This window comes from Rhipicephalus microplus, unplaced genomic scaffold (assembly GCF_043290135.1).
Source record: "Rhipicephalus microplus isolate Deutch F79 unplaced genomic scaffold, USDA_Rmic scaffold_12, whole genome shotgun sequence".
Taxonomy (NCBI): domain Eukaryota; kingdom Metazoa; phylum Arthropoda; class Arachnida; order Ixodida; family Ixodidae; genus Rhipicephalus; species Rhipicephalus microplus.
The window spans coordinates 28,607,748-28,679,836 of NW_027464585.1; the positions used below are offsets into that span (position 1 = coordinate 28,607,748).

The 72,089-nt window shown below is 46.9% G+C and overlaps 1 long non-coding RNA gene across 1 annotated transcript; it reads right to left on the reverse strand.

The window, feature by feature from the left end:
• Window positions 1-29,383: 29,383 nt before the first annotated feature.
• On the reverse strand, window positions 29,384-49,407 carry LOC142783745 (uncharacterized). The gene is made up of 2 exons (XR_012888436.1): window positions 49,224-49,407; window positions 29,384-29,612 (listed from the first exon to the last, which is right to left on the reverse strand). It is a non-coding gene; the product is annotated as an uncharacterized LOC142783745 (long non-coding RNA).
• Between the last annotated feature and the right edge of the window lie 22,682 nt (window positions 49,408-72,089).

The following is a 72,089-nucleotide window of genomic DNA, read 5'->3' on the forward strand; positions in this document are numbered from 1 at the left end:
CATTTTTCGATTGGTGACATATTGTATTCAACTATTGTCGAGTGTGCACACTTGTGTATCGTTTTGATCTGCCATAATTGAGAATATAATTTTGTTTTGTTTATCAACTCTCGGCTCTGACTTGTTCTTTGGGCCACAGCCGGCGTCCGCTGGCGCGCCAAATAGTACCACTTCTAAATTGTCCACGCTTTCGAGGTGCGGTTCGGAAGCCAATACTTCGGCCCTTGGAATTAGCCCGGCGATCACCTCCCTAATTAACGGCACCTGTGACAATTAATCTGGCGTCCGCAACAGGACCTTTTGGTGCACAGTGTGTCCAAAGTAGTGAGAAAGAGCCCCGAGTTGTTGATAGTGCTATCAGAACGATTTTGTATGTTGTTCAGTGTTCTCGTTAACGAGTGCAGGAGAGTGTTCCGATAAACTGATTTAGGCAGATATTTCTTGCACGCGGCAAGGTTTTATTTGCGAGACACAATGGATTTCGAAAAGGTAGTCGCTCTTGGTGGGAAGATGGGTCTTTCTGGCGCCGAACTACGGTAGTGGGTCACCCTGAAGGAGAAAGAAAAAGAGGGGGCCAAAGAAGAAAAGACAGCTGAGCTGGAAAAAGTAAGGTTGGCGGTCGAAAGAGCCAAAGTGGAAAAAGAAGCTGAGTTGGAGAGAGAGAGGTTGGCAGCTGAGAAAGCCAGGGAAGAAAAAGCAGCTGAGTTGGAGAGAGAGAGAGGTTGGCAGCTGAGAGAGCGAGAGAAGAAAGAGAGCAGCAATTGAAGTTGGACCTGCAGAAAGAAAAGTTGGCAGCTGAGAGGGCGAGAGAAGAAAGAGAGGCAAAGGAGCGACAGCTGAAAGAAGAAAGAGAGGAAAGGGAACGGCAGCGGCAGCACGAGATGGAACTCGAGCGGTTCCGTTTGCAACAGCGAAGTGAAACTCCGGTCCAAGCTAGAGTTGACAGCAGCGAAAGGGAGGACCACGGCTTTCGCTCGAACCCAAGCAAGCTGCTCGTAGCGTTTGATGAGAGGAAGGACGACCTTGACGCGTACCTTCACAGATTTGAGACGATTGCAAGGAGCCAGAATTGGCCGGAACATCAATGGGCAACTGCTTTGAGTACTTGCTTGAGTGGTGAAGCGCTCGGTGTGTACGGTAGGCTGACGCCTACCGATGCAGCCAACTATGCAAAGGTGAAAGCTGCTTTGCTGAAGAGATTTAGATATACTGTGGAAGGATTCCGGGACAGATTTCGGACAGGAAAGCCAGCTGATGGTGAGACGGCTACGCAGTATGCCGCCCGACTTTGCCATTATTTCGACAGATGGATTTAACTTTCAGAGACAGCGCAGGAGTACGATGAGCTTAGAGAGCTCCTTATAAGAGAGCAATTTCTTACTAGTTGCCACCCAAGCCTGTCGCTGTACTTGAAAGACAAAAAGGCTGAGTCACTTGAAGGCATGCTTGAATAGGCTGATCAATTCTTGGAAGCGCAAAGTGGAACTAATTTGGCCAACGTGAAGAAGGAGTGTCCTGAAGATTCGAAAACTTCGGCACCCGAACAAAAAAAGCGTGCACCGGAGAGTGTTCCGCGATGTTTTCTGTGTAACCGAGTGGGTCATCACGCGAACAACTGTCGTACTCACTTTACGAGCCCTACGGTAGTAAAATGTTTAGAGTGTGGTCAAACTGGGCACAAAGCAGACGCTTGTCGTAACGGAGTGAGTCAAACTCACAAGGTATCCTGTGTGCTAGCAGCACCGAAATCCGATGGTGATGCCGTCACCAACGGATTCGTAGAGTTGAAAAATAGGGAGAAACTTCCTATTGTGGGTGCTTTAATGACAAAACAGCCAACCGGTGTTACGAAGGGAATGCCAACGCTGCCTGGAAAAGTTGCGGGCAAGAAGGTTACGGTGTTAAGAGACACCGGTAGCTCCACTGTTATCGTGCGGAGAAATTTGGTACGGGAAAGTGAGTTAACAGGCAAAACTAAACCAGTTTGCCTAATTGACAGTACGGTTCGGATGCTTCCCGAAGCAGAAATTGAGGTTGAAACCCCGTACTTCAGCGGGAAGGTTACCACTCTATGCATGACGACCCCCTTGTACGACCTCGTCATCGGAAACATCGACGGGGCGCGAGGGCCGAATGATCCAGAATGTTTGTAGGAAGACCCAAAGATGGAGCTTCCGCTGACACGGGGACCGCGAGATTCAGCGGGGAACAATCCTGTGAAGGATTTCACTCGAGCCCAAGGTGAAGCCTGGGCGCAAGAGACATTGAATGAGAACATCGTCGTATTGAATGAGTTCACGTGCTGGGCAGCTGGACTTACGTAGGCACCACCTCAACCGACCGACAGTGAAAAGGTGACGGAGTCGGCCAGCCAGGCCAAATGTCGTGACATGAACACGCGGGTGAATAACCGGGCAGGATCGGTTGAGCGTCATGACCCGTTAACCATGTCGGAAGTGACAACGATGGCTGAGACGCCGCCTCAGATACCGTCGTTGGAAAGGGCTCGCCGGAACAAAACGAGGAAAAACAAAAAAGATCGAGCGAGCACCGCAAGAAAGGGCGCAAGCGCAGCTCGAAGTACTTAGGATAGGTGCTGAGATCAAATCGGAATGCGTTTGGCTGTGTTGTTATTGTGTTATCTTGTGTCACAAGTGTCGAAGTGTTTGTGCTGTGACGTGATGTATAGAATTGTAGAATTGTTGTAACGAGAGAACTTTGTACATTTGTATTGTTTGGAATATGTGGTAGAGTGTTGTACTCATGTACCTGTGGTTATATTTCATGTGTCGTGAGATTGAATTACAATCTACAATTGTATTGAGTGATCTATTGTAATTGTGACGAGTCATGAGCGACGGACTATGTGACAGTCTCTGAGAGTGTAGGGACTGTTCGCGCTCGTTTGTGTGGTTTTGAATATTATGAGATATTATTCTTAAAGTGGGGGGTAGTGTCACAAAACGAGTGCTCAAAAACAGGCGCGCCGCCAAAATCTCGCGACGAAGCGCCGAGAGGTCAACGATAAAAAAAGAAAACAAGCATGCAAAGACTCTCCGGGCGCGCGTCCTTCTCCCTTTAGAAGCGTGGGTTCGCTGACGAACCTCCTCTCATCGGCGCCGAGCAAGCACTGGAATGTTCTAGATGGAAAAGGGCAGGGTGATGCCGGGTTGCGTCATTCGTCGCGGACGGCCTTCGAACCGTCTCGCCCTCTCCCCAGCCTTCGCTGCGTATCGCGCCGACGAAATGATGAGAACTTTTTAAAATCTCGCGCGGAAGGTATTTAACCGAGCAGCCAAGATGGGAAATCAGGAGAAGAAGGAAGTTAGCGCCGGAGTGCGTTGGGTATCCCGCCGCGTCAGTCGGTGAAGGTTTGTCCTTAGAGACAAAGCAGGAGAAGAAGAAAGTGTGTGCCAGAGAGCGTAGAGTGTTCCGTCTTGTGGGCGAAGCCTTTTGTCTTCCAAGACAAAGGAGGAGAAGAAGAGGATTTCCACCTGAGCGGTGAAGGCTCGAGCTACAGGCAAGAGCGTGTGTCTACCGCTATCGAGCGAAGACGCGTGGCAACACCTGCGAGTGTGAAGCCGACGTGTTTCCGGCGAAAAGGTTTGAAGCTTGGAGAGCGGCCAAGTGAAGACGTGAGGTTTCCTGGAAGAGAAACTTCGGGGGCAGCGGAACGACAGAGGTTTCCTGGAAAAGAAACTTCGGGGGCAGCGGAACGACAAGAATGCTGGACTTTGAGTGAGTGATTCTCGGAAGAGTATCATTCAGACTTTTGTTCCAAGAACTTTGGACTGAATATGTTTTCTATCTCTTTAGTCTTTAAGTGTCTTGGTTGTTCAATGCATGCGACTGCATGGTAGTGCGTAATATTGTCTTTGTTCGTTGTTTCGAGTGTGGCTGATTGTACTGTGTAGTACATTGTTTGATTGGTGACATATTGTATTCAACTATTGTCGAGTGTGCATACTTGTGTATCATTTTGATCTGCCATAATTGAGAATATAATTTTGTTTTGTTTATCAACTCTCGGCTCTGAAATGTTCTTTGGGCCACAGCCGGCATCCGCTGGCGCACCAAATAGGACCACTTCTAAATTGTCCACGCTTTCGAGGTGCGGTTCGGGGGGCCGATACTTCAGCCCTGGGAATTAGCCCGGCGATCGCCTCCCTATTTAATGGGACCTGTGACACATGCGTACTCTAGACGGATCGAATAAATGTATTATATTTAAGAAGTTTGATCTGAGTTGACGCGTTTTTTAGTTTGTGTCTAAGAAACCCTAGTTTTCTAGAAGCGGAGGAAGAATAGTCGTCAATGTGGTTACTCCACGACAGTCGATTGGTAATATTGACTCCCAAGTATTCAAAATTGGTCACTTCGATCAACACATTATTTTTTAAGGTGTAGCGTGATGCAAAAGGGGTATTTTTATTTGAAATACGCATATAGACCGATTTACTAATGTTTAACTCCATCGACCAGGTATGGAACCGATCGGAGAGAGAATTTAGGTTGTTCTGCTAGCACTCTTGGTCCCTTTCACTTTTAATTGGCTTGTACAGAATGCAGTCATCTGGAAAAAGCTTTAGGCTTATGGTGGAGGTGTCAACTGATGAAACGATGTCATTGATAAACATGAGAAACAAGACCGGGCCAAGGACACTGCCTTGTGGAACTTCCGAGGCTACAGGTAGAACCTCAGAGCAGCAGGCCTCGACCTGGACAAACTGTTTGCGGCTGGTAAGGTAGGAGCGGATCCAATTATTACAGTAATGGGTAGGCCAATGTTTGAAAGTTTGATGAGTAATTTACTATGGCAAACACAGTCGAAAGCTTTTCTAAAATCTAAGAAGATGGCGTCTATTCGGTCGCCCTTATCAAGTGCCATTGTGAAGTCGTGAATTGTGGTGACAAGTTGAGTGGTAGTCGAGAGGCCCTTCCTAAAACCATGCTGGAAAGGAGTCGAAATACTGTTTTCTTCAAGAAATGACATTATGTAATGCGTAATCATATGCTCAAGAAGTTTACAAGGACTGGAAGTTGATGATATTGGCTGGTAGTTTTCAACATTTAGGCGATCACCTTTTTTAAATACGGGAATAACACGTGCCGTTCGCCAATCATCGGCAAGAATTGAATTATAAAACGAAAGACGAAAAATATGGGTGAAGACATGCGCGATCGGTTCGGCGTAACGTTGCAAAATTGCATTAGCTATGCCGTCGGGACCATCGGAAGATTTAGTCTTAACATTCAGTAACAGTGAAAGGACACCTTCAACAGTTATGAAATCGGCAGATATGGTAACCAGAGAAATAATGTTTGTGTCAGCATGATCTCCCTGAGTGAATACTGAGTGAAAATACTGATTGAATTGGTTTGCAATTTTGACTGCATCGTTAACAATGCAGCCATTTACGGATATCTCGGTAGTTGTTTTGTGCGCATCGCTCAAGTACCACCAGAATCTATCCGGGTTAGTTTTCAAAAAGTTAGGAAGCGAGTGGTTGAAGTATCTTGCCTTAGCTTCGCTTAGCCGAGTTGTAAGCTGGGCCTTCAAAGAGATTAGTCTGCAGGGTATTTTTTTTTCTAGCTCGTTTTAGCTTGCGGTGCAAATGTATGATATCTCTAGTAATCCATGGGTTATTTCGGTTTTTCCTAACCCGTTTGCTTGGCACAAACTTATCAGTGCAGCAATGTATCGCAGTTTTTATTTCGTTCCAGGCGATCGGCACATCATCAGAAAGATTATCACATAAGAAACACAGATATTCCAAAATGGCCTGGTCATCCGCCTTTGAGTAATCCTAATGACATGTCTGGTCTCTTGTCGGTGTGCTTTGTTTTCACCAATACCGAAGGATAAAAATACTGCTTTATGGTTGGAAATGCCATCTTCAATAAAGACCGTTTATTTGCATACATCAGAATTTAAAAAGACTAGGTCGAGTGTAGAACGGGTGTTTCCAGCCTCTCTGGAGCACTCATTAACAATCTGCACAAGATCGCACATCAAGGCAATGTCAGCGAGAGGGTTTAACGTCGTTACATCAGAGCCAGAGCATGAAACGCGCCAGTCAACATTGGGCAAGTTAAAATCATCTGCAAGAATCAGACGATCATTTTTAAACGTGCACATGTGGTCATATAGTCCAGACAGATATTCGTGTGTTGAAAAGGGTGGTCTGTAGATGGCACACACGGTGAAGTAATGGCCCCAGCAGCTTACCTTAAGGAATAAACTTTCGTGCTCATGAATTTGTTGAAGGGGCCGAGCACTAATACAATTTTTGAGAACTATTGCTACACCACCACCTCTCGTTGGCCGGTCACGTCTGAAGATTTCATACCTCGGAGGAATTAGTACTGAATCATTTATACCTTCGTGCAGCAAGGTTTCAGTGATTATTGTAATGTGAGGGTCGTAGGTGAGTCGAAGGTACTCGAGCTTGTCAACTTTATTTGACAGGCTTTGCGCGTTTACGTTAAGCACTCTCAAACTTTTGGACACACACTGTCGAGCGGGTCAATCAGAACCTGTAGCTTGCGGATTAAGGGCTACACGCACATTTTTGGCTTCATCCCAGCCAATAAGTTTGCCATCAATTTTGAACTTGTCGTGAATAAGAGTAACCCGTTTCCTGCTGTCGCGTTCAGCTTTTGCACTTTCCCAAAGCAGGCGGCGCTTGCGCAGCTTGCACTGGCTATACTCATTTTGCACATAAATATTAGAGCCCTTCAACTTATTTGAATTCTTTAAGACTTATTGTTTCTCCTGATAATCTTGAAAGTAAGCTATGACAGGCCTACGACTACCTTGGCGGCCAAGACGGTGAATGCGGGCTATGGACTTGCACTGCACTCCCAATGTATTCTCGAATATATCGGTTACAACAGCAGTTCGAAGACAGGTGTCATTTTCATTTGTGTTTTCGAGAACACCATGAATGATAAGGTTTGCCCAACGGCTTCGGTCATCGAGATCAGTTAACTTGGAGCTCTGCCATGACAGCACAGTTTTAAAGGAAGCTGCAGTGGATTCAAGAGCTGCAACTTCTGGTGATTTATCTTTAAATTCCTGTAGCATGGCTTCAATTGCTCAAAATCGCAAGTCCATGTCGCAAATTATTTGTTCGTTCATCGATTTCGATAGCAGTATTTCAGCCTTCATATCTGCTTGGCCCTGAAGAGTACTGTGTAATAAATCAGCGTTCGTGGGTCCTGGGTTTGTCTCAACGTCACCACAGAGTAACATTTTGCATGCACAATAGCACTCATATGCAATACTTAAACAGGTGCTTGGGCACGGCACAACTGCTAACATGACTTCATTACTAGTTTTTATGTTGGAAGCAGAATAGCTAACCTGTACAACGAAGAAGAACTTTGTGGTCAGCAACATGGTCGCTGTCGTCTCGCCGTGCCCACTGTCGAAGAAATGCTACAGTGGATGCTTTACAGCCTCGGTCGCTGATGTCACGGACATGCGCGACTGTCGCTGCGTCGGAGCGTCCATACAGAAGGTCAGTATCGGCGTCCGCACATGCAGATCTGCCACGGAAAGGTAGATGGTGTCAACCGGCGGTGCGCACGTGTCATTCGTGCTCGGTAATCCTGTGACCATCAGCAGCGAAACCTGTACAACGAAGAAGACCTTCGTGGTCAGCAACATGGTCGCTGTCGTCTCGCCGTGCCCGACGATGGTATGACGATAGTTATAGCGCGAGAACAAAACGATGACACAGAGACACAGGAGTTGGCAGCTGCGGGGTCGGCCGGCGTCAGCGACATTGATGTAATGAGTGCCTGATGTTTTCCCCTCAGTTAACCAGACTACTCTAGCACAGTTTATAGTAGTTTATAGAAGGGCTGTGTGAAGCATTGGAGTGAGCTTTGATTGTTTTAAGTCAAGTTGGAGCGCTTTGAAACAAAAGGTAATGCGGAGGGTGTAAACATGGCAGTGTTAAAAATAACTTGCGCGTCTTGCTAGTAGACTTATAGTGGGTACGGCAAGTATATTCTTAACAGGGGCAAACAGCAAGAGGCTAGTGTGAACGATGGAGAACCTTAGTGAAGAAACTCGTCGAAATTTGTGAGGAACTCGGCATTACTTTGGGCCGTGCGAAACGAAAGCAAGCGATCCTTGAGATCATGAATGATGAAGGAGTGTCGTCTGAGGAAGTCGATGAGGCCAGGGTGGTTATGGAAGCACGCCGCGAGGAGGCTGAAAGGCGAGAAGTAGAAGTTCGCGATTGTGAAGAAGCTGAAACACACGAACGTCGCGAGCGTGAGGAGGCCGAGACACAGGAGCGCCGCAAGTTAAAACGAATAGAATTGGCAATCTTAAAGTGTTCGCAGGCGCCTAGATAGCTTCTCAGACAGTTCAGGTCAGCAGTTATAAAATTCGGGACCAACTGCCGCCATTCGTAGTTAGCGAGGACATGACGAAGTATCTCGTCAAGTTTGAACACGTCTGTGAGTGAAATGCTTTGGTGCGGTCTCTTAGGCCGCAGAACCTGTTAGATCTTCTTCCCTGCGAAGTGTCCAACGTCCTAAAATGCTTGTCGAGGGAAGCGTTGGAGAGCTATGACGAGGTTAAGGAAGTGCTCCTGAGACATTATAAGTTGTCACCCGAGGATTTCAAGCAAAGGTTCCGGTATGCTAAAAACGGGAATCAGTCACACGTTGACTTCGCCTTTCGTCTTAAAGCCGATTTAATTGAATGGCTCAAGGACGAAGGCGTTTATGACGATCGCGATAAAGTGGTAGAATGCATTGCGTTGGAGCAATTCTACCGCTGCGTCGAAGAGGATGCCAGGCTTTAGCTGCAGGACAAACTTGGTGAAGTACAGCTAAATAAGGCAGCGGAGTTAGCTGAGGACTATTATATTGGCCGAAAGTTGCATAGCATGGCGGTGCGCGTTGAAAAGGATGAATGAAAACAGGGCTTTTCAAAGAAACTTGATCAATGGAAACCCGCTCCGCACCGTAATTTAAAGAAGGACCCGTCTCTTACGAAGGACACTGTAGGGCAAGGGCAAATGGAAGCGGAGAAATTGAGTGCGGTTCCTAAACAACGCACTCATGCCACACGGGCGTTTGAATCACGGAAGCCGCTAATCTGTTACAACTGCAAAAATGAAGGGCACATCCCGATAAACTGTAAGCAAAGGTTTGCTTTCGCAACAATCCAAGAATCGGAAAAGAACATGCGGTTGTTAGAGCCGTATCTCCAAGAAATGAATGTGAATGGGAAAACGTGTCTAGCACTTCAAGGCTTAGCGGCAACCATGGACGTTGTCCGTCCTTTCTTGGTGTCTCCGGATGATTTTACAGGAGAATGCGCGTGGATCAAGCAAGTCGCCGAGGAGCAGAGTGATTGCTTTCCACTCGCGACGGTTGTCCTTGAAGACCCGTTTGGTAAGCTTCGCACCGAAGCGGCTGTGTCTGCCGCTCTTCCCGATCGTTTTCCTAATCTTTTTTCTAGTAACCCAGAGCAGCTTCTCAAAGAGCAGGGTAAATCGTTCTTCTCCAACTTATCGTACATGGCCCTCACGCGAGCGCAAGCGCGGAAGCTTTCGCTGGAGCTTGATCTTGTTCAATCTGGTGAAGCTATAGGTTCGAAAATTGCTGATCTGTGTGACCTTAGTGGCAAGTCAATGGAATCTCAGACAGGAAATCCTCCATGTGAGTCATTGGAGAAATTACTCGAGCAGCCCGTCGCCGAAGCGACTGGCGCGTTCTGTGTCGGTGGAGACGACATGGCACCATTGAGTCAGAGCGAGAAGGGTGCATTGCTCTCGCCTGTATAGTGGAAAGTTGGAGTGAGCTCTCGATAGTTGATCGATAAATGCTCATTTGAGAGCAGCGTGAGGACCTCTCGATTAAAGCGCTAATGAAAAGCATAAATTAGGAAAAAAAGAAAAAGAATGTTTCCTTTTTTGAGAAAGCAGGGCTCTTGTATCGGAGCTACACAAATGCCCAAGGTCGCAGGTATGAGCAGCTCTTCGTGCCGCAAAAGTATCTTCGCCAAACATTGGAACTGGTGCACTAAAACGCAAGGGCATGGCATCTCGGCATAAAAAAGACCAAGGCTAGAGTTTTCTTTGAGTTGTATTGGCCGAAATGATGGAAGGATATCGAAGACTTTGTACGCTCCTGCGACACTTGTCAGAGAGCGGGGAAATGTTCGATTCACCAGTGGGCTTCGCAGCAACGCTTCGATGGCCAACGCTCACACGCCCCGCCTGTTTCTTGTGCAGATGCTCAACATGGCCTATCTCCTCGCCTGTTTTGCTGGTCAACTGTGTACTGCTGGCGAAAGTGTGGTGCTGCAGTCTTTGGAAATGCCACGCAGCGTCGGCAGTCCCGCCACGGACCAGGCATTTTCACAGTTCCCGGATTCCGCACCCTTTAACAGTCATCACGACAACGCGACGAGCGTTATCGAGCCACCTTATCAACTTTTTGCGCTAAGTCCCCCAGCTCGTGGCACCCAGCTGATCCTGACGTCACCGACCATCGCTAAAAAGTCTTGCACCGACCGCGCGCGCACCAGTGGGCTTGGCAGCAACGCTTCGTTGGCCAACTCTTACACGCCCCCGTCTGTTTATTGTGCAAATAAACAATCGCTATTTCTTGTATGCAACGCGTACTCGTTATATGGCATAGATTGTGCTGCCAAGCCCCACTTGTTGTGCGAGAATGGCCTGTGAGTGTGCGTCTGTTGGCTTAGAAATGTTGCTTTTAGCTGGTTACATTGAGAAAAACCCTGGTCCCCCTACCCGATCGTCTCTCTCGGAAACAACCTCCGACATTTTACAAGCCTTGCGAGACGTCCAAACAGGTCAAGATGCGCTTTTAACCGAGATGAAGTCTCTCCGTACCAAACTGGCACAAAATGACGAAACACTCGGTACTATCACTGAAAGACTTGGAAAAACTGAGATAGACTGCGCATCCCTCCTTTCCCTTAAGAATAACATTAAGGAAGTACAGGCAATCACGACGCAGCACTCGCGTGAAATTGCTAGTTTTACAGATAGAGTAGATAATTCTGAGGATCGTGCCCGCAGATCCAATCCTGTATTCTTTGGTCTGAAGGACAGCGCTAATGAAACATGGGCTCAGTCAGACCTATTAGCGATTGACGTATGCAGTGAAAACTTTGGCGTTCCGTTAGCACCAAAAGACATCGAAAGGGCTCACAGAATAGGCCGTTTCAACCCTGCCAAGACCAGACCCATAATCGTACGCTTTGCAAATAGGAAAGACAATAATCGTGTACTACCATGCTCCAAAAATCTCCGAAGGTATCAATACAGCATCAGCGAAGATTTTTCACCTGGCACACGCCTCGCACGAACAAAAGTGGCTAAGTTTGCCAAAGCAAAAAATAAACCGATAAAACTTCGTTACAACAAGCTAGTCATCCATGGCGTCAAGTACGTGTACGACGAAATCTCGGAAAGTGTCATCCCGCTACCACCGTAGCAAACTTCGAGTTCACGTCTCGATCTGCAGTGCTCTGAGTATGTTTCGGAATCATGGGGGCCTTGCACTCCCTTACGTTCTGCTGCTAACACTTTTGCTGTTCAACTCATTTACACCAATGTAAGAAGTCTCATACCTAAACGAGTGTCACAGGTCCCATTAATTAGGCAAGTGATCGCTGGGCTAATTCCAAGGGCCGAAGTAACGGCCCTCCAAACCGCACCACAAAAGCGTGGAAAGTTTATAAGTGGTCCTATTTGGCGCGCCAGCGGACGCCGGCTGTGGCCCAAAGAACAAGTCACAGCTGAGAGTTGATAAAGAAAACAAAATGGTATTCTGAATTATGGCATATCAAAACGATACAAAAGTATTCACACTTGACAGTAGTTGAATACAATATGTCACCAATCAAACAACGTACTACGCAGTATAATCAGCCACACTTGAAACAACGAACAAAGAAAACAATACGCACTGCAATGCAGTCGCATGCATCGAACAACCAAGACACCTAAAGACTAAAGAGTTAGAAAACTTATTCAGTCTAAAGTTCTTCGAACAAAAGTCTGAATGATACTCTTTCGAGAATCACTCACTCAAAGTCCAGCGTTGTTGTCGTTCCGCAGCCCCCGAAGTTTCTCTTCCAGAAAACCTCGCGTCTTCGATTGGCCGCTTCTTCGCCAGTAACACGTCGGCTTCCCACACGCAGCTGTTCCCACGAGTCTTCGCTCGCTGGCGGTAGACACACACTCTTGCTTGTTGCACGAGTCTTCACCCCTCCGGTGGAAATCCTCTTCTTCTCCTCCTTTGTCACGGAAGACAAAAGGCTTCGCCGACAAGGCGGAAAACTCTATGCACTCTGGAGCAATATTCCTTCTTCTCCTGCTTTGTCACTGAGGACAAAACCTTCGCCGACTACCCGGCGGAACACCCTACGCACTCTGGCGCATATTTTCTTCTTCCCTTGATCTCCCATCTCTGCTGCTCGGTTAAATACCTTCCGCGCGAGATTCCAGAAAATTCTAATCATTTCGTCGGCGCGATATGCAGCGAAGGCTGGGGAACGCGCGAGACGGTCCGAGGGCCGTCCGCGACGGATGACGCAACCCTGCATCATCACGCCCCTTTCCATCGAGAACTTTCCAGGGCTTGCTCGGCCGCCGATATGAGGAGGTTCGTCGGCGAACCTGCGCCTCCGAGGGAGGAGAGACGCGCGCCCGGTGAGTCTTTGCATGCTTGTTTTCTTTTTTTTATCGTTGACCTCGAGGCGTCTTTCCGGCGCTTCGTCGCGAGAATTTGGCGGCGCGCCCTTTTTTGAGCGCTCGTTTTGTGACAACGAGACCAATTACTACAGATAATAGAAACTGCAGAATGTGATTTCGTCGTACTAACCGAAACGTGGTTGAATGAGTAAAGTTCTGATGCTGAGTTGGCACTCCATTTCCCTGGTTTTGATGTCTTTCGTTGCGACCGCATCGGTAGGCGGGGAGGTGGTGTGCTCATAGCGGCCTACAGCAGGTTGTTGTGAAATGTTATAGAAATTTCTAGTAACTTAGAAATACTGTTTGTATCCTGCAAAGCACTTTATCCCCCCGCCATTATCAGTGGGTGCTACCACCCACCTGACGCAGACCGGTCGTTTGTTGCTGAATATCATGATGTTTTGAATTCACTTTGTGGCTCTTATCCCAATGTCCCAATTATACTATTGGAGACTTCAACTTTCCCGGAATAGCCTGGTCTGATTTATTGTTAACTTTGTCCAATTGTAGCACAGAAAGTGATTTCGTTAATTCCTTCCTAACATTGGGACTTTCACAACTCTTGTACACCCCTACGAGAGAAACTGCTCAGTCATGAAGTATCCTCGACCTTTTGCTAACATCGCACACAGAAACTGTTTTATCCGTCTCGTACCTGGCTGGGCTAAGTGACAGCGCTATAATAAATGCTACGCTACAGTTTAACTCCCCAAGATCAAAAAGCGTAAAGAAAAAACTAACACTTTACGAAAAAGGCAACTACGGGGCCATTAACGCGGAACTCGCAGCATTCTACAGCTGGTTTTGTGAAGACTTTTCACAACGCCCAGACGAAACAAACTCGTGTCTTTTTTAAAACAAATTGCACGATCCCATTCGTTCTTACATCTCCACCGTATTGTTAACAGAGCGACCACAGACACCATGGCTTAGTGTGGCACTAAAGCGCCTAAAAAACAAAAAGAAGCTGCATTACCGGTCTGCTAAGTTATCAAACACAGTTCAAGCGTGGGAAAAGTACCGCGCCACTGAAAAACTGATTCACTTGCCACGAAATCCAAACTGAACTTCTTTACTTCAACGTTACCGAACATGCTAAACACTAACCCCAAGCAGTTCTGGAAATTCATCAACTCAAGCGCATCTAAAATGTTATCACTCTGTGACGAAAATGATAAACCCATTCCACTACATGATACCGCACGCGTGTTGAACAACGTTTTTTGCTCGGTATTCACCGAAGAGCCTGATAGCGACTGGCTCTACTTGTCCCCGATTAAATATCGGGTAATGCAGGAAATCGCATTTGCGGCTTCTGGTATTGCTGCCTTAATCGATATCCTAAAGATGACATCATCAGCGGGCATAGACGGCATCAACACCAAAATACTAAAAAGTACAAAGAAAATCACCCGCGTCATTCTCTCTTGCATATTTCAGCAATCGCTTTCCACTAGTACCCTACCACAAGACTGGAAGCTGGGAAAGGTCATCCCAGTGCCCAACAAAAGGTAACCCAGCGTCACCGAGAAACTATCGTCCCATCTCACGAACGAGTGTATGCTCCAAATTAATGGAGCACATTCTTCATTCACATATTGCGAAGTTTCTTAGCTCGGTTAATTTCTTTCACCCCAGTCAGCATGGCTTCCAGAATGGCCTTTTATTGCGACACTCAACTGGCTCTCTTCATTAATGACATCAGTTCTAGCCTTGATACTAACACTCCCGTTGACGCACTATTTTTGGACTCTGAAAAAGCTTTTGATAAAGTGCCCCATAACCGCCTATTTCTAAAGCTGTCTCGCATAAACCTTGATCATCTTGTTTTTCACTGTATACTTGATTTTGTCTGTAACCGTCATCAATTTATCTATGTTAACGAACGCTCCTCTTCTCTCCCGTTTGTTATATCCGGGGTTCCTCAGGGAACGGTCCTCGGACTCCTGCTCTTTCTCATATACATTAACGATCTTCCAACTAACATTTCTTCCGGGATACGATTGTTTGCAGACGACTGCGTGCTATACCGTTCTATTAACAATAATAACGATGTTTTATTCCTACAATATGACGTCAGTCAAATTGAGGAGTGGTGCCGCAAGTGGCTTATGTTATTAAACGCATCAAAAACCTACCTTCTCACTTTTCATCGAAAGAAGTCATACCCGGCTCGCGAATATATATAAGTGGCTCTTTAATATCCCCTGTTAACACCTACAAGTATTTAAGAATTAACCTCACTTCTGACCTATCATAGCACACCCACATAACCAGCCAAACAGATTCTGCTAATCGCGTTCTTGGTTTCCTGCGGCGTAATATCCGATTAGCACCCCCCTCAGTCAAACTTCTAACGTAGTGCTGCTTAGTAAGGCCGAAGCTCGAATATGCATGCGCCCTGTGGGACCCATACCAACATATTCACATTACCATGCTTGAATCAGTACAGAATCGTGCCGTACGTTTCATTTTTAGGACTATTCTAACTCTAGCTCATCGAAACTCGAATCCCAAGCCAACATTCCCAGCCTTGTGCCGTCGAGTCGCCCGCCTTTTTCTTTCATAAGTTCTTTCGCAAGTCACCCCAAGCCGATCTCATTGCTCCCGCACCCCACCACTCAAGCCGGAGCAACCACTAAAAGACCGTATACCCCCTTTAAGCCCACACTGCCTCCCATGCCTCCTCATTCTTCCACTAGGCATCAAGAGACTGGAATAACCTTCCCACCAAGGCAGTGCTCCATTCCGACCAAGCCATCTCCAAACGCATCATAAAAGAGCTGTTTTTGTAGGTATGCCCACTCCTCATGTAAAACTCCTTCCTTTAGAGGCCTTTGAGGTATCATAAATAAATAAATAGATAAATAAATGAATAAATAAATACAATCCGCCAACAAGTGGAAGGCAACCATGAAGCTTGTGCCAATTATCACAGAAACTTTTCGGCACCTAATAATTGATATCGTCAGGCCATTGCCAGAGTCAAGACAAGGTCCTCGGTACATCCTGACGGCCCTCTGTGTAGCCACAAAATTTCCGGAAGCGATACCACTTAAAAAGCTCAATTGCCCTCATGTCATGGATGCACTGCTATATATATTTTCACGTGTCAAGTTTCCTTCTGAAATCCAATGCAACGATGGTACTGTCTTCACCAGCTGCCTTACCTCTACCGTTTGGAATAAATGTGGAATAAAAGTAATGCACAGCTCGATCCATTACCCGCAATCTAATCTGGTAGAGCGTATGCATTCTGTTCTGAAACTGTTACTGGGGGCTCTTTTCTACGAGCACAAATGTGACTGAGAAGTGTTTATTCCTCCCGCTATTTTCGCTTTGAGGTCAGCTCGTCATGAGAGCACTGGTTTTAGCCCTGCAAAGCTTGTGTATGGCAGGTGTTCGAGATCATCATTGCGAATGCCACGCGTGTCCTGGGAGGGGTTCAATGAAGACCCTAATGCACTTGCGTATGTTCTTGGCCTCTTTCCGAGGCTTGGAAAAACGAAAAATCTTGTGGAAAGCCACATGAAGGCTGCACAAGTGTTGTCGGAGGAGTATTACGACACATCGGCGAAGAAGCGCGCTTTTAAAGCAGATAGTCTGGTAATGCTGCTGCGGCCGTCCAAAAAGAACAAGCTTGAGGTTCCTTGGGAAGGGCTTGCCAAAGTAATATTGAAGCTTTCTGATACGAATTACGAAGGGAAATTAGGAAAGCGGCCGAACAAAATTTATCACAGTAACTTGATGAAACTATTTACGTTCAACGTCAAGTGGTCGTAAATCTGCTTTTGAATGCTTCAGAAGAAGAGGAAGCAGAAATTTTGAGTTCTAGTGATGTAGTCGAAAGGGGATCGGAGGTTATCTATAAGCAGGTAAACCTAGAGGTTAGGTTAAGTGAAGTCGAGAAGGAGAACCTGAGAACGATTGTTTCCGAGTTTGAAGACGTGTTTTCGGACCATCCCGGAAACACGATGGTGATTGAACATGATATCGAGCTAACTTGTGAGGAGCCTATCCCTAGCAAGCCATATCGTTGTTCCCCTGTGCAAAAGCAGGCCATGAAAGAGAAGATCAATAAAATGCTGCAGTCGGGAGTCATAGTACTGGGCGAAAGTGACTATAACACACCTGTAATAATGGTTCTTGCCGGGAAAAGATCTGAGGCCATGCATGAATTATCGGTGTCTTAACGCCATAACACGAGACCAAACTAACCCGATACCAAACCTAGAGGAGAGGGTAGAAACTGTGTCACAATCCAGCTATATTTCAACGTTAGACCTCGTGCAAGGGTATTGGCAAGTGTGGGCTGCTCAAAAGCTGGCCTGTTATGTCTCCAGTTCGAGGTTTGTGGTCGAAATGAACCACTATCCTTTAACTTGGTTAAATAACTTGTCGCCTAAAAGTGGCCGGTTACTGAGGTGGAGCCTTATACTTCAACAGCACAACTATGACGTTCGCCACAAAAAAGAAAGCTAAACGCTACTGCAGACGCATTGAGCCGTGTGTTTTAGTTAGTACCTTTTCAACATTTAGGTTTCTTGCTGGCAATCCGGGGCAAACTTTTGTCCTCATCACGGCCCTAGCTGAGCGCCCTCGTCCAGAGTGATCTCAAGGGGCCAACTTTATGTTGTATTCTATTTTGTTACGTTGTTGTACGTGTAAAAATTTGAGTTCTCATTTTAAGTCTTGTGTCTTGCATGTGCCTCTTGTTGTAGAGGGAACGAAATGCTGATCGACACGTAGCTAGGTATATGTTGTAGTATACTTTGTCTGGTGTTGTGTCGGGTGACCGAGAGTACTTGCTTTTGTCGTGTGTTGTCTGTTGTCCAACCGTTCTTGACAAGTTGCAGAACCATCGACAAGTTCTGAGACCAAAAATTGTCAGAAGAGACAAGCAAAGCTGACCGTAAAGTTGTGGTGACAAGCCAGTGGAGCTGGCATCCGTCCTCAATAATAGGACGTGTTCACGGAACGGAGTCTGGAGCTGCATTCTCCCCATGGCCCTGGAGGCGAACCTGGAGGGACCTGGCGAACGAGCGCACCCAACATCCGAGCCACGTGGAAGCACCTCTTCTTTTGGCGCATTGTCAGGTGGCGGGGGTGCTGTTACGCCTGCGAGTCCACACCGAACGTCAATGCCTCTGCGAAAGGCAATCTGTGTCCAGGCCAGCAATCGAGCCTGCCTGACGCGATGAACTCAAGGACGTCATCAAGCGGCGGCGCCGGTCTGTCACGCAATTCACCACGAGCTCCCTCAGCCCTCAAGCCCGTTAAAGCAATCGGCGCCTTCCAGTCTGGCGAGTCTTACGCAATGCGTGGGAACGTCACTCGTCCTTGGCTGCAACCACGGGCAGCAATCGGCGCCTTCGAGTCTGGCGAGTCTTACGCAATGCGTGGCAACATCCCTCGTCCTTGGTGCAACCACGCGCAGCGGCGGGCCCCATTAGAGGATTCTGACATCACGGCCAGCTGCGCTGCTGATTGGACATTTGGTTACTCGCAGAATCCACCCGGTGCCTATAAAAAAACCCTGTGGCACGTCGCCAGCAGTAGACCTATGTGTCAGAGAAGAGAGCTCGGCTCTTCGAGTCTGTAAGTTGTCGGTCCCAGTGCCGAATTTGTAACGCCTCTATTTCTGTGCTGTACATAATTCTTGCCTTAACTCACCGTCGTCTCGTCCACTCGTCTATCAGCTCTGCGCAGAAGCAGTCGCGAGTGAAGTAACACATGCTACCAAACGACTGGTGACCGCGTCGGCGGATTTTGGAGCAGTGGCGCCTTCAGGACCATGTTGACGTCTCGTCTTCGTAACCGTAGCGTGTTTTTCTCAGACTCCTCCTCCTGAAACGCACCCACATATAGTGTCTTGTCATTGTAGCCTTCTCCTTTTGGTCCAAAAATGTTCCTGATTACAGGTAGATAAACTTACTTGCAAACGCTACAGTATTGGCAAGGCACTTTTTCATCGGTCCATCAAACAAGGAAGCAGCAGAGGAACGTGAACTTGTAGTTGCTGCCACATTAACAAGTTTTCTAGTTGGACCTGCAGTTGTGGTAGCTGAGGCAGCAGCACATTCTTCACCCTGAAAAATAAATGAAGCGCAAATGGTCTAAAAAATGCCGCATTTCGCTTTTTGGTGTGTGTATATGTGTGTGTGTGTGTGTGTGTGTGTGTGTGTGTGCGTGTGCGTGTGCGTGTGTGTGTGTGTGTGTGTGTGTGTGTGTGTGTGTGTGTGTGTGTGTGTGTGTGTGTGTGTGTGTGTGTGTGTGTGTGTGTGTGTGTGTGTGTGTGTGTGGTAGGATGGGAGGGGTGAGCTGTCTCCCGGCTTTTTGAGCGAATATTGTCACGCAGCAAAGGACGACGCAGTTTTATATGAGAAAACAAGTTTATTGGAGCGAACCTGTGCCTGCCTAACAACTGAAAAAATACACAGGCGGCGAAGCAGCGGCCAGCAAAACGACGGGCACGCTAGTGAGCGTCGGCGATCGAATTACGCGGCATCGGCTGTGCGGGAATTTCTATCCCTCGGCGCGAGGGTTTCTCGAATAGTCGAATTGTACCGGGAACGCCGTGATAGCGTTTGTTAGAAACGCTGTTCGTTCTAACAGCGTCTCTAACGAACAACGCTTGAAGCGTTGTTTCTATCGAACAACGCCTGAAGCGTTGTTCGATAGCGTTTGTTCGAAACGCTGTGAAAACGGTGATAGCACAGGCCGGCGCAGCCAGGCCGAAAAAACAAAACACAAATAAACAAACCCAATGCATGGTTCATGGCATTACCCCCCTCTAATAGTGCATCGACCCGATGCTAACATAAGGGACAGTCCACACAAATTAAAAGTTCGTCATCGTCCGTAGAAAGGTTTTAGGCGAACCACATGGACGACTTCCGGCCGCGTGCGTCGTCCTGATGTACGGGAGTCCCCATCGGGGATCACTTCGTACGTTAGTTCGCCAACACGTCGTAGAATCTGGTAGGGTCCGAAATAGCGTCGTAGAAGTTTCTCACTGAGTCCACGTCGTCGAATGGGAGTCAAAACCCACACACGATCTCCAGGATGGTACTCGGCGTCTCGGCGTCGGAGATTGTAGCGTCCGGCAGCCACCAGTTGCTGGTCCGTTATACGAGCTCGCCTCCTCCGAACGTTGGAGGTATTTTTAGACGTCGGCGTCGAGGTCGTCTTCTTCTACGTGCGGAAGCATGGCATCGAGCATCGTAGTCGGCCGTCTTCCGTAGACGAGCTCGAACGGTGTCATCTGCGTGGTTTCTTGAATAGCCATGTTGTACGCAAACGTGACGTACGGGAGGACTTCGTCCCACGTCTTATGTTCAACGTCGACGAACATAGCATATCCGCGATTGTCTTATTGAGCCGTTCCGTTAGTCCATTCGTTTGGGGGTGGTACGCCGTCGTTCTTCGGTGATCTGTGTTGCTGTAGCGTAAGATTTCTTGCATGAGCTCCGCAGTGAAGGTCGTTCCGCGGTCCGTGATTAAGACCTCAGGGGCTCCATGTCACAGCACAATTTGGTTAATAAAAAACTTTGCAACTTCTTGTGCAGTTCCCCTAGGAAGAGTGGTGGTCTCTGCGTAGCGCGTCACGTAGTCTCTCGCTACGACAATCCATTTGTTCGCGGATCGGGATGTAGGAAACGGGCCCAGAAGGTCCATTCCGATCTGTTGGAAGGGTCTCGTTGGGACGACGATCGGCTGCAGAAGTCCGGCTGGTCTCGTCGGTGGTGTTTTTCGTCGCTGGCAGTCACGGCAGCTCCGGACGTAGTGGGTGACATCGGATGTAAGGTGGGGCCAGAAGTATTTCGCCCTGATTTTTGTAATCGTGCGAGCTGTTCCGAGATATCCGGAAGACGGGTCGTCGTGGCACGCTTCCAAAATTTCGTCACGAAGGTCTGCGGGGATGACAAGAAGATAATTCGTTCTCGTTCCGGGGTTGAAATTCTTCTTCACTAGGATGGAGTTTTGAGGCTGAATGCTGGTAAGTTGCGCTTGAACGCCCTAGGCACGGCGACGTTGCGTCCTTCGAGGTAGTCGATCATGGTGCGGAGGTGAGGGTCGGCACGCTGCTGGGCGGCTAGGTCGCTCTCTGTCACGACTCCGAAGAACGCGCTGTCTTCATCAGAGTCCTTTGGTGGTGGGTCGACGGGGGCGCGGGACAGGCAGTCGGCGTCGGAGTGTTTCCTGCCGGATTTGTAGAATATTGTAACGTCAAACTCTTGCAGGCGCAAGCTCCACCGCCCAAGACGGCCAGAGGGGTCCTTCAAGTTGGCGAGCCAAAACAGCGCATGATGGTCTGTCACAACCTTAAACGGTCTACCATAGACGTATGGGCGAAATTTTGAAATGGCCCATATATTAGCCAGGCACTCTTTTTCGGAGGCAGAGTAGTTTCTCTCCTCCTTCGACAGACCACGGCTTGCATAGGCGATTACCTTTTCGTAACCGCTTTGCTTTTGGACGAGGACGGCACCCGAACCGATATCACTGGCCTCCGTGTGCATTTCCGTTTCGGCGTTTTCGTCGAAATGAGCGAGCACGGGCGGGTTTTGCAGGCGTTGTTACAGCTCGCAGAATGCCTTTTCTTGGTCGTTTTCCCAGCTGAAAGGGGTGCTTTCTTTCGTCAGGCGCGTGAGTGGCTCTGCAATGCGTGCAAAGTTTGCGACGAAGCGCCAGTAGTATGCGCACAGTCCGAGAAACCTTCGCACACCCTTCTTACCTTTCGGCCTTGGGAAGTTCGCAATGGCTGATGTTTTTGCCGGGTGAGGTAGGACTCCCGCGGTGTTCACGACGTGATCCAAGAACTTGAGTTCCTCGTACGCGAAACGGCACTTCTCAAGCTTCAGCATTAACCCCGACGTACGAATGGCCTCGAGTACAGATTCCAACCTTGTGAGGTGTTCGTCTAAAGTCCGAGCGAATACGACAACGTCGTCGAGGTATACGAGGCAAGTGTGCCACTTCAGGCCTGCTAGCACAGTGTCCATGACTCTCTGAAACGTTGCGGGCGCCGTGCACAGCCCAAACGGCATCACCTTGAACTCGTATAGACCGTCCGGGGTTATAAATGCAGTCTTTTCGCGGTCTCTCTCGTCCACTTCAATTTGCCAGTAGCCGGTCTTGAGATCCATGAATGAGAAGTATTTGGCGTGGCAGAGGTGGTCGAGGGCAACGTCAAATGGTGGCAGGGGGTACACGTCCTTTTTGGTGATTTTGTTTAGTCTGCGGTAGTCAACGCAGAATCTTAAAGTGCCATCTTTTTTCTTCACGAGTACAACCGGCGCAGCCCACGGACTTTTTGATGGCGGTATTATGTCGTCACTGAGCATGTCATCAACTTGAGTCCGGATGGCTTCGCGCTCGTGTGAAGAAACGCGGTACGGTGACTGTCTGGTAGGTCGGGCTCCGTCTTCGATTATTATCCGGTGCTTCGCCAAAGGTGTCTGACGTAACTTCGAGTTCGAGGAAAAACACTCGCTGTAGCGACGGAGCAACTCCAGTAATCTGTCCCGATTTTCTTGCGACAGTGCCGGGTTCACGTCGAAAGGATGTGGCAGCCTGGAAGCATCTGCGCGTGCGCGTTCAAAGGTGGCGACCGCGATCACTTGCCTCGCTTCTTGCGTTTCTTCGAGGAACGCAATCGCAGCGCCCTTGTTTAGATGCTGGTACTCCTCGGTGAAATTGCCCCGCCGCGGTGGTCTAGTGGCTAAGGTACTCGGCTGCTGACCCGCAGGGCGCGGGTTGGAATCCCGGCTGCGGCGGCTGCATTTCCGATGGAGGCGGAAATGATGTAGGCCAGTGCTCAGATTTGGGTGCACGTTAAAGAACCCCAGGTGGTCTAAATTTCCGGAGCCCTCCACTACGGCGTCTCTCATAATCATATAGTGGTTTTGGGACGTTAAACCCCACATATCAATCTCCTCGGTGAAATTGGTGACCAAAACGTGGGATCTGCGTTGCTTAAACCGCGCAATGCCTCTTGCGACAGACACACCGCGGTCTAGAAGCAACCTTTGGTCAGTCTCCACGATAGCGTCGACGTCAGGAGCAGCACCTTCACAATAGACGGCGATCATCAAGCTTGCGCGGGGTGGCAGGGTGACGTGATCGTCGGAGATCCTTACAGCAGCACGGTGTCCGAGGTTCGGCTGCGGCGTCGTGGAGAGATCGGAAGAAAACGTTATCGACCTGGTCTGCAGATCAATTATTGCGCCATTGTCCGTCAAAAAGTCCATTCCGAGAATTACGTCGCGGGAGCAGTTAGGCAAAATGACGAACTCCGAAGGGTACGTAGTGCCGTCTATGGTGACGCGCGATGTGCACATTCCACTTGGGGTCACGAGGTGGCCTCCTGCTGTGCGTATGTGTGGACCGTCCCATCTGATCGTAACTTTTTTTAGCTTGAACACGGGAGCCGACTACTCGGTCATGAGCGGGTCACTTGCGTGTGACGCAAGTGACCCGCTCATGACCGAGTAGTCGGCTCCCGTGTCGATGAGGGCGACTACGTCAAGGCCGTCGATGGACAACTGGACGTCGGATGCCGCTTTCCTCGAATTTCGGATGCGTCGGGGCGTCGTATCGCGGCTTGCACGAGTTGATGGTCGGGCACTATGCGTCCTCATCGTCGTCTTCTCAGCGGCAGGCTTCGTCATTTCGGGTACGCGTCGCGCAGCGTGGCTGTCGTCGTTTTCGGGGGTCTCGTCAGGGTGTCGTCGGGTCGTCGGGATGAAGGCATGTCGTGAGTCACGGTGTTGCGTCGTTGGAGGGTTTTCATTTTCTCGCCGTTGTGCAACTTCACCTCCAGAAGTTGCTGCTTTTAGTTTCTCCCTCGTGGGCTGGGGGACCTTCCACGGGCGAAGTCAGCATGGCTGCGTAGGTTGGGGGATTAGTACGGGTAGGGCGACGGCGAATGGTTGAAACGGGATGGTCCACGGCTGGTGTTCGACAGGTATTCTTCGATCTCAAATGGGCGCTGGCCGGCTCGCGGGCGGGGTGCGTCAACGGAGAACCCACGCAAACCCAGCCTCTTGTACGGGCAGCGGCGGTAGACGTGGTCGGCCTCTCCGCAGTGGTAGCACAGCGGACGATTATCTGGCGTTCGCCACACCTCGGTCTTCCTGGGCGCCTGGTTTCGGGTTACAGGGGGTCGGGCGGGCGACATTGGGCGGCGGTACGGTGGGGCCTCTTGATAACGGGTTGGGACGGGTCGGGGGCGACGAGCAGCAGCGGAGTAGGTCATCGCTTGTGGTTCACAAGATGCTTCCGACGGCGTGGAATTCCCCAGTGCTTGCTGAACCTCCTCGCGGACGACGTCAGTTAGGGAGGCGACTTGGGGCTGCGGTGTTGCTGGGAACAATTTCCTCAGTTCCTCGCGAACGACGCCGCGGATGGTCTCCCGCAAGTCTTCCGTCGCCAATACAGGGGCGTTTACCGGGTTCACCGAAAGGGTGTTGAGTGGTCTATCGTATTGCCGCGAACGCATATCCAAGGTCCTCTCGATCATCGAAGCCTCGGTGACGAACTCAGCGACGGTCTTAGGGGGGTTGCGGATGAGTCAAGCGAAGAGCTCTTGTTTAACTCCCCGCATCAGAAAGCGCACCTTCTTCTCTTCTGCCATTTCGGGGTCAGCTCTCCGGAACAGCATCATCTCCTCAGCGAACAGTACGACACCTTCGTTAGGGTGTTGCATTCGCGTCTCCAACAAAAGGGTGACTTGTTCTTTCCGCACAACCGTAGCGAATGTTTTGAGGAATTCGCTCTTAAAGACCGTCCAGGCGGTTAGGGAGCCTTCATGGTTCTCAAACCACATTCGAGCTGCATCCTCCAAATAGAAGAAGACATGACGAAACGTTTCTTCGTCATCCCACCTGTTAAAGATGCGGATGCGCTCTAGCTTCTCCAGCCACTCTTCCGGGTCTTCACCAGGAGATCTTCGGAATGATGGGGGCTCACGAGGTTGTTGCAGAACGACGGGAGGGATGGTAGCGCTCGTCATGGTGCCTGCGTTGATCATCGTGGTTTTTACGTCTTCTTTCCTTTTTTTATCCGGGAGCAGTCCAAACTCTGGCTGAAGGCCTTGCTGTCGGCGGCTGACACGAGTTAGGCGTGCTTGTCGGCTTGGCAATGGCTTAGGGTTCATGTACCCCGCACCTCCACCAGATGTCACGCAGCAAAGGACGACGCAGTTGTCTATGAGGAAAACACGTTTATGGAGTGAACCTGTGCTCCCCTAACAACTGAAAAAATACACAGGCGGCGAAGCAGCGGCCAGCAAAACGACGGGCACGCTAGTGAGCGTCGGCGATCGAATGACGCGGCATCGGCTGTGCGGGAATTTATATCCCTCGGCGCGAGGGTTTCTCGAATAGTGTATCGGGAACGCCGTAATAGCGTTTGTTAGAAACGCTGTTCGTTCGAACAGCGTCTCTATCAAACAACGCTTGAAGCATTGTTTTTATCTAACAACGCCTGAAGCGTTGTTCGATAAAACACAAATACAAAACACAAATAAACACAAAACACAAATAAACAAACCCAATGCATGGTTCGCGGCAATATGACTTCCCAACTATCCATCATTTTGAACATGCCTTCTTTAAGCGAAAAATAACTTTGCGCGAGGAAAACCTACCCAGCCTTGACAACCACCCCGGTCGACCACGTGACTTAACGCGCTGAACGCACGGTCCTTCGCATCGACCACTCCTGACTTTTGTACAGGAAACTTAACTCTTTCTCTTTATTTAACTTATGCACAAGGGCATACCGCGCCGATAAAATAGCCGGCAATTTCAAAGATAACTTATACAAAAATGGATGGCTGTTGGCGGTGAGATACTGATAACTTACCTGAAGAGGCGAATTGGTGTCGTCCGGATAGGGTTCTTCAACACTGTCACCTTCGTCGTTACCACCTTTCTTTGCGAGATCAATTTTTGGCACCTGAATAGAGTGGATGTGCGGCTGGTGATACCTTAGAGTCTCCGTCGCTGGCTTCGAGAAGTGCTTGCCGCATTTATTCACCTTGCAGTCTTCGTTTTCTCATCTTCTTCAAACAACGAACACACTGCGCTTCTCTTCCGATTTCCTGGAAATATGACATCTCAAAGGTAGCAGTACAACCACCAAAGTGTAATAATTTGGCAATATAACCCGCAAGCAATGCAAGCCTCACGTATACTCAGGTGACGCTGAACTAGCTTAAGGGAGACGAGATGAAGTCACTAGCAACGGTAGCAACAGTAGGCTGTGAGCCGGAGAGAAGCGGGCAAGTTCATTTCTGCCTCGATGGGGTGGAGCCACTACCTGCCGGGGCTTGAAGCGTTGGGGAGTGCTCGGAGTTGAACGCCGTTCCAGGCGTAAGCGACAGAGATCAGGGTGAGTTCATATCTTTCTCTATGGGGAATGGCCGTCGCCAGCTCCGGGCTCGTTCTGCTAGCGCAGAAATATGCGTTGTAGTGAAAGCAGTGAAAGAAAGGCGATGTGCACGGTATCTGAATCGGGATAGTGCACCTCACAGTCATGGGCTGCGGCCAAAGGCCGAGGTTGGGGGCGGGAGTGGGGGGTGACGTAGTCGTATAATTGAATACGTATAATTGATTATTTCAATTAATCGAAAGGTGAAAATCGATTACCAATAATCAAGTATTCGCAGACCTTTAATTGAATAATCGATTAATTGTAATTGATTTTACCATCCCTTGGGGAGCACCCTAACTTCTTTCCCCTTGTCCATCGGGGTTTTTTTTGTTCATTTCCCTTCTCAGGCACATCGCTTCACCTCCGGCTTCTCAGTGGTCTTTCGGTGGATTGCATGTACCACGTCAGGTTTTTTTACGCACGTGCGTGTCGCGACTGATCGAATGCTTTTCGATACCCTTCTCTTACCCCGTTCTTCTGCCTCATTTATTCCCATCCCCCCATTCCCTGCGCAGAACCGTGGAGGTGCCCTCCATTGACAGAGGCAGTAACGGAACTGCGCCTATTTCTTCCTTTTCGCCTTTTCAAAGTCACTTCAGACCAATCATCGTGCAGAAGTGTAGGAGACCGGGAGACGCGAAGAGGGAGAGAGGAGGTCGAGAACGCAGCAGCGGGTACAGTGGATGGCGCTACTTTTCCAAGATCATTTAGTCTTAGCAAAGCGTTGGAAACGCTTACATTTTTGTGCATATCGTTGCATTGTCAGCCCAGAGTAATAAATGGTGTGGTCCTCATAATTTCCTATGTATCCCTTGTATAAAGAAAAACCCCTCAGAATATTGACTTGTTGTTATGGTGCCTATCATATGCGCAATAATGCTTCTAAACGCGAAGCATTGCTTAGCGAGTTTCGGCGACTTGAACGTATCTATCTATCTATCTATCTATCTATCTATCTATCTATCTATCTATCTATCTATCTATCTGTCTATCTATCTATCTATCTATCTATCTATCTATCTAACTATCTATGTATCTATCTATCTATCTAGCCGCCTACGATTTTTGCTCTCCTGGCCGTTTGGGTAATGGTATCGATACCAAACTTGGTATAGCATTAGCATAACCTGGCTGTCTGAAGAGCATATTTGACTAGTCATAACATGTAAATAACGACATGTATGTCACGAATGTGATGATTTACCATTCAAGGTCCTGCAGCTCTTGCTGTTGTTTCGTTCACATGGCATGTTGGGAAAATGTTATGGTATGGCATGATTGCATGGCGAACACAAGAAACAGACCCAAACATGAAAATCCGGACATGCGTGTCATGTAACAACATGACTACATGCCACGCTCATGATGCGCTCGCGGCCCTTTCGCTAGCTTTACATATGCCAAATTTAGTAATATATGACGTCAATGGATGATGAATGTATGTGACTGGTGCACACATCATAATCTTGAGATCATATTGCTTGCCAATTTTTTTTCAATTGCTAATCGCACAAGTATGAACGCTGAAACTTGAGCAAAACTGGTGAGCCCTGCGAACGGAGGCTAGATTTTAAGCGTCTCGAGTATCGTTCGGTGGACAAACTGATAAACAGACAAACAGGTCAAAATTTCGCGTGAATGTACCCCAAGAAAGATTATCCTCTTCAAAAATAAAGTTGTAAAGCGATACATAAGTGACAGAGATCTGTCTGGCTGACTAAAATAATACGAAGAAACAGCTCTGTTTAATCTTCAGTTTTTAATTTTAAGGACTGGCCCTATGTTTGGAGAGCCATTCGTTTCCTTAACCAAGAGACGCCTGCGCTGTGTTGCGACTGGGGTTTTCAGGCACTGGAGGTCCAAGAGAAAGTTGTCGAGGCACGAGGAAGAGAGGCTTGAAGAGGGTTTATTTGCAATATATACAATGCGAGCTCTCGTACATGATGAGCTTTTTTTACATGACGAGCTTTCGAATCTGGCATTCCTCTACATGGCGCTCCTTTGAATGAGCCGGGTTGCTCATGATAAAGGGTATGTGCTCTCCAGATCCCTAGATCAGGGAACACGTGCAGATGGTACTGACCAATCACAGATCACGCACAACTGGTGAGGGGAACGAGCATGCACGGCCCACGTGAATGTCCAATATTGCGCCGTGATCACTGCAATCCAAGGCGGCGCCAGTGGGGCTCTTCCTCGTCGTGTGTGTGCCGCTGGTCGAGGGGTCCCAAGCTCAAGACAGCATACTTCAAAGGGTCCACCGCACTGCTCGCTTAATTAGCGGGGCGATTTGCGGCGGCCGCCGCGGTCTCTTCTAAGGAAGATGCTGTACTTTTTGTCCTCTCTCGAATGGCTTATGGCGTCGTGGCGACACGACGTCTCACCCTCCGGCTAGGAGGGACAATGCCTGGCGGTCATAGGCAGCCGGTCTATCGGCTACTTGTTTAAAGATCCAAAGAGCGCCGCTCCTTCGTCAGGCACGGCGCCAGTCACAACAGCGGCCGGTTCCGAAGCTAGCGCTTTTTTTAGCAGTTGTCTCCCTTTTCATCGTCGTTTTTGCCGTCTTTAGTACGGCGTGTTTTTCTCCATTGGTTCTCAAAGGTGACACTAAAGTGGAACAATGACTTGTTTTGAATTGATAAACTGGACACTTGAGAAATCTAATGTCATAAGTGTCACAATAAGTGGAGAAAATAAAATTATTTTTCTGCTTAGTGTCACATATAAATATAAAGACCGAACGTGGCTTGAGAGTTTCTTATTGGCGAATCTGCTTAAGCGGTGGGTTTGTCCCTCTTAGCTGGTCGTGCTTCGTGACTGGCTAGTTCGATGACTCACTCAGCAGGCGTGTACGGACCGTCAGACAAACGGACGGACAGACGGATGCACGGACAGACAGACAGACAGACAGACAGACAGACAGACAGACAGACAGACAGACAGACAGACAGACAGACAGACAGACAGACGGGCAGACAGACAGACAGACAGACAGACAGATGCATGGCCAGAAGGAAGCACGAAAGCAAGAAAGAATGGACAGAGAGACGCACCAGAGGCACGGACAGACCAACGCACTGATGGACGAATGAACCGACGCATGGATGGAAGCACGAACGGACGGCCAAATGAACGCATGGACAGAAGCACGGACGGACGCTCCGTCTTACTCATCATGATTAACTCCGTTGGTATTTTGTGATTTTTTATTCGTATTTGTGTGTTGTGTACAAATTAAGGCAGTGTCTTGAGAAATTCCGCTATGAGGCTGTCAACGACCTGCGCATGTCATGCTCCCTCCGCACAGTGGGATGCACACACAGCATGAAGAAGCCGTGCATTCTTCCATATAGATTCGCAAGGTTATCCACTTGTCTGTACCAAGATGACAGTGTACGTTATAGATGCTCCAGCAATCTGCAAAAGGAAACGGCCAATGCATTGCACAAGTGGAGTCGCAAGCAGTACTACTGCTGCTAATTCTATGCCTAACCCACATATGTGTTACCTTCGTAACCATGCTCTATTCTCTAATAAATAATTAAAAATGATAATAATAATAATAATAATAATAATACTATAATTCATACTAAGCAACATATACCGTTATTTGATGATCGTTACTATACCAATATAAGTATATAAGCAGTCATAATAAAGAAACAATTCAACTGTCTTATTAACTACTCATGATATCACATATTTTATTTTAACCTCCTTTATTGCTCTAACTATTTACTGTAATTGCATTATATACGTGTGTTTTTTTCGTTAGGTCACGCTTCAGGCGCAAATAACTATGCGCTTGATGATGTTATAGGGTGGGGAGAGCGTTTCCTGCGCTCGTTGGTGGAAATAACCAAGTGAGTCAGTGTGCGGTGCGAGAGTCATCTGCTATTGTGCCTGCGCCATCGCTGCGCACACCTCTGTTGCTTAGCACGCTTGCCGAGAAAAAACTGTAGAAAATTGTCATAAGTGTGCTTAGCAAAGGCAGGCAACCATTTCAATGGAAGAGCTTGTGAAGATGGTGATGCAGGATTTCGAAACGCTAGTTGTTTGCATAACGTACACCAAGAAATGATTGATATGTAGGGTTCAACATCCCAAAACCACTATATGAATATCAGAGACGTCGTTGTGGAGGGCTCAAAAAACTTCGAACACCTGGGGTTCTTTACCGTGCACCAAAATTTAAGCACATGGGCCTAAAGGGGGGAAGGCAGTGTTTATGTTTAGAAGAAGGAAAAGAAAAGAAAAGTGCACCCCGCAACTGTCTGCATCAGGGTGCGACACCTGAGCAGTAGCTCACAAGGAATGGGGGTGAGGAGGGATTAAAAGCATAGGAATTAAGGTGTAGAGAGAGAGAAAGAGAGATGAGGTAAGCGAGAGAGAGCGACGACAAATTGAGGGGATAGGAGAGAGAAGAAACCTGGAAACACGGTCACAGGAGTCAGAGGACGGGGCACCACTTGCGAGAGCTCTTGTCGATGTCAGGAGATGGCGTAGAGCAAGTCCAGTCGGTCAGAGCTACACTGTCGTCGGAGGTCGGCTTGAGGAGATGACGTGGGTTGAGCCTAGTTGGCCAGAGCTACGCTGTCGTCGGAGATTGCGAGGGCACAACCGGTCGGCTCGGAATCCAGCGAGCGAGTCCGTGGGCCTAAGGCATTTTCACCTTCGTTGAGAATGGAGCTGCTGCAACCGGGATTCTATTCCGTGACTTGTGAGTCAGCGGCCGAGTATCTTAGCCACTGGACGACCGTGGTGAGTGTTGCGCTCGAACTTCGTGCGTTCTCCGAATACCTTATTGTTACCCACCCCGCGGCCGGCGACCCTTCGCCAACAAGGAAGCAGTGCCACCAGAATGCTGGAGGATGACTGTCTGCCGGTCACAAAGGACGTGAGAACTCCCGTGCCCCAAGGAGTTCAATTATGGCGCCTTACAGGAGACCAAGCCAGGCTGCAGGTGGCCGGGCCAGGCTGCAAGGATGGAAGGTGCACGTGCTCGTCCACCGGACAACCAGAATCAGCGGAGGCGACGACATTTGTGCACGGGCCAATTGTATTGATGGCCTGTCAGCCCGGCATCGCGGGAACTTACTCGGAGGCGCTTTCCCACAACCCGGCAATGCCCGTCGTCGATCATTCCGGAAACCGGGGTGAAAGAAACCTGAGCGACGGTGGAGAACCGATGAGTGGGCAAGATGAGTGGACAAGGTTATGGTGAGGAGAAATCCGGGCCTGGCACTTTCAACGGCAGCCAACCGGGAGTCGTGGAGAGACACATCCGTGCGTTCCGATTGGACTGTAGGAGTGGTGCGTTACGATTGGACTGTAAGAGTGGTTGAATGGGGAGACAGGGGATAAAACCAGAGGTGCAGGGACAGTGAGGGAGAAAAAGAAACGAATAAACGTCTCTATATCCAGATGATGTCGGAGCGGTCATTTCCTCAAGGTGCCAGCAGACGAAAAGTTCTCATCTCCAGCTTCCTTGGCGGCAGCAGCAAATGTCGCGCAACAAGCGAGAGGTGAGTGGAAAGAACCAAAACGGAATGTTACTGGCGCTGTCGAGGAGGATCTGCATGGTTGAACTGAGGAGGACAGCGGGGAGCGACATCGGCCAAGACTGACGACAACCACCTTCAACTGACCACCACGCTGCGGGATCAACGAAGCAAGGCTAGTCCACCGGATTTCAAGGAGGAAGAGCGCACCACAAGGCTACTTCAGGCGGGTACGTCTTGATTTTCTGTTGGGCGCAGGCGATGACAAAACATTACAACCTGCGAGACAAAGGAAGGGACAACTTGGAAATTAACGGGGATGGGGCAGGAAACTTGCAGGCGTTGAAGTCGCCGACAGCGGCACGGGGGTCATGGTAGTGGCACGTCAGATACGGCGTCGGAACAGCAGCTAGCACTGCTCCAGCTTCAATTAAAAATTGCTGAGGCGGAAACAGAGAGGCAGCGCTTGATGCTGGAAAGCCAGCGGCTACAAGCCCGTAATGGGGCAGAGTCCAACGCGAGCGATGACAGCGTAGCGCTTGGCGGAAGGTCAGAGGAAGACAGGCGACTGAAATTCGCAAGCTTGTTAAAGGATGTACTGGCACCAATGTCGAACCAAGAGGCGCTTGCGCCAATGTGGTTCGAGGATGTTGAAGCAACGCTCGAGTCGTGTGAAGTTCCGAGCGATTGGTGGGCCGGGCTAGTTTTGCCACAGTTGAGTGAAAGGGCACGCGGGCTGCTGTGCAGACTTACAGCAGAGGAGCGCAAAGCTAATGTCAAGCTTAAGTCAAGCATTTTGGAAGGCTTTCGGCGGCGGAGTACAAGAGGCTGTTTGCGGGATCGAAAAAGGGAGAAAGGGAGTCCTGGAATCAGTTTGCCGTGCGCCTTGATAATTATTTTGACTATTATGTCTAGAGTTTAAAGGTAGGCACATTCGAGGAACTCAAGCAGCTAGTCGTCGCGGATCGCTTGAAAGAATGTTTGAGCCCAGAAGCGAGAGCGCATGTCATTTGTAATCAATAGGAGTCCTTGTTGCTGCCCAGTGGCGTGGCTAGACTCGCGGAGAGATTCGAGGAGAGTGAGAAGTGCAAGGCAGGACAAAAGAAGGTAAATGTAGAGGAGTGGCAAAACAAAACTAAAACAGCGGTAGATACACCCACGGACGGAAAAGGGGAAAGGCGATGTTTTGAGTGTAAGGGTGTTGACCACACTGCCACGAATTGCCCCAATAAGGATTCCGGTGCAAGGCAAGGCACTAGGACAGCAGGACAACAAAACGGTCCAGTGGTCGCGAAGGTGACGGCTTCTGCATTCGGGTCAGAAATAGCAAAGACAGACAGGTTGTGGCAGCGTAAAGAGCAGAAACAACCCTCACTGGGAACTGTAACGCTTAAGAGCTCAGGTCGATCATTAGACGCCGTGGTAGACTCAGGAGCGGAGGTTAGCGTCATCAGAAAGGCAGTGGTACCTCAGTACGATGGTACGGGTTCGCAGATAAAGTTGACGGGAGCGTTTGGGCAACAGGTAACCGCTGAGTTGGCTTACGTGCCGCTCATAGCTCCAGAAGGAAGTCCTTACGTGATGTCCGAGGCGGTGCAGTCGGCCGTGCTTTGTGCAATCACAGATAAGCTGCTAGACGGCACCGACGCGCTGATCATGGCCAACGATTATGCACAGCTTCTCGAGGAAAGGGTTAAACGTGACATACTGTCCGACGAGTGTTTAGCAGTCGAGGAGACCGAAGCTATAGTAGAGCTGTCAGATGAGGCATGCGAGGAGCAACGAGCGATGGCAGGCGTCATAACCGCGGAGAGCAACAGCGAAGATTCCGAGCCGGTCAAAAGCAAACGACAGGAGTTTCGTGAGGCTCAGGAAGCAGACCCGGTTTTGCAAGATGCTTGGGCGCAGGCAAAGGCCGGAACGCATGGTATGCCCGTACAAGACGAGCTATTGTATCATCAGGAACACCTCGCGGGTCGCATCTGCAAACAGCTAGTGCTACCATCGCACAGGCATCAAGAAGTGCTGAAAATGGCTCACGATTCACCATGAGCAGGTCATTTAGGAGAGCGCAAAACACTACAAGGAGTGAAAAGCTCATTTTACTGGCCGCAGATGTCGCGAGATGTAAAAGAGTACTGTAGGTCGTGCCATGAATACCAGGTGAACTCGCCGAGGAGGCAGATAGATAGGGTTCCGATAAAGCCCCTGGCCGCGCCCAGCACGCCGTTTCAGACAGTAGACATGGACTGCATCGGTCCTATGGTATCCCCTTCGGCTAGAGGTCACCGCTATGCTCTTTGTGTTGTAGACTTACATACCAGATGACCAGAGGTGGTATGCCTCCGTTCACTAACGGCAAAGGCTACATGTGACGCGTTACTGCAGATATTTTCTCAACACGGGGTGCCAGAGACAATTTGCTCAGATCAGTGCACCAACTTTACGTCAAGGTTGACACAGGAGATGTTGCAAAGACTGGAGGCAACACCAAGATTTTTCACGCCTGATCACCCGCAAAGCAACGGCTTAGTCGAGCGCTGGAATGGCACGTTCAAAAGAATGCGTTCTCACATAGTCAGCGAACATGTACGCGAGTGGGATAGGATGATTCCGTTTTTGTTAAGGGCATATCGTGAGGTTCCACATGCGACTAAAGGGCAGTCACCGTTCGAGCTCATGTACGGGCGGGTGCCGAACGGGCCCCTATCCATTCTCAAAAGGACTTGGTCAGGAGACTGGTAAGTGCCGGAATCATTAAGTATGCCAGCAGCGGAATATCTTGCGAAGCTCCGAAGTAGTTTGGAAGATGCTAGCGAAGGAGCCGCCCGACAGAGTGAAGTCACGCAGAAGGAGTACGTAAGACGCTATAACTTGAGGGCCACAGACAAACAGTTTGTCACAGGGGACCAAGTGCTATGGCTCGAGAAGGAAGGAGAGGGGAAGCTAGTGGCGAAGTGAAAGGGACCGATCACAATGGTCGAAAAACTGCGACCGTACAGTTATTTAGTTGAGCTTGAGGACGGTTCACGCAGAACCATTCACGCTAACAAGCTTCGCGCATATCACGCCCGAGCAACTGCAGTAGGAGTGCTATTCGAAGGCGATCAGGAATTTGGCGAGGTTCCGGTCCCACCATGTGGGCTAGAGGCGCAGGTGACGCTGCACCTTGATAAGGTAGCACACCTGGAGCCCACACAAAGAGGACAGCTGCGAGACTTAATCGCGAGGCACCCGAGGCTATTCGCAAACAAACCCGGCACCGGCAAAGTGGGAATGCATAAAATACGAATCAAAGCAGGAGAGCAACCTAGGAGCGCATACCCATACAGAGTGTCGGTGGCGCTGGTGAATGAAGTAGAGAGGCAGGTAAATTAACTCCAGCAGCGGGTATTGATATACCCGGTTGAAAGTCCGCGCGCGTATCCACTGGTCTGCATATTGCCGCGTGCATAGCTGCATTTAGCGGCGAGATAGTGACGACAACGAAGAACGCGGATTTGCTCGAGAGGCGCAGCACAGCATAGTGAAGAAGACGACAATCTTAGCGGCCTTCTCTGAGAGCGTCTCTACACGTCCCACTGTCCGTGTTTTTAAATAAACCCTCTGTAATTTATAACCCGCGACACTGGTGGAGGAGCTGGGTACTACCACCTCATGATCAGCACCCTTGTGAGAAGCCCGAGTCCAGCCCTACAAGACAGCTACGCGTGGAGACGCCTGTGCACCACTCAAGCCATCGCCTTCAAGGTCTTGAACCAGAATTTGGTCTTTTAAAGGGAGCAACACTTCCGACAACCACCCCTACTCGAGAAATGGCAAGGAGTCCTGCACAGGTGACGGTCCAGAATTTGCGCATTCCTGAACCCTTTCATGGCCGGCCGAACAAAGATGCGCAAGACTGGCTTGAGCAATTCGAACGGGTAGCTAAATTGAACTACTGGAGTCTCGATGGAAAGCTCGTCCACGTATACTTCGCCCTTGAAGACGGCGCGAAGACGTAGTTTATAAACCGGGAGGCAACATTGACGACATGGGAGGAGTTTTGTCGTCAGTTTCTTGACACCTTCGGTAACGCGGACTGACGCTAAAACGCACAACGCCTTCTTGAAGGACGCACCCAACAGCTGCATGAAAGCGTCGCCATATTTACTGAGGATATGGTTCGCTTGTGCCACCGCGCGGACCCCAACATGCCCGAGGCTCGAAAGCTAAGCCATCTCATGAGGGGCGTCAAAGAGCAGCTATTTGTTGGTCTTGTGCGCAATCCACCGACAACAGTGGATGAGTTCAACAGGGAGGCCACCGCAATAGAGCGTGCGCTACAGCAACGGTACCGACAGTCTGATCGCCCGGCCACCGACGCAGCTGCAGGCGCCGCCGCACTTACCGCAAACGACGAGTTTTCTCTACGCCACCTGATTAGACAGATCGTGCGTGAGGAGATCGCGAAGGAGAACGCAAAATACACATTGCAGTCACAGGCACCCCCGCAGCAGGAGTCCACGGTAGCCTCCGTCGCTGAAGTCGTTCGCCATGAACTTCGACAAGCGTTTGCCTCTCCTCAGCAATATTCCCCTCCACCGCACCGTCCAAACTTGTGTACCTATGCAGACGCTGTGCGTCGTTCATTGGCTCCAGAAGTATCATACCAGCCGAACGGGTACAGCTATGCACGCGGCAATATATATAAATTGGAAGAAAGAAAAGTGGCTGCAAATATAACTTGCCGTGGGAAGGATTCGAACCTGCGACCTTCGAATAACGCACACGTTTCCCTTATTCATTAACAAGGGTCTCGTACTGGCAGACTTGGTGCCTTTAGGTTGTATACGAGGAACTATTTGGTCAGCTGCCAGTTAGTAATAAGTTCACGTTCTACGTGACGCCAAACAGGCTCATAAAGAGTGTGCCACACTCGCCGCCATGGCTACTAGCGGCACTGACTGACACTCCCACGTTTAAATTGACGTAGATACCCAATAAAGTGGCTCGGGGGATAGCTGTCGTAGCAGCTAAGTGGTAGAGCATCAAACGCGTTACTCGAAGGTCGCAGGTTCAGATCCTGCCCACGGCAGTTTATCTTTTCGCCCACTTTTCTTTCTTCTCATTTACATTACCATTGGCATAATAACTTCCCCTATACCTTCCTTGGCATAATTGTCTGTTAGATCTCATTAATATTGTGTAAACACAAAAAACGAGCCCTTAAGTATACACTAGTTTCCCTTCTATATATATATATATATATATATATATATATATATATATATATATATATATATATATATATATATATATATTGAAAAAAATAATGTCAAGGAATGCATAGGGGAAGTTATTAGAACAAAAGAAATGTAAATAAAAAGAATGAAAAGTAGGTGAGAAAATAACCAGCCGTGAGCAGGTTGGTAGGTTGTGGTTATGGACACCGGCGGCGGCAGCGGCGGACAACTACGGCGCTGCGCGTGACCTGAGTTTCGATCTCATAACAGCTTTCGCTGGATATTTGCTACAATTTGACTTCATCAATTCTGCTATTGCTATAGGGATAGTCTTCAACTAGGACGTAGTTGTAAGTTACGTTCACTTCGCTCAGTAGGCACCATTTTATACCGCCACATACGAGACACAAGGGGCCGCGGTATCAGGCTCAGAATGCTCCAAACGTAATTGTATACTGATAACCACTGATAATTACCATAACTATGGATAGCATTAATCAAGCTGCCTTAACTGCATGGAACCATAGCGTACACTTCCAGACAGGATCTGGCCATGACACCTCACAAACGTCTTCCAAGGACTGACAACAGGCACTCACCAACACGAACTACAACGTCTAAATTCGGGCTATCCAAAGGGCCCACGACTTGGCGGCGGGGCTCACCCTGCCCTTCCCCTCGCGAGTGCGGCCCGCAGTCGAAACCATCTCGTGCGGGGAAAAGATTCTCAAGACTCCAATTAAGTTCTTCGACTGCCGAATGTCGAAAATCAGGGAATCCTAAAGCTTCACCTTTAGGAGTTGAACGCGATAGCGACGTCCTGTTCCGTACTTCAAACACTCAGTGTATGAAATCTTTCTGAATTTGCTATGCACCCACTACGTAACGTTAAGAGAATAGGTGCAGTAGCGTGTGATTCTTTTGTAGTGGGGCACCGGCTTTCAACCACGGGGCCAATATATTAATCACATATTCCGACGCCCGCTGGCAGTGGATGCTTGTACCACGCAATATTACTGCAATATTTTATGCTGAATTGCGAAGCATGTATACAGGATGCGTGTGTTTGGGAAACACTAAAGCTACTTTCACTGCATTTCCAAGCAGAGGAAGTTATTTTCACTGATTTCACAAGTGGTCGTGTGGTATCGAACATCCTCTTGCTACTAAATCGACCCAGGTTTGATCACCACTTGGACCCAAACACGCCTGGTTCGGTTTTCTCTCTGCTGCAGGATTTTTTTATCATTTATTCATTTGATTTGCATCGTTCTAAATTTTTTGGTCACGCATAAAATTACGATTTGCCACTCACAACCAACAACGCTGACAACGGAATTTCTGGGAAACAAGCTCTTTAACGCTGTCGAGTTTATAACTAAAGCACTCACCATGATACAGCAACACAGCGTTTTACCTGCGTTCACAAAATAAATGGACGACACTCCTGCACGACCACATTATTTAATAAAATGCTTGTGATGAGCGTTTGTAACGCCAAAGCATCTTGATGATGCAAGTTCCCCGCTGGCTTTTTAGGGGCGAAGGTCCTTAATGTGGCACCCGTTCGTCTCTCGTAGTACGTAACATGTCTTACGCTTTCACCTCCAAGAGGGTGCCGGTGGGAGATTTCTCCTGTGCGTTGTTGAACAATAAAAAAATCGCAGCGTTTGCGTTAACTAAAAGCCAAATTATTCTGTTTCTCATTCGCCATTAGCAGCCATTGGCATGTACATTAAGCAGTATCTCACAAGAAAAGGTTGCTACGTTATACTTGCTGGACGTAACCTCCTTTGTTTAAGAAAGGTTTAGCGAGCGTCGGGCCGCAGTGCCATGAATACAGTGCACTAGTATATACCATGAACTCGAGGTGGTTAAAAGTGGGAAGTAGACACGAAGCGCCAGCCGTAAGAAAGTGTGCGTGGGCCACCTCTCGTTTAGTCCTTGGAATGTCTGCTGGATGGCGGTGCTTCTATATGCAGAATATATAATGAAAAGATGCGAGATTGTTGTACTTGGAGTGTTGACTAGATGGACGAATGGACACACACACAGATGCATGAACGGACGCACGGATGGCTGCACGAACGGATGGACGCATGTGCGGACGCAGGGTGGATGAATGGACGAGCGCATGGACGGACGCATGGATGGACGTGCGGATGCACGTACAGACGCACGCACGGACGGGCGAATGGACGCATGGGTGGACGCATGGATGAACGCATGGACGGACGGAAGCAAGAACGAATCCACGGACGGATGCTTCGCCCCACTCTCCATCATCCACCCCGTGGATATGCTGCCATTTTTTTTTCTTTTTTGGAGAAACGAAAAAGCCAGCTTATCGACGCGTACGCAAGAAGAGAAGACGACGCACAGCGTGTGTTCGTCGTCTTTTTGTGTAAGCCTCGCTGAGCTGTTATTTGCTTTTTGAAGAGTGAAGTTCGAAGTTAGTTTGGTCTTTTCTTTGGCACATGTATTTACAATTTTATGGACCAGCTAATATGTTTGAGGGTCCCTAATGGCATTGTAACATAAAAAAACACTAAACGGCAATTTTCATTGGCAAAGTACTAAATAGCATTTATTATCTAAAATACAAGAAATAAACAAAGGCATAATGGTTCCATACAATGTGTCAGCATTACAAAATCATCAAAGCATAAATGACGGATTGATTTCATGTAATGAGTAAAAAATTGCAAACACGTGATATATATGTGCAAGTTCAAATGCACATGATAGTCAATACAAGAAATCTCTACTTGTCTATTGCAGGACGAATCAATATGAAACAAATTTTTCATTTGTGCGGAAAGGAGGTGAGTGACGGGGCTGTTTTTAGAATAGCAGTCAGGCTGTTCTAAATTGTAGTTTCTATGAATTCTAAACGTTTACGAACATATTTAGCAATTCTTTCTGGTAGGAAAAGCCGTGTGCGTGAAAACACACAGCAGCTCGACGTGGCGTACGAAGGAATACCGACATTAAGTTGAGACTACAGTAAAGTATTCTGTATTATAAAAGTGCAATATTATAAGTAACTAGATTGTGTACACTTACTACCTCGAAATTCTTAAACAAGCCGTCAGCTCTTACATATGTATTATTGTGCATTATTATGCGTAGAGCTCTTTTCCGGATAATTAGAAGCCATTTAGGATGAGATTTCTACGTGCAAGGCCTTATAGCAGTGCGATAATTTGTGTGTGAATGAATGAATGCTTAATAAACAATTGCGTAGTAATTCGCTTGAAGAAAAGCGCCGACATTCACGAAGAAAATGCAAACCATATTAGGCCTTATGGACAACGTTGCGAGTATGTAATTGAAATCTTAGTTGAGAATCTATGTATACTCTAGAGAATTTAGTGTGAGTAGCATGCTGTATTATTCAGTTGTTATAGATTGTAAATTTATGCTAGGATTTCCAGCCTTTCAGATTCAAAAGTAATGAATACACTTTTCGTAGGATTAAGCGTGACCGCATTTGTTGTGCACCAGTGGTGAATATTATAAAGTTCAGCACAAACATTGGTAATTCCCGAAGTATTGTTCCTACACAAAAATTTGCAGGTTAGTGTCATCTTTATAAAGCAGCACTGTAGCCTTGTCTAGTTTTGAGGGTAAATCATTTACAAACATGATGAAAAGCAGCGGTCCCTGTATAGAGTCCTGTGGCACCCCATTATTGCCACGTTCCTTTTCTCAATTTTTGTTATTGCCCCGTTACACTGTACGTGATTTTCAGTGCAAACAGCGCTCACAGTGTTCCGGAAGTTTTGAGACTTGAGTGGTTGATCGATATGTGGGGTTTAACGTCCCAAAACCACCATATCATTATGAGAGACGCTGCAGTAGAGGGCTCCGGAAATTTTGACCACCTGGGGTTCTTTCACGTGCACCCAAATCTGAGTACACGGGCCTACAACATTTCCGCCTCCATCGGAAATGCAGCCGCTGCAGCCGGGATTCGAACCCGCGACGTGCGGGTCAGCAGCCGAGTACCTTAGTCACTAGACCACCGCGGCGGGGCAAGTTTTGAGACTGTGGTAGATCATTTAGTCGAGATTACGCCCGTTCCACGAACATTAGAGATTATTATTCAACCTACGTCACCACTAGCGATAACGCTTCAACATTCTATGGCAAGTGTATAAATGCCGACGCGCTGCGCCGCTTGGCAGTTGCCCAACGGCCGATGCTCAGTTCGTCGCTACCGGTGCCAGTGTGTAGTGCTGTAATCTTACTTTTCGTTTGTTGGCAACAAGTTCGGCCCAAATAAACAGTGTCATCTTCGTCTGCTCTCTTCGTCCACGTGACGAACCCATGGCATTTGGTGGAGGTGCTGGGTACAAGTTGTTCTTCGCATTTTTGTTCAGGCGGTGATAGTCGACGCAGAAGAGTCGAGTTCCGTCCTTCGTCATTAACACCACCGGTGAAGCTATGGACTCGTTGAAGGCTGAATGATGTCGTCGCGCAGCATTTCGTCGTATTGTTTCTTTATGGCCTCGCGTTTTCGCGTCGACACTCTGTACAGGCTCTGACGGAGTAGCCTGGCGCTTTCTTCAGTTACGAATCAATGTTTAGCGACGGGAGTCTGTTGAATTCTCGATGAAGAACAAAAGCAGTTCTTGTAATTCTGAAACAGGTTTCTGAGCTGTTCTTGTTCATTCGCCGAAAGGTTCGGATTAACGTGGGATGCCGGTTGAAGCGCTTGGGTTGTCGTAGTGCATTCGGCTGAATCATTCACGGTGAAAGCGCTGATGACTACGAGTATTTCTTCGATGTAAACAACCATCGTGCCTTCGCTCACGTACTTGTATTCATTGCTGAAGTTCGTGAGCATCACTCTTGCGTTACCCTCCCGCAGCTCGGCTATTCCTCTGGCGACGCAAATTTCGCGGTTGATCAACAGGGTCTGGTCTACTTCAATGACGCCTTGAATGACTTCATATTCTTCAGTGGCGACGAAAATGCTAACGCTGGAGCGAGGAGGACTGGTGACTTGGTCTTCAAGCACATTCAAGGCGTGCCTTCCTGACGGCATGTGCGGCGGCAGTGCTTTTTCAGTGAATAGCCTTATTGCATTCAAACTTGACAATGCGAGGTACTTTCGATGGACCTGTTGATGCACTACTAGGAACCCTCTTCTCAGCCCTTCCCAACTCTCTCTGTGAAAATGGAGCCATTGTGCCACTTGATCCATCCTTGTCTATTGTGGTTCATAAGGCACTTCTTTGTTGAAATTTTTCTGTCACCTTTGTTCTTATATATTCAATAGCTAGCTTCGCTCCCTTCTAGCCTAGCACCTTGAGCTGTAAATATAAACCTCTGTTCTAGGCTTGTCTCATTTTATAGGGAGTTTAGATGGTTCCAAAATTTTGCAGCTGCCTTTCTTTCTTTTTGATGTACTTCTGCTAGCCACTGAGCCCCCTTTTTCTAAACTTTTCTTTGACCAGAAAGCATGCTTTCCTTCTACAGCTTAGAGAGATGTCCCAATTTCTTTCAACATCATCTGTCGGTTCACCCCGTTGCTTAGCATGTCTGCGTTCCCTAGATGCTTCCTGACGTTTTACTATGGCTCTCTTAACTTCCTCATCCCACAAACTTTTGGGTTTGTGTCTTCTTTTCCGAGATGACTTCTCACGTGCTTTAGCAAGCTCTAGCTCAAACAGTCTAATTAGATTCGTGTATGTCCACACTGTTTTATTATCCTCAGTGATTACTTTCTCAATTTGTTAAGTAGCCATTTCGATTCGGTCTTCTGAATAAAATTTTTCCTGTAGTTGCTCATCTTATCTCCTTCTCACTTTCACTGCTGTTACAAAACTTAGCTTGATACGTTTGTGATCACTACCCAGCCTTCTGGAGCCACATTCATCTATGTGCATTCCCCTGAACCTATCATACATACTATGTGACATAGGTGCATAATCTATCGTCGACTGCAGCCTTCCTACCTCCCATGTTATTTGCCCTTCACACTTCTCAGTACTGTTGCAAATGATTAAATCATGCCTTTCATACAGAGCCAGGATCAATTTGCCTGTTGGGTCAGTATACCCACATATATCTTCTATGTGCAAATTCATATCTCCTAGTATAATGATCTCACACTCTCCTCCTGATTCCTCAATGTCATTTGATTTACACTCCACCATTGCCTTGTTTTCCTCTCTAGCCTTTGCTCCCGTCCACAAGTACACCACACCAAGGAGTGTCATCTGCCCAGCTATTTTTCTTCTTAACCATAAAAGTTTCATGCATCCCTGCCTGACTCTTTGCCAACCCATACGTTTAAGCATGAATGCACCAATTCCACCCCCTTTTTGCTGCCTTCTGTTCTAATGCAATATTCCCATACGTAGTCCGGATTGCAAGGTGGTTGCTCCATGTCCCGAAGATGTGTCTCCACAACCCCATATACCATCTGCTCCTCCTGCCTCAAGTGCTCTTATATCCCTTCCCACTTTAACCTATTCTTGCAACCCTGCATGTTAATAAAGCCTACGTCTGATTTAGCTTGGGCCTTGTGCTTACGTCGATTTCTTCTCCTACCGACTCTGTGTGGCTTGAATATCTGTGCCCCTTTAGAACCATCTTTGACTCCACTGTTGGACTCAGGGCTCTGGGTCCCCCTAAAAAAGCTGTGGCTTGATGACCCATACTATTACCGACCCTCCTACCCGTCGCATCACTGTAGTGAATGCCATCCTGTGCAAAGGGGCGAACGCCGGGCTCGTACACGTCTTGGTTCACCTCCATTACGCTGTATCCGAGTTGCAGGCTCAAACCCTTGATCACACAATTGGCCTCCACTACCCTCCTTTCAATCCCACGAGGCTGCCCCCAGACATCTGGGAGTGTGCATGTGACCATATGCGTACTCCCAGAGGCTTTTCGGAGCTTACGCATCCCATACTCTAACGTATATAGAAGCACCGCCATCCCAAGGACCAAACGAGAGGTGGCACACGCGCACTTTCTTACGGCTGGCGCTTCGTGTCTACTTCCTTCTTTAACCAACTCGAGTTCATAATATATATTAGTTTACTGTATTCATGGCACTGCGGCCCAACGCTCGGTAAACCTTTCTAAAACCAAGGAGATTACGCCCAACGAGTATAACGTGGCAACCTTTTCTTGTCAGATAATGCTCAATGTACATGCCAATGGCTGCTAATGGGAATGAGAGACAGGAGAATTCAGCTTTTAGTTGACGCGCACGCTGGGAATTTTTCATTGTTCAATAACGCACAGGAGAAATCTCCCACCAGCGCCACATTGCAGGTCAAAACGTAAGACTGGTTACGCACTACGACTCGACGAGGGACGAATAGGGGCCGCTTTAAAGAGCTTTACACCTAAAATTGTTCTAGAACCTACGTCACTGCTACAGATAGCACTACAACATTAGATTGCAAGTGTTGATTGATATGGGGGGTTTAACGTCCCAAAACCACCATATAATTATGAGAGACTCCGTAGTGGAGGGCTGTGGAAATTTCGACCACCTGGGGCTCTTTAACGTGCACCCAAATCTGAGCACATGAGCCTACAACATTTTCGCCTCCATCGGAAATGCAGCCGCCACAGCCGGAATACGAAACCGTGACCTGCGGGTCAGCAGCCGAGTACCTTAGCCACGAGACCGCCGCGGCGGGGCGGATTGCAAGTGTATAGACGGCGACGCACTGCGCAGCTTCTCAGTTGACGGCCGACGCTCTTTTCGCCGCTTTCGGTGCCAGCGTGCATCTGTGTAATCTTTCTTTTCGTTCATTGGGCACAAGTTGGGCCCAAATAAACAGTTTCGGCTTCGATCTATAGTCTCCTTCATTCGTCCGCTTCACGTCCCCGTCACAATATTAACAAATTTAGCAGACTATTGTGACGTGCTTATATGAACGATTTGTGTTCTGTCTTTTAAGCGGCTTCTGATGAGTTCAAGGGGCGTTTGCGTGATGTCATATTCATCAATTTTACATTTAAGCATATTATGTTTTACGGATTCAAACGCCTTTGCTAAGCAAAAGAAAACTCCTGCTACCAACAAACTGGAATGTATCACTTTCCTAATACTGTCAATAATTATTCAAATCGTTGTCATCGAGCAATGTTTTTTGAAACTAAAGGGTCGAGGTGAAAGAATTTAGAGTTTTTCCAAGTAACTCGTCATTCGTATGCAAATTATTTTTCAGAGACTTTACTAAAAACTGGAAGTACCGAGATTGGTCCATAATTTTCTATCCTGCCTTTTTCTCTTCATTTGTACAGCGGAGTATATTTCATCTTCTTTGAAAACATGCCAATATTTAATATAATATTTATTATGCTTGCTAGCGTTGATGAGATACACTCTTTAACAAGTTTGGCCGGGTAGGCTGAGATGTTATCCTTACCACCAGCTGGGATTCGCAATGCTCAAATAACCGAAGCTACTTCTATTTGATCTGGGGGTTGAAGAATGAATGAGGCATTATAATGAGCGTCGTACGATGCATATAAATTTGTTGCCGTTGATTTTAAGTGCGAAGAAAGATAACTGCTAAATGTTTGATTGATTGATATGTAGGGTTTAAGGTCCCAAAACCACCATGTGATATGAAAGACGCCGTAGTGGAGGGCTCCGAAAATTTTGAGCATCTGGGGTTCTTTAACGTGCAACCAACTCTCAGCAAACGGGCCTACAATATTCCCGCCTTCATCGGAAATGCAGCCACTGCAGCCGGGATTCAATCCCGTGACCTGCGGGTCAGCAGCCGAGTATCTTGACCACTAGACCACCGCGGCGGGACTGCTAAATGCTTAGCTGATCTCATCTAGTGATAAAGGGTGCTTACCAGCGCAAACGACATGGCAGGAGGGGACAGGAGAAGAGACGAGACAGAGCGCTGAACTGCCAACAATTTATTTCTTGCGAAGGTCTTCGTTTTGATTCAGTTACTAGTCGCAATAGTCATGCGCGAAACACAATGACAATGCATAAGTACATCACAACGACAAGGAAACGAAGAACTTTTCCTTATCGGGGAGCGCGACAGAAGGGGTGTTAACACAAGAATCTTTCAATGAGCAAATATTTTCTGCGTTTATGATCTCGCATGCGGTGCGATCCTTGCATCTTGAAACAATAGTACACTCTGAAAATATTGGCTGGCAGCAACATGTGCTGCAGTGAACGAACAGCCATCCTTGTTTATAGTGATCCACATTGTACATATTTTTTATCAGCCTCTCATTTATAGAACGACCTGCTTGAGCAACGTGATACCTTCCACACGATAACAGCAGCTGATACACAAGATTGCAGATGCAATCTCTAAATTCATTTGCATGTTTTGTAGTGCAACTGAGGGTAGGTCTGGATGGAGGAACGGACAGCTTGCACAGGCGACTCAATTTCCGAGGGGCCGTAAAGACCGCCTTCACATTAACTCGCTGTGCCACTTTCTTAAGAATGTGCGCTATCTTGTGCATATACGAAACCACGGCGAAAGCCTGTCTAACTGTGACAGGTGGGACTTCGTTATCGTTCCCTTTGAGCTGAAGTTCACGCAGCAGGCCTTCAGCAAGGGAAACTTGCACGTGATCGGGGTTACCAGCCGACGTCCGCCTTGAAGATTGCTCAACAAAGCTTTCTGTAATCTCGTGCACACAGGATTGTGCAAGGCATTCACGAAGCAAGATTTTGCGATACCTCGCCTAACTAATTTAGAATGCGCGGAATGAAATGGCAAAACAGGCTTATTTCCAGGCGGTTGTTACATCCAGCAAGCACGTCCATTATTCAGGAAAAGCTTAAAGTCAAGTAACCTGATTTCGCAATTCACAAAAAGTTCAGGAGTAAGCTCAAATTGTTTGAAACCATTTCACATCAGGTTTAAAACTGTAAAAGCGTCATTCTTATACGATGCAACATCAGTGTCTATAAAAATTAAGAAAAATTATCTACGTATCTGAAAACGTGCATTACATAAGTGTTAGTGAAAACTTACGAAACGGATCTGTCTAATTTGCCTAAAAACAGGTCACTGACAATGGGAGCGATGCAAGAAGAAATACTGATACCGGATTTTCGAAGGTGAGGTGTTCCATCTCTTAGGATGTACGTCGACGGAAGGTAAAACCTTACATGCTTTAAAATCCCACCACCGCTGACGCCAGACTGGGTCTGGAATTTCGAGGTGCCAAACTCATCTATATATTATCCAGCGCACTGTAACAACCATTCATGCGAAATAAAATAGTACAGGTCCTTCACGTCTACAGAGAAAGCTAATAGAGACTTATTCCAACGCGACGAAATAAACTTCTGGACTTCACATGAACATTTTACCAGAAATGAATCGTACACTTCTGGGCGCTTCAAGGTTTTCTGCAGGTAGATGCCACACATTTTCGCCAGGTAATATTTTCAGATACAATTAGCCTAAAAGGCATGTCGACCTTATGCGTGTTTTGGCGCTGTAGAAGGCTTGAAGGAAATCATCCTTGGCATCTGCCATTTTCTTATGGAAACTTACAAGGTTTCACTTGCGAAGCAGGCTCTTAGCTTTACTTTTTACCTTTTTCGCTGACACTTCAGCATGACTTTAAATAGGGCCGAAACCGTGCGACAAGTTTTTTCCCGATACTTTTTAAAGGACATTACGGCAAAGCCACCCTCCTTTCCAGCAGGTAGCACACATAATGATTGCTCCTTCATAAAGTATACAAAGCGTTTTACCGCAATAGTCAAAAAGCTCGCCTTACACCGACTTAGGACACCTACGCCATCCGCAATGCAGCGGTGTTGCTCTTCTGGTGGAGCACGCCGAGGAACTCGTCGTACGGTAGCCAAAAGGTCGTGCGAGGAACGCTTAGGCTGCACCGCGAACTTCGGTCCCAATGACAGTACTTCAGAGACATGCTGGGCAAGTCCAAGTCTTTCTGATTGTAGATGGGCCATTTCGGCGGTTGCTGTCGTATGGGCGCTGGGTTGCGGAGCTGAAGGAGCTCCGTCTTCCAGAGGAACTCGGTTTAGATATAAATATGCTGCCGATGTTCTCGGAGATTCTTCGCAGCGTTAACAGGTGTGCTAGAGATCTGTACGTGAGCACATAAGTACTCATTGTAGAGCCGTACTTGTCTCTGCAACTCCAACCTCAAGATCTTGCAGATCCTTGCGGGTGAGAGTGACCGTTTGAAGCAACGGCCTCTCGCCGCACCAATTAATAGACGAGCCTTCGAAAACGCATCATATCGATGACCCGCTCGATCGGAGAAAACATCGTTAGTTGTTAATCTTTGTTAGGCCTATACGGCGTTGTCCTCGTCGTGGCGAAGCGCGTTTCACAAGTCAAGGACGACTCCGCTTACAACGAGGAATGAGAAGTATACGCAGCATGTTTCTGTACATTCATAATTACATTGCGGTGCCGCTTACTTTGCTGAGCGAATAATTTCTTACTGTTGATTTTAGTGACTGCATTCCTAAGGGAATAATTTTGATGATAAGGTTTATATATAAGATAAATTCTATATGCCAATTAGGCGGCTCTTACGCAGTAATAGCTTTCAGTAACAATTTTATTACTTTACTGCGTAGTATCCAGGCATGCTTGCGATACGCAATGAGTATTTATGAAGTTATGCTACACGTTGGCAACACGATTTCACACGTGTAATTTTTCGGGCAGACTTTCTCGTAACCTCAGTTGCCATTAAAGTTGCACTGTGCCTTTTGATAACATTAAAGTAATCCACTCGCGGAGGTTTTATCATGCAATCAGCTAGGGCAAAATAACCATTGTTCAGAAATGTTCAGCTGGTCTCAATCGAAAACGCACCTGGGACCAAACTGTGGCTCCTCAAATAAAAATAGCTGGTTTGTTGTGTGTATGCGCTAGAACACATAAATCTGCGCGAAAACGCGTAATGTTCTCGGTTTTTTTTATTTCGTCGCTTTGCTCCCTGAAACAATAGCGTTGCGGCAAGGTGTCTGCCGTTGTTTGCATGCATACAGCCGTCATTCTTTTTTACATCAATCTATTCACAACTGTACAGAATATTTCAACGCGCAGCATAGATATGCCATCCATACACTGTTGTAACTAGTAGGAGCATTCATATTTGCAGCATTTACGCCGGCGCGAACAGGAGCAGCCTCGTTCAACACAAAATCTCGGGTTATCGTTTTACTAGTGATATAGGAATGAACTCCGGTCTTCTTCATAGCATAAGGCATCACAACTGATTTCTCAGAAAGCGTGAACTCCGACCAGAACTACCAACGCATGCAACACGAGTTTACTTACGCTGTACTGTGCACCGTCCGGGCCTGTCGGTTGTCTGTGTCGGGATTCTGACGCGAGCCACTGGAACATAACTGCTGGCATAAACACCTTCGCGTTCATTCACGTGTGTGGTATGCATAACAACGCAACAAATTCTACCAGCCTTCTCCAGGGGCGCAATAAAAAACGCGAGACTTTTCGAGCGCAGAGTAAGGTACTGGGCAAGCGCGATCTTACCGGCACCTGAAGGAAAGAGAAGGAAATGTATACACGCGAATCTTTCCGCCAGGGGAGAAACGAGCGCTAGTGTTCAAGTGTACACTTCTTTTCCATATATATATATATATATATATATATATATATATATATATATATATATATATATATATATATATATATATATATATATATATATATATATATATATATATATATATATGTTGTCGGCGCGCTTCATTATCGGGTCCGTTGCGCTTGTTCGTTCCCGAGTTCACGGCCAATAAACCTCGTTACAACCGAGTCGTCATACGTCGTGGAGGTGGATTGACGATCCCAGTACCTCTCCTTACAACGCCTACTCGCTGGAGCTCCGTACAGGGCGCCGCTTGGACCCTCAGTCTGCCAACATGTCTCAGAGAGAGTGAGTGGGTGCCCTTTCTGCTCCCGTCTCTGCGCCACAAGCCCCTCCTCTTTACATTGTAAACCACGAGCGTGACCCTCCGATCTTCGCTGGTCTCCGCGGCGAAAATGTGGAGGACTGGCTCGATAACAATGAGTGAGTAAGCGCAACTTATCACTGGGACGACTCTAACAAGCTCCGCCCAGTGTCGCTTTATCTCACGGGCGTCCAAAACATGGCTCTTGAACCATGAGATCGACCTCACCGACTGGCCTGCCTTCAAGCAGCAGCTTCGCCAAGTATTCGGCACGCCAGCCGTTTAATCCGCTCTAGCGAGGAGGGCCCTAGATACTCGCCAACAACATCCGGCGAGTCATACACATCTTAAATCGAGGATGACCTTGCGCTTTGCCGGCGCGTCAATTCTTCGATGTCCGAGTCGGACAAACTGCGCCACATCCTGAAAGGCATCGGAAGCATTGCCTACAATGCCCCTGTTGCCCAGAATCCTTCTACTGTCGCTTACGTCGTCTTTACGTGTCAGCGTCTCAACGAACTTGATTCTCTTCGCCTTCAGTCAGGCAATAGTGAACACCGTGCAGCAGCAGACCGGGACCTGCGTGACATGATACGGGAGATCATACGCGAAGAACTTCAATCAATGCGCATTTCACCACCTTCTCCCTCTGTCACACAGCCTTCAAGCATGGCCCTGCGTGACATCGTAAGGGAAGAACTAACGTTATTCACCGGTCCAGCCTACGTACAGCCACCTCCGTCTAGCCCTCCAACGTACGCGCAAGTTGCGGCCGCGCCTTCTCGCAACGTAAACTCTACTTCGCTGCGATCATTCACGCTGGTTGCTGCTGCACCACTGGTCCACTTCCAGCCAATGGCACCCGAACCTCCGTCTGTCCACTTGAGTGCGCCATCTCCCGGTGCGCCGAACGCCCTCTACTACCCGCCTTGGCGCCCGTTTCGCCCAACATGCTTTTACTGTGGATATCGTGGCCATGTATCGCGCTTGTGCCGCAAGCGCCAGCAGGACGAGCGCCGCGGGTACGACATGCGCGAACGGGACTTTTCCAGTGGGGATTTTGACGCTCGGCGTTATTCATCTGGACAGCAGCGGTCTCCATCTCCGCCTGCGTCGACTGAGACGCGGAACACTTACCGTTCAAGCCGACGCCGATCACCTTCGCCCTTCCGTCGCTCCTCCTCTCCTCTTCGGTCAACCTCGTTTACGACTGACAACAGGTCGGAAAACTAAATGATGCAGTTTTCGGAGGAGAAACTGCATGTAACAGTAGGACTTATATTCCTCAGGCACGCCCATTCAACATGGTTTCGGTTACGGTGGAAGGAGTTCTCGTGGACGCTTTGGTGGACGCGGTGCTACAGTTTCTGTGGTTAGGTATGATTTGTGCAAACGCCTGAAAAACGTAACGACACCTTGTAATGGACCCAATCTAGTCGAAGCCCAGGGGAAAACTATCCACCCTTTTGCTCTTTGTGCTGCTCGTGTGTTTTTTGATGACATTTTGCATTACATCGAGTTCACTGTGCTTACCCGGTGCTCTCACCAGCTAATTCTAGGGTGGGACTTCCTGTCTTCTTCTTCAGCCGTTATATGCTGTGGTGAACGGATTCTGCACCTAACTAATACAGACTCCATGTTCGACGAAGACGTCTACAAGCCACTACGCCTGTTGGCTCGCGAAGATCTCGAACTACCGCCACATCAAGAACGAATTGTGACCCTGACCTCGAAGGACATCGACCACGGTGACGTCTTGGTGTCCCCTTCGTCGACTTGCATCACTAAAGGCGTAGCCCTTGCATCAGGTGTCGTACGCTTTCACCATGGCTCCGCGCTCGTCATTGCTACGAATGAAACGCCAGAGAAAGTTCTCCTGCCAGAAGGCACTGCAGTAGCCTGTGTTGTCGATGCTGAGCCTGTCAGCGTCATGCCACTTAAACCTGCCTCTACCAACGACCGTTCTATGAGTAAGCCTGGATCATCCTCTCCCTTCACAGTCCTTATCAGTGATGACTTAACAGCTGTGCAGGCGCAGCAGTTGCTTGCGTTATTAACGAAACACGCCGATTCTTTCGAGATCTGCTCCTCAACGTTGGGCCGAACTACCACTGCAGCGCATCGCATTCAGACGGAGGAAACATCTATTCTACATCGCCGCCATACCGCGTGTCTCTCGCTGAGCGAAAAATCATCGAGGAAAACGTCGCTGACATGCTCCAACGAGAAATAATTCGTCCATCAACCAGCCCTTGGTCATCGCCTGTTGTTTTGGTACGATAAAAAGATGGCTTCGTGCGCTTTTGCGTTGATTACCGGGCACTTAACAACATCACACGCAAGGACGTATACCCCATGCCACGCATCGATGACGCCCTTGATTCACTGCAAAGCGCCGAATACTTTTCGAACCTTGATTTGCGTTCGGGATATTGGCAAATTCCCATGGACGATGTTGACAAAGAAAAAACGGCATTTGCAACCCCCGATGGCCCATACGAATTTAACGTGATGCCTTTCGGGCTCTGCAATGCGCCCGCGACGTTTGAACGCATGATTGACACAGTCTTGCGTAGTCTCAAATGGAAGACGTGTCTCTGCTACCTGGATGACATTATCATCTTTTCATCAACGTTTTCTCGGCACCTGAGGCGTTTGGATGACATCCTAACATGCCTCGCCGGCGCGGGTCTACAGCACAACACTAAGAAATGCCGTTTCGCCACCAAATCTATCAAGGTTCTCGGTCATGTCGTCAGCAAGGATGGTAGTCGCTCTGACCCCGAAAAGAACACTGCCGTCCTTAAATTTCCTCGCCCCACAAGGCTTAAGGATTTGCGAAATTTTCTTGGCCTCACATCCCATTTTCGTCACTTCATACGAAATTTCGCTCCAATAGCTGCGCCACTTCACAAACTACTTGCTTCTAATGCACCCATTGTGTGGTCCGAGGAATGTCAGTCGGCGTTTGACCTATTGAAGGAAGCTTTGACGTCAGAGCCTGTACTCTGCCATTTTGATGACACCGCCCCAACACTCCTGCATACCGATACCAGCAGTTGCGGTATAGGTGCTGTTCTCCTCCAACGCGATAACTCTGGACGGGAAAGGGTCATCGCATATGCTAGCCGAGTGCTTACTTCTACCGAGAAGAACTATACCATCACTGAGCAGGAGTGCCTCACTGTGGTTTGCTCCATACAAAAGTTCCGTCCTTATCTGTACGGCCATCAATTCACCATCGTAACGTACCACCACGCCTTATGCTGGCTTTCTACAATGAAGAACTTGTCCGGACGCTTGGGTCGGTTGATTTTACGCCTACATGAGTATCAGTTTGAGATTATTTATAAATGGGGCAAAAAACACCAAGACGCCGAGGCTCTTTCTCGTTGCCCACTACCTACGGCTTCGTTCGACACTCCAGCTGCCACCTCCAACGACACCAGTGTGGACGTGACTCCTACTTCTGTTGCCTTGCTCGCCTCGCTGTACCAACCGCCAATCGACAATGAACAACCCTGCAGTTCTCGCCAGCAGGCTGACCCGTATTGTCGGCGCTTTATAGACCACCTCTCAGGAGCTACGCGTCCACCCAATGCACGCCTTCGTCGACAACTCGAGCACTTCAAATTTCAGGACGGTGTGCTGTATCGTCACATATATCATCCTGACGGCCAACGCTGGGTACCTGTTCTGCCACGCGCTCTTCAACATCATGTACTTAACGCCCTTCATGATGATTTGACTGCTGGCCACCTCGGCTTTCACAAAACCTACGACCGCATTCGAAGCCGCTTTTATTGGCCTGGGATTTCTACCAGCGTAGCAAAGTACGTGGGTTCCTGCTCTCCATGCCAACTTCGCAAACTTCCGACATCTTCCCCGGCTGGTCAGTTACAGCCAATGACGTGCCCTACAACACCTTTCGAGGTCATCGGTGTCGATCTTCATGGGCCCTTCCTGTTACTGGCGCTGGAAATAAATGGATAGTCACCGCCGTAGACCATACGACACGCTACGCCAAGACAACTTCAGTAGCTACTGGTTCAGCATCGGAAGTTGCTGACTTTGTCCTTCAGGCCATAATACTACGTCATGGTGCTCCTCGTGTACTTCTAAGTGACCGTGAAAAGTTGTTCTTATCAGAGCTTTTAGGTGAAGTTCTTCGCGTTTCTGGTACTACACACAAGATGGCGTCTAGCTACCATCCTCAAACAAATGGTCTGACCGAGAGATTTCATTGAACCCTTGCCGACATGATCGCCGTATGCATTCAACCGGATCACAGAAACTGGAATAAACTTCTACCGTTCCTCACATTTGCCTACAACACCGCTGTTCAGCGCACAGCCGGCTACTCATCGTTTTATCTCGTTTACGGACGTTCACCTACTCTCTTTATTGATGTTTCCTTCTTCACCGGCAATGGCCCTCCATCACCATCTTCTTGCGAAGAATATATTTCTCGCCTTGCCCAGTGCCGCCAGCACGCTCGTATGAACACGGAAGCTACGCAACAAGCAAGGAAGGCCGTCTACGACACCTCTCATCGTGTGGTATCATTCCGACCGGGTGACGAGGTGCTGCTATGGACTCCAAATCGCACACCTGGTCTGTGCGACAAGTTCCAGCCTCGATTCAACGGCCCATATGTTGCTTTAGATTAGACTTCCCTTGTCAACTATCGTGTGACACCTCTTGTCGTGCCAACAGACCGCCGTTACCGCAGCACCGAAATTGTACACGTTTCTCGCATGAAGCTTTTCACAAGACGTTTCTCGTCACCTTGACTTCCCGTCCGCCGCGGCCAGGCTGGCCACTTCCACGGAGAGGGGGGAATCAGTGTAGGCATCTATTATGCGCTTCATCCTCATCTGAACAGCAGTCAATCATCATCATATGTTCTGGCTGACATCATCATTTTTTTTAACGTGCGCTTCATTATCGGGTCCATTGCGCTTGTTCGTTCCCGAGTTCACGGCCAATAAATCTCGTTACAACCTAGTCGTCATAATATATATATATATATATATATATATATATATATATATGTGTATGTGTGTGTGTGTGTGTGTTTCAAAGTTTCAAAGTTTCAAAGTTTATTTGCAGGAAAAAAAATACAAAAACTTCCCTGCGGGAGGCAAAGACTAAAGGCTAAATAGCCTGACGAGGTCTTGACCTCCTGATACAGTCTGCATCAGTGCCATATTACACATATTCACACATCAGTAACATACATATACAAATAAGTGACATTATACATATCTTATTTAGTTACATAGCTTATTTCTACATGATATACATTCAGAATATGTTTTACATAAACAAGAAACAATTTTGGTATCAAACGATTCTGTTTAAGTATCATTGTTCACAGTAAGAAAAAAAATTAACTCAGTATACAAGTATTCCTAAATATAAAAGCCCATCGATCTACTATGTCTTTAGTCAAAAGAAGAAAGGATTTATGATGACATTTAAATGGTTTAGTTTTCAGAGTAAAGTCTATATTCGATTCGTGAAGGTTTAGCAATTGTATGATCTTATAATCAATAGCCTGCTTGCCATAGTTCGTGCGTGTTTTCTTAGTTTTGCGGGTAGAATTTCTGAAGCCATATGTTGTTGATACAGTGCGTGGAAAGGAATCCTGTAGTTTATGTTTGTGGATGTGTTGCATCAGTTTAAGATTATATACTTTCCTAGCAGATAGAATTCCATGTTTAAGAAAAAGCGGCTGAGTGTCTAAGTCCTTGGGGTGACCTTTATATTTTTCTATTACACGGAGCGCGCGCTTTTGCAAGATTAATATTCGATCGTAATTGGTCTTAGTTGTTGTTCCCCATACAAGCATTCCGTATAGAAGCTTGGAGTAAAACATGCTATAATATAATGATTTACATAACCATGAAGGGAGGAGGAAAGCAATTTTACTCAAGCACCCTACAGAACGAGCTAGATCTACCAAGAGACTATTTACGTGCGGTGTCCATGTTAAGTGCTCATGAAACCAGACTCCAAGGAATTTTTGTGTGCTGACTTGTTCGAGTCGCTGATTGTCAAACAAGATTACTATATTATCACTGATGTGCTTGTTAATGGGCCTGAACATAATAAATTTTGTTTTTTGTGTGTTTAATTTTAGTTTGTTTTTTGTTAGCCAGCCTGAAAGTTTCGAGAGATATACATTTGTCGAAGCTTCTACTTCCTGAATGGTGGAGCCTGTGAAAAATATACTTGTGTCGTCAGCGAAAATTTTAATTTCGGGTGTATACTGAACCTCTGTAATATCATTTATATATAAAAGGAAAAGCACGGGGCCTAAAATGGACCCCTGCGGAACTCCTTTCTTTACGCTTAAATAGTCTGACTTTTTACTGTCTATGCTAACAAATTGTTGTCTGGATGATAAATAGCTTTTAAATAAATCAGAGACTATTCCACGAATTCCATAGCGGCTTAATTTCAACAGTAAGATATTATGGTCAACAGAATCGAACGCTTTACGCAAGTCAAGGAAGACACCTAACGTGAACATTTTATTTTCAATATTTTCTATTATGCGGCTTTTTACATCAATTAGTGCCTCTTCCGTGGTTTTATTTTTGCGAAAACCATATTGATGCGGTGATAAGATATTGTACTTCTCAAGATATTTCATAAGGCGCGTATTTATACATTTTTCATAAATTTTTGAGAATACAGGTAATACGGATATCGGACGATAGTTTGTTAATTCAGTAGTGTTGCCACCTTTATGAATGGGTGTAACTTTGGCCACCTTAAGTTTTGTTGGAAAGATTCCAATAAGAAAGGAATAATTTACCAGATATGCTAATACGGGGCTAAGTATAGATGCGACAGCTTTAACTGGAGCCACCCTTACGTCATCATAACCACTCGCAATGTTTGTCTTTAGTTCTTTTATATATCGGTAGACTTCCTCGGGTAATACTTCGTGTAGTACGAGAGAGTTCATGCAACTACTTGTTTCATCTTCATATTGTGTTGAGTCTTCATCATAAACAGCCACATTTACAAAGTATTGGTTAATTGCGTTTGCCAGTTCCTTACCCTCCAGAATGATATTGTTGACTTTTACTTGTTTAGGTGTATTTGACGTTGCTGTTCTCCCAGTTAAGGAAATAACTTGTTTCCATATTTTTGCCGGTTCTGATTTTATACGTGAGAAGGTGGCTTCATAATAGGCAAGTTTAGCCTTCCTAGTGTCACTATTTAGTTTGTTGCGGAATCGCTTGAATTCACGCAATATTGCAATATCTCTAGTAGCAAGAAACCTGTGAAAAAGCGCGTTTTTCTGCTTGATTCGTTTCAGGAGGTCACTGTTTATCCATGGTTTTCTGTTCTTACCCTTTCGTGTTCTGATCTGTTGTATCGGGAAAGCAATATCGTAGCACTCAAGGAAAATAGCTAGGAAAGTATTATATGCGCTATCTGGGTTGCATTGCACATACACAGGTGACCAGTCAGCACGTTCAATTAATTCGGTAAACTTAAGCAGTGATTTGTCATCAATATATCTATACCGCGCGATATTTGGACATTTAATTTTGTGCTGCAGGTTTTGTGTAGAAATGTAGATAGGTAGGTGGTCACTTAGGTCTGAGCACAGTATGCCCGAGGTGTAATCGCAGCTATTTAGGCTTGTTATACAGACGTCAAGTGACGTGGAACTATTGTGAGTAATACGGGTTGGATATATAATGGCATTCCGACATCCATTGTGTAACGTAACATGGTAGAGATAGTTGGTAGAAGTAGATGAGGAAGAAGCAGAAAGGAATAAACACGGGGTATGAGCCAGGCCACGTCTCCCATTCCTTATAGCGTCACATGTGTCGACAGGATGGAGACCTGCCTGACCCTTCATCAGTCACTCATCATCGACGCAGTTCCCAAGAAGACACCCTGACCATACATTGACTACCGAATCATCGCCTAGAAGGACAACTACCAGCACTATGACAGAACCATCGGCTGACCTCGACATCCCCAAGTACACCGGATCAGCGGACGACGGACCCGTACAGGAATGGTTCCACCTATCCGTGGTCCACGCCGCCGCTGCATCCTGGTCGGAACGGGAGATGATCATCAACTTCACTGACTACATCTCCGGTGAGGCATTAAATTTTACCTCACGCACATGTTTGAAAATGACGAGTCTTGGCAAAAGATAAAAGAAGAAATGATCACTCGTTTTAGCGACTATGACCAAGACCTACTTATTACCAACCATCTCAAGAAAGCCCAACACTATCGTCAATTCCCTAAGCAATCATCGAAAATTCAAAAGCCCAACGTGAATCGACAACTGCCTCAAGATGAAGTGGCACATGAGTTTACTTACAGAAGGCCATGCGTATATTGGGAAAAACTCAACCGCCAAGCGCGCCTCCCTTCTGCGCGAAAGACGGCATTTGCGAAGTCATCGCTTCAGCATATGACACGGGACGTTGCTCAACCGCCTGATGCCCTTCACTCTTCGTCTCGCATACGTGGTCCACCACTTGGGTTTTCGTCACGCGGTTCTTCAAGCGCTCCTAACTCTCCCAACTTGCCTTATAAGGACGCCTTGCTCATGGTAGACCAGCTGACGCATGGAGAAAATACCGAACAACGCCATGACTACACGAAGGGTGAAAATCCTGGTTTTACATCACTTCGCTCTTTCATCGCTCGCAACGCTCACCTCACGCCTCACTCGCCCACTACGGTTGGGATAGAGCTGCGGAACTCCGAATATACTCAGCCAAGCCCAGGGCCAACCGTCCTCATTCATGCATCAGAACAGCTTATCTCCCAAGGTGCGGACACAGAGAAACAGCCCCAAGTAAAATCTGACCAAACCAATCCCTTCGCAGTGTCGCCGTCAAGTTCCCAGCCACATGAGAGCCCAATCAACACAGGAGGCTCGGAAGGATCAACTTTCAAGCACTTTCCTGTGCCAGGAACGTCCATTAACAATGTCGTTGCAAGAGCCTCAGCAGATTTTTCTGTCCATTCTGGCACACTATCTCGATTGCCTGCACGAATCGTGACACCCTAACAAGTATCGACTATTTGCTGGTGACATCAACCTATAAAGAAAAGCGGGCTCATGTTTTTAAAAGAAGTTCACCTCGTCAGATATTGCAACATAAGCAATGCCAGCAAAAGGAACAAGGAGAGGCCCAGCAGCTAAAACGGCCACACCAACAAGGTCCACGAAGAACTAAAGCGACATCGCAAGCATACTTGCGGCTTAAAGAATGTCGTGAACATTGGCCACCACAACCACCACCGCCACTGCAACGACCACTACAGAAAAGACTGATTCCGCATTTCAGCCATCTTCAAAGAAAGAACAGTCAAGGCACTTTTCTGCACCAGCGTTCAAGATTGCGCCTTCGGTCTGAACATCTGCGCCATCGCCATAGAAAACTCCCTAAACGCCAAAAAACAACCGCTTGTACTCTGCAAGAACACAAGCAGCGCCCAATCAGCCACGATTAACGGGCACGCAAACTGCATGTACCGCATTTGTGTCACTCACGACGAAAAATGCGACGCCAACAAAACTGTCGATTTTGCAAGGAATTCCAGCCTCGTTCATTCCTCGAAAGAATGCTGGCTGCGTTTCAATCGGTTTCCACGCCCAAAGCATGCTTATGTCATCCAGAGCGTAACAGCCAGCCTCGCCCACCAGAGCCGTACTTGATAACCCATGATTGCTGCCCTCTCCTGTGAAGTCTGTGCGATCTTACGGAACTTCAATGTGATGTGGAACTACAGCCCATTCAGACATTATTTTGTGTTCCAGGATCGCTTGTTCATCATGTATTGTAAAATGTAACGCGAGCATTCTTTCGGGGGGAGAAGGAATCTGTAACGTAAGAAAGTAGCGATAATTGGTAGAAGTAGATGAGGAAGAAGCAGAAAGGAATAAACACGGGTATGAGCCAGGCCACGTCTCCCATTCTTCAGAGCATCATATGAATATATATATATATATATATATATATATATATATATATATATATATATATATATATATATATATATATATATATATATATATATATATATTGTACGCCTTTGGCAGTGAGACGAAGTCACTTTTATTGGATTAAACGCTTAGGTAAAGCCGACCAGCTGTCAAGTGGAGCGAGCGCGAGCAGCACCACCACTCTAACTTCTCTTTTTTCATTGATGCTCCTGCCTGTGCCATTTATCAATGCTACAAATCACTCCCTTCCAGAAAAGGAGTCATCCTGGCGACCAATGGACCGGGTAGGATGGTTGGGTCGTATTGCGGTTTCAGTCGACTGACATGAGCATGCCCTTATGTAAATGCCATGACACTTATATAGATTATATGTGGCCTCACATAAAAGCAGATATGTCAGCGTATGTGGCTTCCGTTTACTGTATATGCATGTATATCTGGCGGGATCTTTTCATGTATGGGGTTACATACAGCCATATATGACGCGGTTGGCCCATATAAGGAGTCACATCCAGCCTTATAAGGCACGGCCACACCACATATCACATATCAAGAGGATCCTTATATGTGGAAGTGCTCCCTTATATGGCATGAACCACGTATGTATTTATCACCATGTACACACACTTGTATACGGTTTGTAATATATAACAATTTGTACACAAAGGTGACCTGCTTATTTTCTACAAGAGTATTATTTTATATATTGTTTTTGCCATGCAAAAAACAAAATTTTAGGTCAGCTTTGTGTACGTGATAGTTGCAACTATTCATGCATTTGTTTATTTAACTTGTATATTTTCCATAAAATTTAGGTTTCAAACAATAGGTCGCAATTGATACAACGTAAATAATGTACACAAGAGCAAACATGTTTTACAAGGAAGGAATCGTGTCAGGTCACAAAACGTATTGAAGCTTCCGAACCTCGCTATTATTATATAACGATCCTATATAGTAGTATGTCAAAACGGAACGTATGCAACTTTTATTGTTCACATTAATGCATTGTTTGGAGTGGCAGCAATAAATAGTAATTTCAATGCGTTTTTAGCTTCCACACTGGTGGACAAAATTCTTGATTATTTGAAGGTTTTGATGGCTATATTCTCCCTTATTATAACAACATTTCAGTTAATCCTGTTGACCCCCCACATCTGCGATTGCTTTCAGCGGCCATTTACCACATTTGCATGCGCAATGCAAGGTTTAAGGGAGTATCTTCAAAAACAAAAAAGAACTTATGTGAATGCAACTTGCAGGCACTATTATGATTAAATTCAAGAAGAAAGTTGTAGTACTTTATTCCAAAATACAGCTTGCGTTTCCTTTGACAACGTATAATGTTCTTGGCTGTGCACATAGTAAATTTATCGAAAATTTTATGATTGCACTAGTAAACAATTAATTTGGCGTAATGTTTGCAAGCGTCAAATAAATTTCACGTCATACGCAAATACGTTAAGAAAGGTGCAACTGACTCACACGTGATACATATTTAATGCACCATGTATTGAAATGCTGAAGATTTATAGCAACATTTTCTGTAGGCTGCCAAATTTAGAAAACTTCTATTCTTTGTGGGTGTGTCATTACTTCGTCGAGGTCACTAATGCACACGTGCCATCATGAGGATTAGCTTAAACATTGCCTTGCGAAGACAATTAGTATGACACATTTTTGCCGGCTGGCGCGATGTCTAAGCCAAACTTTACATAATGTAAACAGCTCCTTGGTGTGCCCGTGCGTAATAACTAATAATGCTTGCGAACATATCCTTTCAAGACCAACAATGTGGTGCATTTACCTATAACATATGTTTGCCGGTACATACCCACCAAACTGCGCAATTACACACTCGCGTATAGATATTCATAGGCACCCGGACACTTGCATTTCCTTTAGTTTGGACAGATATTTATGGTCATGTCAGAAGAATATGAGTGTATTATTATTATTATTATTATTGATGTTGTTATTATTATTATTAATATTATTGTTGTTGCTATTGTTGTTGTTGTTGTTGTTGTTGTTGTTGTTGTTGTTGTTGTTGTTGTTGTTGTTGTTGTTGTATCTCGCCAAACGTCCAACGTTTCAATTCCATGCGCTGTCAATACTGTGTCTTTGTGTAATGTTTATGAGATGGGGGATCTTAGTGTTTTTTTTTGATAGCATGCTGAATTTTTCTACATTTCTCACCTTGTTGGTAGATTATCTCTCGAGAATCCGGTTCTCCTACAGCCTTCTACAAATTGTACACCGCAATATGTCGTGCTCAACTTGAGTACATGTGCATATCTGATCCGGAATGGCCTTGTTAAATCCAGCATTAACGCACTGATTGAGTCCAGAAAAAATCATAAGCATTTATCCCCATCGTTTCACCAGAATCTTTTTAACACTGCTAGAATATTATCATTGCCATCACCTAACGGCCAACAAAATCGCGCTGAGCTGTTATTTCTTTACAAGCTAGTTTAGGGTGAGATATTCTGCCCTTCTCTGTTGTAATAATTTTCAAACTCCGCATAAGTTATCCAGAGAGAATCGACCATTGCATGGACGTGCCAGCTACTTCCAACAATCAATCCTGTACAGAATACCGAGTCTCTCTAGCGTCAACTGTCTTGATTCTTTATGTTTTTCAAAGTCTACAGTCATTTTTTGTTAGTGAGGGCTGCCCTGTCCTAACGTAGATTTGCACATGCACGGGTTCTTGCCTTTTCCGTCTTTCAGGAAGCCTTCCGCACGGTTGCGTATGTTCCACTATATTTTTCAGTCCCATTCCACGAATATCTACTCTTTCATTTGTTGTTACCATTGTGCGTTGATTTCTTTTCGACTGCTTGTTCTTGCTCTTTTTAATATAAATTGCTTGTCTGTTGACAGTCTGTAATGTATTGCTTTTTAATTTTGTTTTATTTTTGCGCAGGCCAGCATGCAATGCCCTATGGTTGTTCCTGGGTACGTTAAAAATGATTGATTGATTATTGGTTCATTGAATTTTATTATTATAAATGCTTGCGAAAGAAGATGAAAATATGGCTGAAACGCGTCTTGTTAGCCAGCGTACACGAAACAGTGATATCAGCTCCACGGAATTCATGTCTCCAAGGTGTTGCACCTGCAGCTTTCTGGGCCTGCGGGGGGAAGCTGAGGTCCATTTTGCCAAAAAAGTCGCCTGACTGCACTGCAGCTGTTGGCAAGTTTGCAAGGCGTGCGCATGGTATAAAAAACACAAAAAAGAGCGCCAGTCGGAGGGGTGGAAAATTCGGAAAATGTTGTTCGGAGAAGCGCGCGTAGGTGCCGTGCAGCCCTGTCGTGGACCACAGCAGTCAGTCGACTCAGCAGGAAAGACAGTGGCGTGGCCCAGTTCTCGTAACGACGAAGAAAATAGTTTGCGCAAACATTCAGTCGTATGGTAATAAAATTGCTTCAATAATTGTTAAAAAATAAAAAATTGTTCGCCAATAAGCTCACGAAAATTTAGTTTTAGCGAAAAGCGCGTGAATCATTAATCTTATTAGGTAATTATTGTTTCATTATCAATGCTGCACTGTATCCATCCGCGTCATTTTTGCTTTTTCGCTCGCCGGAGTCATGGGTGCACTGCTGATCGAGTTTGTCACTTTTCATTCCTGTTGCTCTTATTTCGTGTTGAAATACTGCTCCAATTTGCACAAGATAATCACGCTACTCTCAGGAATCTACTTCGCTGTAAGTGGCGAAATTGTGGACAGACGTGGAAGTGTTTTTGTGTGCGCGTGCGTGTGTACGCCGCTGGATTGCCGATTGTCAACTTTTTGTGCGAAAAAAAATGGACACCCATGCTTGCGGGCAAGCATTCCTTCACATCTCCTTTGTTTATTTATTTATTTGTTTATTTATTTATTTATTCAGCACCCAACTGGGCAATATTGTAGGGGGAAATAAACAGGAAAAGATACAGGTAGTATATATAACATGAAAAGCAACAAACGTTATGTAATAATAAACATAACAGCAGCACTCTGAACATAATTAACATTATAAAAACACTAAACGTCACGTTACTAAGAGGTTGATGCAGGTTGTACAACACAAAAAAGTAACAAAACATAATATTAAAGTAAACTTTTAAACATAAATTTACTTTATAGATACATAACCTCATAAGAAAGACAGAATAGAAAACACAACTTGACAGAAGCTGTAAATGGTGAGCTAAAGCTCAAAATATCCCACATATGTCTTGTAAAACCTAGTTAAACAAACATTCTGCGAGGGCTTCATCAAAGGAAGTCGACAACAACAGTACAACTTTGTTCGGGAGACAATTCAAGTCATGGGCTGTCCTCGGAAAAAAGAATGTTTATATAGGCTGATCCGACACCTATATTCCCTAACCTTCAGGGAATGGTCTACTCAGGCAGATTTATAGGTAGGATCAAGTATGTAGGTTTATTTCCTTAAGCCTGTTACAACCATATAGATTTTGTGGAATAGTTTCAGGCGCATGTATTTCCACCTGTCCTGCAAAAACGGCCATCCGAGATTGTCCCGTATGTCGCAAGAGCTTTTCCTGAAATCATAGTTTGATGACACAGATCGAGCTGCACGCTTTTGGATGCGCTCTAATTCGTCAATACATGTGTTTGTACCGGGGCCCAAGCGGATCATCTATATTCTAATATAGTGAGAACATTTGAAAAGTAAACAATTTCTTTTAACTTCGAAGGAGCTTGCTTAATGTTTCGCCTTAGGAAGTTGAGGACCCGACTAGCCTTCGCTGCTACGTAATCATTATGGTCATTCCAAGAAAAGTTTTTTTGTATAAAACCCCTAAATATTTGTAGCTGGGTACAATCGTGAGGCTTCCGCCATCAAGAAAGTATTCCGTATTTAAAGTATGACGTTTTGTAGAAAACTGGACAATGTTACATTTAGAAATATTTAGCGTCATGTTCCACGTATTGCACCATAGTAGTATCTTGTCGAGGTCACTTTGCAGTTGTACACTGCATTCAAAGTATTATTTTCACTGTAAGGACAACAGTCATCGGCATACAATCTGAAACGGCTTGATACTCCTTCGCCTATATCATTGATAAATATAAAAAAAAGAAGAGGCCCACGTACAGATTCCTGAGGAACCCCTGACAAGACTGTTTTATGTGATGAGGTTGTTCCGTTAAGAACAACACACTGTTTTCGGTCAGTAAGGTAAGCCTCAATCCACTGGAAAAGAGCCGTAGGAATAATAAGTGCAGACAGTTTTACAAGTAATAGATTCTGTGCTACCGAGTCGAAGGATTTTTGGAAGTCTAAAAAAATACAGTCCACCTGTTCGTCAATATTAATCGACAGAGCTATACCATGAGAAAACTCAATCAATTGAGTGTCGCATGAGAGACTTCTCCTAAAACCATGCTGTGCTGGGGTGAAAAAATTGTTTTTTTTGGAGATGAGCCATTGGGTTAGAGTAAATGATATGCTCTAGTACCTTGCATGAAACACCAGTTAGTGAAATAGGTCTGTAGTTTCTACTTTGTGTGTTGTTGCCGCTTTTGAATATAGTAATTACATTTGCAGTTTTCCAGTCACGCGCTAAAGCACCGGAATCAAATGACATTTTATAGAGAATCGTTAGAAAAGGGGCAAACTATGCAGCACAATTCTTTAATACATGATTCAAAATGTGAGCGGGCCCGGGGGCTGACTTCACATTCACTTTTCATAGTAGTGCTATTATTCCCTGCTCGCAAAAGGATATATCACTCATTTGTGGTAAGTTCAAAACAGTTTTCAGGCCACTGGCCTGGGGATCGACTGTACGAATAGAGATTCGAAGCAGTTATTGAACTTTTCAGCTTTTGCTTCAAGATCACCGGCATAATTATTGCCATCTATAATATCTAGAATAGGATTTTTCAACGTTCGCTTGGTTCTGGCGTACTTCCAGACTTCTTTTGGGTTAGCTTTCAATTTTTCGCTCACTGCATCTAGATACGAGCTTTCTGCCTCGCGCATTTTTTTTTGCTATATTTTTACCGAGTTCCTTCATCTTGCTGAAAAGGTCTGGATTCTGCGATTTGCAGTACCTGCGATACAGACGATGTTGTTTATTTATCAATCCGCGAATATTTCTACTTATCCATGGTTTATCTGCCTGATGCTTAAATATGATTACTCGAGATGAAACTAATGACTTTATGAGCAATGAATGTTTGGTTTTCAATAGGTCCCATGCAGATTCTATGTCAAGAGCAGAAATGTGCTGTTTGAAAAAAGGCAGGAATTCGTCAAGCTCCTGTAATAGTGAGGCATCATAGGCTCTATCAGATTGGAACACCTGTCTCGAAGGAGGAACATGGCAGCGCTTTAGAACGCAAGATAGATGTGCAAGAACAATTTCATTGTCGCTTATACCGGGTAATAAATTAACAGAACTAATGAGAGTGCGTTCAGAACAAATCTACAAGTCTAGCACATTTGCACTATTTGAGGCTATTCTAGTGGGAGTTAGTACAAATTGGAACAGGGTACGTGCATTATTAATTTCACGAAATGCAGACTAAATAGGTAACGAAGTGGTTATTTTCGGCTGGTTACAGAGCCAGTCAATGTTTGTTAAGTTAAAATCTCCTTCAAGAACGGTATACGTTGCATCTAAGGACAGTAGTATGTTATTTAAGTCGAATATACATTGAGTATTGGAAGCAGGTGGTCCGTAAAACGACCCAAATACTATCGAAGTGCCATTAGCTAGGGTGACCTTGCACCAGGCTGTCTCACATGACGCACTTTCAACTTCAATACGACCCCAATTCAGGCTACTGTGAACCATGACGAAAACACCACCGCCACGTGAGTTACGATCCTTGTGGTACACTGAGTAGTTTGATGGGAATATATCATTGTCAGTTAGAGTGCTGTCCAACCAAGATTCAGTACCAATCACTACTTCAGGGGTAATCAGATCTAACAGCGAATCAAACTGCTCTTTTTGTTTTTAATACTGCGACAGTTTATAACAATAACCTTCAAGTCGTTGACTTGGCGCAGTCGCTTTTCGAGAGCCTTTCGTGATGGCTATTGGCCCGCCCGGATTACAGAATCACACTTACTGTCATGGAAAAACACTTCATGTCCCATAATTAGCTTATTAAAATTCAATTTAAAAGAACCACCGTGGTCGCGGGCAAACTGAGCCTATTTTTTTTAGCAATCCTTACATTTTTTAATAATCTTGGCTGATAGGAAAATTTCTTTCCTTTAGCTTAGAAGTAGCCGCAAGCACTCGTTGTTTATCTTTGAATGACAAGAATTCAACAATCAGCAGCCATGTTGATTCTACTTGGTACTTCCCCAATCCATGCGCTCTTTCAATGGATGTTGGACTGATTGAGATATCCAGTTTACCAGAAAAAAAAGAAATAACTTTTTCTTCGGATTCTGCCCAAGATTTGTTTACAGTGTCCAGAAGGCCATAAATTATCATGTTGTTACGGCATGATTGATTATCTAAATCATCTTGGCCATATTGCAATGCCGCCAGTAATGAAATGGTTGTTTCAACACGTGTGAACATATTTTCAATTGCCGCTTTTAAGGGCGGTAGAGACGAGGCGCACGTTTCTGCGCATTCCACCTTGGTAGCCAGTTCCGTTAATTTTGATTCAATTGCCTGCTGGTCGAATCGAAGCGAACGAATTTCGTTAAGAATGTCTGTCTGCGTTTGAATCAATGACGGTATGTGCAAGATAGCCTCAAACATTTTTGTTCCTGCTCATCTGAGAGAGGTCCAGGGTTTACCTTGATATAACCACGGCATATTAAACAGGTTTTGATAATGGCCGCAATGCATTCACAGTAACACCAGATACAACTTATTAGGTCAACAGCAATAGTACGCACACGGCGAGTGGGATCTGACACCAGTTTTTCGAACGCTTTACCCCTTACAGTACGATATGAATAACCAACCTGTATAAATACAGCGTGTAAGCTTCTGGCATCTATGGCGGCGCCTGATCCCGAAGTGGCTGGGAGGAGGAGCAGCTTAAGTAGTTTTCCGTCTTCCGATGGGTGTGGTTGCCAACCAGCAAACTCGTTCACAGCTGGCAGCGCTGATAAGTCCACTGGCGCTTGACGAAACCAGGCATTGGTGCAGGCCGTGCATGCACAGTCCGCGCTGCCGACGTCATCAATAAGAAGACACGTTGAGTAGGTCGGACGAAAGGTAGTCGCCACCTGAAGAAGCTGTAGAAATACAGCGTTTAAGCTTCGGGCATCCATGGCGGCGCCAGATCCCGAAGTGGCGGCGAGGAGGAGCAGCTTAAGTAGTTTTCCGTCTTTCGATGGGCGTGGTTGCCAACCAGCAAAGTCGTTGACAGCTGGCAGCGCTGATAAGTCCAGGGGCGCCTGACGAAACCAGGCATCGGTGGAGGCCGTGCACGCACAGTCCGCGCTGCCGACGTCATCGATAAGAAGACACGTTGCGTAGGTCGGACGAAAGGTAGTCACCACCTGAAGAAGCTGTAGAAGTACAGCGTATAATGTTCTGGCATCCATGGCGGCGCCAGATCCCGAAGTGGCTGGGAGGAGGAGCAGCTTAAGTAGTTTTCCGTCTTCCGATGGGCGTGGTTGCCAACCAGCAATGTCGTTGACAGCTGGCAGCGCTGATAAGTCGAGTGGCGCTTGACAAAACCAGGCATCGATGGAGGCCGGGCACGTACAGTCTGCGCAGCCGACGTCATCGATAAAAAGACACGTTGCGTAGGTCGTATGAAAGGCAGTCACCACCTGCAGAAGCTGTAGAAGTACAGCGTGTAAGCTTCTGACATCCATGATGGCGCCAGATCCCAAAAGTAGTATGAATGGACGCGGGGGCTTTAAATTGTGAATAGGTTATCATGATTAAGAGGCTCCTTAAAAGATAAGTCTTGGTTAAATGTTAAGGTAATCAATGTTAAGGTTCATCAATTTCATAAACTTCCCACGTTGTTCATAAATATTATAACTCAGAAAATATAGCGCATTGCGTGCTTCCTGAGTAAATAACTTCATACTAATCGTTGTTACATCATTAGACTGTTTTGTTTAGGCGATACGACAACACTTTTTTCTTTTTATTTCTACCAGACAGTGCTCTATTTATTCGAAAACTCTACCCCAGGAAAATATGGGTCTCGTGCTAAGGGATTTTCATAAATATATTGATGTAAATATTCTTGTCTTGTATTTTTTTCATTTTAACGCTTGAGCAATTACCAAGGATAAAATACAACTTGCACAATTACAAATGAAAAACAGTTGCATATCTCCCACTCCAAGGATGCCATGAGATTTATGAGCCCGTGTTTAAATTAGTCTTTCTTCGTCTACGTTCCCCTTGTTTTTATATCTACGTGTGTTTTGATAAGGACAGGCAGTGAAAACTTTTTTGCTAGTTTGATTCTTCGAAGCAGGGTGCAATGCTCGTGGATCGAAATGGAAAACCTCAACAGCGCAGTGCTCTATACCACTTGATATTCACACGGTGAAAGAAAACGATTGTATGTCTGTTCATCTAATCATTTTTCTTTCACCTAACGCGTTCTCGTAACCGCAAATATAAATATAAATATAATATATATATATATATATATATATATATATATATATATATATATTGTTACGGGAGAATAACTTTACTTTATAAAACGAGGAATAAACTCGGTGGTGGACAAGATGGCGCCCAGTTGGCTCACAGATCTGACAACATCGTCCTCCTCTTTGTCTTCTTCGTCGTTCTCATCCTACCGTTACATGATTTCCCCGGCGGCTGGAGCACCGACCCGGTGCTAATCAGGAGGCACTGGAGTAATACGGTTTGAGTCGCGTAACATGCACTACGTCAGTGTGAGGGTGAAGGATGGCGGGGTCCGTAGGGGTGATTTCGTATGTGACGTCAGTTACTTGGCGTAAGATACGGTAGGGACCTGAATAGCGTGGGAGTAACTTCTCCGAAAGTCCAACGCGGCGCGAGGGGAACCATAACAGAACGAGATCTCCGGGTGTGAAGTGGACGTCACGATGGCGGGCGTCGTATACGCTCTTCTGATTGTCCTGGGAGTCCAGTAAGCGTCGTCGAGCAACTTGGCGTGCCGCTTGGGCCTTCATTATTGCATCACGAGCGTACTGAGACTTGTCATTTAGTCCGGCCGGCAGGAGGGTGTCGAAAGGTAGCGCAGGGTCACGGCCGAACAACAGAAAAAAAGGAGAGAACCCAGCGGTGTCGTGTCTGGAAGAATTGTACGCGAATGTTACAAACGGTAACGTAGTGTCCCAGTCGCGGTGATCGGCGGAGACATACATGGAGAGCATGTCCGTGAGAGTGCGATTGAGGCGCTCCGTTAGACCATTTGTTTGTGGATGGTAAGCAGTCGAGAGCTTGTGTTTAGTGGCGCAGGAGCGGAGGAGGTCATCAACCACTTTGGAAATGAAGTAGCTGCCTCGGTCGGTAAGGAGTTGTCGAGGGGCGCCATGATGTAAGATGACGTCCTCCAGAAGGAAATCGGCCACGTCAGTTGCACAGCTGGTTGGAAGGGCCCGTGTGATCGCGTATCGGGTAGCATAATCGGTTGCTACTGCAATCCACCGATTACCCGCAGCTGACGTAGGAAAAGGGCCAAGCAGGTCCACGCCAACACGGTAGAATGGGTCTTGTGGGATGTGCAGTGGCTGAAGACGTCCGGCCGGAGGGGCATTTGGTTTTTTCCGTCGTTGACAAGGGTCGCAGGCTGCAATATAACGGCAGACGTCGCGGTACATGCCAGGCCAGAAGAAGCGCCGGCGAACTCTGTCGTAGGTCCGTGACACGCCGAGGTGACCCGCTGTAGGTGCATCATGAAGCTGGGCGAGAACAGTGTGACGCAATTGAATGGGAACGACGAGTAGTCTTTCGGGGCCGTCAGGACGCATATTGCAACGGTACAATACACCATCATGTATTTCAAACATTCGAAGGGAAGGGTCGGGCCTTACCGATGTGAGCCTTCGGATAATACCGTCCAAGAAAGTATCTCGTCGCTGCTCGATTCCAATGTCATGAAACGCGGATAGAGAGAAAACGTCGATAGGAAGGGTGGTTTTAGAGGAGTCGCCGTCTGGAGGGTCGACAGGATACCGGGACAAGCAGTCCGCATCTTGATGCAGGCGGCCGGTTTTATACAGGACTGAGTAATCAAATTCTTGAAGGCGCAGCGCCCAACGGCCAAGACGGCCTGAAGGGTCTTTAAGGGACGAAAGCCAGCACAAGGCGTGGTGATCTGTGATTACTGTGAATGGCCGGCCGTACAAATAGGGACGAAATTTACCGACTGCCCAAACAAGTGCCAAACATTCCCGTTCGGTTATTGAATATTTTCTTTCAGCAGGCGAAAGAAGGCGGCTGGCATAAGCAACAACACGGTCTCGTCCTTGTTGTTTCTGGGCGAGGACTGCACCGATGCCATAGCCACTTGCGTCTGTACGAACTTATGTTGGAGATGAAATATCAAAGTGGGCGAGGATAGGCGGAGACGTAAGCAGACACACTAGATTTTGAAACGCATCTGCTTGCTCAGGGCCCCAGATGAAGCCAGCGTCTTTTTTGAGAAGTTGAGTGAGAGGGCGTGCTACGTCGGCGAAGTTTTTAACAAAGCGGCGGAAGTAAGAACAGAGGCCAACGAAACTGCGAACGTCTTTGGTACAGGTTGGTACAGGGAAATCTCTTACTGCGCGTATTTTATCTTGATCAGGGCGAACCCCCACGGAATCAACGAGGTGTCCGAGGACAGAAATTTCACGACGGCCGAAGTGGCACTTTGCCGAATTGAGTTGCAGGCCCGCCTTACGAAAGACAGATAAGATTTTCGATAGCCTTTCAAGGTGCGTCGCAAAAGAAGGCGAAAAAACGATAACGTCGTCCAGGTAGCACAGGCAGATGGACCACTTGAAGCCGTGCAACAGAGCGTCCATCATACGTTCGAATGTGGCGGGCGCATTACATAAACCGAATGGCATCACTTTAAACTCGTAAAGGCCGTCGGGAGTGATAAACGCCGTCTTCTCACGGTCCATGTCATCAACGGCAATCTGCCAGTACCCAGAGCGGAGGTCAATGGAGGAAAAATATTTTGCGCCGTGAAGGCAATCCAGGGCATCGTCTATGCGTGGTAAAGGGTAGACGTCCTTCTTCGTTATTTTGTTTAAATGGCG